A 72,089-nucleotide genomic window follows, 5' to 3' on the forward strand; every position below is an offset into this window, starting at 1 on the left:
TCCGTTGTGCCTTGCCCCGATTCTTGGCTAAGCAAGCTGGAAAGACTCCTATTCCGCTTTTTGTGGAGGGGAGGAAAGCCACTTGTGAGGCGCTCCGTGTGCTGCCAGGAACCGCTAAAGGGTGGTCTGGGGATGCCCTGGCTAATGATGCGCAGACATGCATTGAGGCTGAGACATCTCCGGTGCCACCTGGAGGGTGATAAGGTGTGGAGTCCGCTGGCGGAGGTGTTCTTGCCGCAACCGACCTCGCTGGAACGTTTAAAACCCGGTCTCATTAAAAGGCGTAATCTGACTTTATGGCAGAAGGAGTGCCGTCAGGCACTCTGGCAGATCAACAGGATGGGCAAGGCTGGCTGCGGGAATACCACCTCGGTATTCTATAGAGGGCTGGTAGCAGGAAAAAATGACGACGTCTAAGGAAGTGCACTGGGGTTCGATGAGAACCAACTGACCGACCTGTTCCGAAAACCTTTCAGGCCGGGGTATTTGAATAACTTCCAAAAATCCCCGGCTTGGCAGTGTTACAGGAACGCTTTACCTGTTCGTGATAAGTTATCAAGGCACGGTATGGCAGTGCCACCGACATGTCCAAGATGTGAGCTGGACAGTGAAACTATCCAGCACGCTTTTGTCCATTGTCGGAAGCTTTCGGGCTTGATGATTTACGTCGAACACGTGTTGTCGCATCTGGGACGAGTACAGCTGTCGGTTGGATCTGTAATGAATACTGCCAACTGGACTCTCGAAGGAAGGTGAGGCTTGTTTTCTCTGTACGGTAGCAGTGTTGAAAGAGTGCATAGGGAGGACAAGAATGGAAGGTTTTGTGACAGGGTTCTATATATCCGGCCCCGGTTTGCTGACTTACTTCAGATATCATCTGAAAAGCAAGATGGGCCTAGAAAAGAGGACACTGTCAGCTAGAGTATATGAGCGAAGATAGAAGGGAGTGATGAAAAAGGTGGGTGCTAGTTGCCCAAATTAACCATCGAAGAGATAAAAAGTGATCTGCTGAGCCGTATAAGCTGCTCGGATGGAGAATGTAATTTCTGTATTATTTCAAAAATAAGAAAAAAAGACGGATCTGTTTTAAGTTCTCAATTTTATTACAAGTTTTCATTATTTTAAATTATCAAATTGTACATAATAGTCAAAATCAAATTGTAAATAAGCACGATCTCATTCATTTTGTGTAATTGTTTGTCCTGTGCTGTCCTCATCTATGTTCGATCCGTAGTGATCATAATAAAGATTTTATCTGCCTAAGTCGAGTCAGTCCTTAATGATGAGGCAACGGAAATTGCCGAAACTGAGCGGTCAGTATAAGGAATTCTCGATCGATGTTTTCGGGCGATTATAGTCCCTGTCAGTATATATGTATACAATTATTTGCTTTGGCTACCGCATTAGAGCATTTTAGCTCTTATTTCTAGTAATGTAGGTGTTTCTAACACCCTAGTCATATTTAATGACATTTATAGTTTCCGTTTTGATAAAACATTGCACTGTTGTCTATGTTGATTTATATATATATATATATATATATATATATATATATATATATATATATATATATACAGACATGCAGACATTCATACATACATACATACATGAATACATACATACATACATACATACATACATACATATGTGTATATGATTTATATGTGTGTATATATATATATGTGTGTGTGTGTGTGTGTGTGTGTATTTATGTAAGTATGTATTTATGTATGCGTATGTATATTTATTTTTTAATCGATAAATGTTTTTTTTATTGGCAAAGATGAGCTAGGGTCGAGAGTTTCGAACGTGCAATAATCAAACAATGTGATAAGTAATATGCAGAAAACTCTCGCCCCTTGTCTGACTTTGTAACTTCTACCGAATAAAAATAATAGAATATATTCATGTATATAGCGTGCCCTAAGGGCAAGTTATTGTAAGCGAGATAATCACTTCTAGATCAATTATCTCAGGATTTAAAGTTTGAATTTTGAATCGAAGAGTAATGATGAAGGTGGATAGAATATGCATATTTAATATTTTTTCTTTTCTTATTCATTGCTCATTCTCTTAAACTTTCTGACGATAAGTAATCATGTCTAGCACCATTTCATTCTTATTTGAAATCATATGCATGACATGACTCGAGGCAAATGAAGCTAAAAGGTTTTACGAGGCGAAACACGTCTTACAGATGGAAACTAATTACAGTTTAGAATATATTCAATGAATGTGTTTGTTTGTCTTCCCTGTTTTTCTTCTTTTCTACTCGTTACTCCAGACCAAACCAAAAGCAATATGCCACCGTTGTTCGCAGCGTTGTTCGCATCATATATCATTGAGACGTTTGATGTTGAGGCTCTAATTATTCACAATAACTTCAATAGCATTTTTGCGTGCAAAAACGTTTCCCTGCGTCCAAGGTCTCTATCAGCTTCTTCGACATTTATTTATTTTTACGACTTGAAATTATTGGCAACTGGTGTGAGAAAATAAAGAATAAACTACAAATCATGGGTTATTGCTGTTGTTGTTTACCCTCATGTCAACCTAGTCGGGAACATAAGTGATCAGAGCATCTCCCAACATCTCCCAAGTTGTGCTTAGTGGTAGATACGACTGTTATATTTAGCATTTCGAGTAACCACAGTGAGGTTCTGCCGTGTGTTATAGTATGAAGCAGCATCACTATATATTCAATAATCCTCAAATCGGAGAGCTAGCGTCAATGCTGGTAGCAGTGTGGACACTGCTAAAGGGAACTAAGGGGTGACTGATTTAGTATATCAATTAAAAACAGGTACTGTCTAATGAATATCCGTACAGTTTCCATTTACCCACTTTCACTCACAAGTTTTGGTGAGCAAGAAGGAATGGTAAATGACACTTGTTCTTGTTGTGTTGTGGATAAATCCCGATAGAAGAAGAAGAAGAAGAAGAAGAAGAAGAAGAAGAAGAAGAAGAAGAAGAAGAAGAAGAAGAAGAAGAAGAAGAAGAAGAAGAAGAAGAAGAAGAAGAAGAAGAAGAAGAAGAAGAAGAAGGTTGTGTTTCTTTGCGTGTGTTGACAAACAAGTTTTCAGAGGTAGCAGCGATCCGAGTTGTGATAAAGGATTCTAAGTACGTTTCGTTTTTACGTAGATTCATCTGTATCTTTCCAAGGCTGATGCTCAGACCGAAATCTTCGCACACCTGGCTGAATCCGCTGGGAAAGGTAGAGAGCTCTGGTATATTTGACTAGCATTTGCAGTAAAGACCTATCTTGAATGTCATTGCTGAATTTTGATATTTGGAGGGGTTGAAAAGCTTTCCGCTTGATCTAGTAAGAAGAAAAACTTCTAAATAACAATGGGTTGTGAATTCAGTTTTTCTTAACACAACTGCATAAGCAATTATCCCGAAATTGATGTCGTCAAAGATAATTTCCATCAAGTTTTCTTACTCCGTAGAGTACTAGCGTAGCTAGTGTACCGCCCGGAGCGGCCCTTCAGTTTGCCCCCCACCCAAAAAGATACGTAGTACCTACAACCGACCCAAAGTGGTGCCGCTCCCTCCGCTCCACTCCCACTACGCTAGTGCTGTAGAGTGAGTAATTAATCTCAGTTAGTATCAGAGATAGTTCCTGATGGCGATATCAACAGTCTTGTAAGATCAATCAGGGAAACGTAAATCAGGTTCGCATATTGTCTGCAATTCATTTGTAGTATCTTTACCGAATGAAAAATCAATAATGGAAGATCTATTAACTCGGGTAACCTGAATCTGGTTACACACTTTCCACAAGACCATCAAGTTTATCCAGAATAACAAAGTTATGATTGGTGTTCCCAATGGAAATACTTGATTGTGTTTTAGTGTTGAGAAGTATCAGATTTTTCTCTTTTCTCTATTTCTCTCTCCCTCTCTCTCCCCCTCTCTCTCTTTCAGGAATTCACAGAAACATGACAATGACAAAATATCAGGAAAACTTATGAAGATCATCACCTTTAAGACTATTGTTGTACAACTCTGCACTAAGGAAATTAACATTACACTTGAAGAAATTCTATAGTATTTTGTTCACATTCCTATTTCCTCAATTCTTCCTACCTTCTTTCCACTCTTCCCCTGAGGTTCATTAAAACATATAAGCTAGGCCTATCCCATCTCCGAAATAAGAACAAGTATCATTTGTTCTCAAACGCTGAGCACTTTCTAACTGTTTACAAAGTACGTTGCTATCCATAGTATAGTGCTGCCATCAAAATAATGGAAGATATAATCAACTGAGGCAGGATTTGAACTCAGTATTTAAAATATGTGGCATTTAGTCCGCTACATAATTGTTCTTTTCAACTCTCTGACTTTAAACGTCGGAACAGAGTGTATATATATTTCTCAAACTAGACCAGGAATTTTCTTTGAATAGGTATACAGTTTTGAATCAATTGCAGTTCATCTCAGCTATTCAGTTTATTGTTACAAAGAAGTGAAGGCTGTGGCTCAACAGGAAATTAGTTACTGAAATTTACTTTGTCCAGCACTTTACTCTGCATTAGACATAGCGAGTATCAAAGAAATAGAAGATATATAAAGTAAAAACGAAAGCATCTGAGAGAATCTACTAAAGAGAAGTAGGCTGGTTTTGATTTTCAAATCCTAAATAAATAGAATCCAATTACTAAGCATTAGTGTCAGAAATGCTTTAAGTATTTGACTGCATGAAAGTACTCTCTAACACATAGTCAACCAACAAAAGAAAATACATACTGAAGTCCATAAAATGTCTTAAGAATATTTGTTTAAACAAATTCATACCGGACTATTTATTACAAAAGAACAAATGTACACAACATTGTTTAAACAGCTCTACTAAAAACACAATCACACATACATACCATCTTATTCAGTGTATTTGCATTGCTACATGTATAGAATAATATGGCTAAGAAGTGTAAATATTAGTTTGTATTGTTCCATATATGTATATATATGTGCGGAACAAGAAGAAACTTTATTTCAAATTCTTGTTTAATATTTGAGTGTTTGACAATATGAGCTGTTGCCTAGACAAAACACGATTCCTGAGAGGGCTTGATGCCATTCATCAAAAAGAATATATGAGGATTATTAAATTCGCAATTAACCTAGTCTGATAAATAAACACACGTTGGAAAATAAAAGCAAGCAATATACAGTATCAATATTCCCATTATATTCAGTAGTACAAACTTCTATAAGGAGAATACTAGTTAATATTAACAAAGCAAAGACGGTGAATGTTAACTTCCAAATAATGGCATACTTTTTCAACAATAACCTGCTCTTGATTTTAATACGCATAGCGGAAATTTTAGAAATTGCTCAAGGTATGTATATGAACTCAATATTTCCCATCAATTTAACATGATACAATAAATCCTCTTTTATTCATGAAACTTATATCAAAGTACTGTATTGGTCTAGAAACTTTAGATTTTAATTTTATTTATTTATTTATTTATTTATCACGAGGAAGTATCGAGTAGTTTTAGGTATAATTGCAGACATAATTTCTACACTCATGATTATTAAATCATTTAAGAATCTACTGTAGCTTGGAGCATTTTCCTTACAGCAATGTAGTTTTTATCAGCACTGATGGCATTTGCTATGCCTTGAAATATATATTTTTGCACAGTAAATTCGTCGTATCACTTTGCACAAAGTGTGTTCTATGTAAGTCTTTTCTAAACAGCTGGGTTTAAAGAAAATTAGTAAATGCGCTCAAAACATTTAACTATTTCACTTTATTATTGGATACAAGTACAATTTATCTTTAAATAATACTTTGTTTTCTATAACTTTTTGAGTTTTTATTCATTATTATGTATTTACTCTGTTTACTCGTCATGCGTCGTGCAACAATAGAGTTTAGAGTTCAATATAAAATACACGCCTAAAAGCTTATTGAACTATTCTAATGTGTTTTATTTTTAAGGTTTACTCAATAAAGTATTCAATAACAGTATTTTTTGGAAAATAATGTCTACGAACTAGCATTTCACTTCAATATAACGATTATGTACCAGGCCAAATATCCTTCATGTCGTATCCTACAAAATATATTTGATAATGTAATAATAGATACCCTTAAAAAGAAGAGGTGGCCACACCTGGAATGCCTTTGATTGTAGGCCTACTCAATCAGAATTATGAGTCTAAACACTAACAATCGCTAACACACGATTACCTAACAAAATTGTTATTAATATAGTATAGAATTTGAACTGTGATATTTCTTTATTTTCTGAGGTTTCGGTGAAAGGAGTGTCTTCATATATTTTCCATGTCTTATAGGTGTCATCTTTTCGTATTTGTTTCGTTACAAATTACTTCAAGTAGAAATCATTTTAGAAAGTTGTGTAATGTTAAGTACACTACTCAATTCAGTTCTATTTAAGAGGCCATATCCTGGTCTGGTTACGCATCTTCTTTCAGACAAACCATCGTTGGAGCCGCAACATAATTGGCTATAAGAACCAAAGCTCTTTTCCAGATTACACCTTACTGTCTTTAGTGTTGTCCAAAGTACACTATGCCAATAAAAAGTAAAAATATTAATGGCTGAACTGTTTCTAATCATGTCTGCTCTTTTGGAGTCGATTTGGAGCTAAACAACAACTAGACTATGTATATCACAAATATTCTTTTAAATACATTTTATGCATCATATAATATTGTACATTTTAACATTGACCAACTGTGAACTGAAACTGAAAAATAACGGAGAAAGCCAGTTCGTAGGTACCATTTAAAAAATGCATTTTTAATAATAAATTACTTCATTGTATTTAAGGTATAAAACGTTAGCCTTTTCATTTCATTCATATCATAAGTTATCCAAGAATTAACCACATTTTACATTTTTAAGCAATTAATATCATGTATAATATTTTGTCATTGTTAGAGTGGAAGTTTTAAAACACTGAAGGAAATGCAATCACATATGTTCTCTTACAATTACTTTCTGCTTCCCTCGTGCCAAAGAACCATTATCTGCAAAACAACAACAAAAAATGGACATAAAATCCCAGATAGATCGATAAAACTATTGTTGATTTAATATTTGTTTTAGTCTGTTAATGTTTACATTATACGTACCTTATCAATTAATTGTTGATAAGCCAATATTAAATAGTCCGGCTTATAACTACTACAGAGGCTTGAAGTGAATGTTTATACAAATACAGAAAAGGTTACTTTAGATTCTAATTAATGAAAAGTGTTTCTATGTTCATAGTGAAATATTTCACGTGTTTCTTAAGAACGATAAAAATGATAACGAAACCCTTTAAAAGAATTACACAAAATGGTGTCTTAAATACCAGTAGTGAAATTTGAAATTAAAATTTTACTGTGAGCTTGTGCAACGTAATGCAACCAGTTTCATAAATAAGAACAATTAAGTTAAGTTGCAGATCAGATAAGCAACAGCAAGTGTACTTTGCTCGCTTTTGATATCAGTTCTAAACTAAGACAGCTAAGGCATGAAATATAACATAATTTAGAGATTCGTCTTTTGTGAAGATAATATACTTTGTTTTATAAAGCATAGGTTTTATTTTTGAAACATTGCCCAATATAACATAACAAAAATCGTTCTGTAAAGTAATTTTCTAGAAGTCTTCTATTTTAGTTGGATTAAAACATTTTGGGCAAGGAAGTTAGTGGTTGAATTGTTCTGTTAATATTTAGCGGTATTTCGTCCCTCTCTACATTCTGAGTTTTAAATTCCGTCTTTAAATTCCACCGAGGTCGATTTTGCCTGTCATCTTTCCGAGGTCGTTAAAATAGGTACCAGTTGAGCATTGGGGACGATCCACTCCTGTTACCCCCAACCGCGAACCTGATAGCATTGTGCCAATATTTGAAACCAATAAGGGAATTTTACTTTGAAGTTGAAAATTATTTCAAAGTCCATTTTGTTACTTCATAGTATGCGAGTATATGAATAATTACGTTGGTGCAATTAAGGAAAATGAAAAATTACATTAAAAATAAAACGAAGAATTATCTAGTTTCAATTGACAAAAAAAGAGCAATAAATATTAACATGCAAATATCATTTGGATGTTGGTATTTGTGGATGAATATGCTAATTAGCTTTGATAGCATATTTTTCTAACTTATAGGAAATTGCTCCCCTTGGCTCTAAGATATTTTATAAATGTAACCAATAAAACACAGAAATAAAATGCAGTATTTCTAACTCCAACTAGCATTCATAGAAATTAAATAACAATATACGAATTTCATATTGAATACAATTAAGTTAGTACTAATATATTCCAAAGCGGGCATTAGAAAGGAAGGTAGAAATAATTATTGGTTTCAAGCTTGGTACCAGGCCAGCAAGTTCGGAGGAGGGGTAAGTCGATTAGATCGACCCCAGTCCTCAACTGGTACTTTTTTATCAACTCCGAAAGGATGAAAGGCAAAGTCGACCCCAGCGACATTTGAATTCAGAGCATAAAGACGGACGAAATGCCTTGAAGAATTTTTTTCCCCGGCGTGCCACGATTCTACCAGCTCGCTGCCTTAATAGAAATAAATATTAATCAGTGTCTAAACTGCTTTTGACTTTTCAACATGTATGGAAAAAACTCGGACTCTTGTGTATAATGAACAGTAGTGAGCAGCATATTGAAAAGTAGAAAGGTGTAAGAAAATCTCTTAAATTTTTATAAGAACTTTGGATTAGAAATTGAAATGGAAAAAAATCACAAAGTGGTAAAATTCCTAAACGTAAAACTTAACCTCATTGATGGGAAACTCGAACCATTCCATAAGCCAAATGGGAGCTTAAAATATGTAAGTCGAGGATCCAATCACCCGGAACATATACTGCGATGCATCCCAAGAAGCGTGAGTAATAGAATATCTAGACTATCAATGGATGAACAGACATTCGATCTGCACGCCGAGTATTACAACTAAGCACTGGCTAGAGCGGGATATAGGGATAAAATAGAATATATACAGAATAGGACAGGGAAGGTTCAAAACCCAGCGGGCATTATCAATAGTGGTAATATTCATATAAATAGCAGCAGAATGCAAGTACCTACAAAAATGGTAAATACAATAGGAACTATAAGGGAAAGAAAAGGCCATGACAATAATAGAGAAAAATATAAAACAGAACTCATGAACCTACAACCAAAGCTAGAAAGAACCGCACGGTTAAATACCGATAGTAATAATCCTTTCTACTGAAGGCACAAGGCCTTGAAATTTTGAAGAAGGGACTAGTCGATTACATCGACCCTAGTGTTTTACTGGTAGTTAATTTATCGACCCCTAAAGGATGAAAAGTAATGTCCAGCTCGGCTGAATTTGAACTCAGAACGTAGTTACAGACGAAATCCCGGTAAGCATTTCGACCAGCGGGCTGACAATTCTGCCAGCTCGTCGCCTTAAATACGATAGATCTAATAGATGTATTAAAAGAAATGGAAAAATAATCGATGAAATTATCTGGTTTAATCCGATCTTTAATTCACTAGTAAAATCAAAAATAGGCCAGGAATTTTTTGCAACATAAGTTAAACATTTCCTAAAATCTTTCAAATATTGCAAAATCATAAACAAACACAATGTAAAATTAGTATACGTGACCTCTCACAATCTAGAGTACCACATACACAAACTAGATAACACAAGAGTAAATAGAATAAAACCAGATGAGATATATGAACCAATCACGGCTAACAGAACCTTATACGATAGAGTGGTGGAAAATAGCAGTAGTAAAAACTCATCAATAAGAAAAACAGACCCAAACAACATCACACAATAAATATATAAGGAAAATGAGTGCACGATTACAAGAGGAAGAAGAAAGAGGACCACTAATAGTAACTTCACAGAAAAAAAATAGTATCATGTGTAACTTCAGACGTAAGGGCGAATGCTGATTAGGCAACAACTACATGATACGAAATGTAGTGTACAAATGTGAGGTGAAGGCAAATACACAGAAATATGTGTACATTGGTAGTACCGCAGACACCATGAAAAATCCTCTGAGAAGCCATCTCTCATTGTTTTTCAATATAAAAAAAAGACACTCCACATCCATGTCTGGAGCATGAAACAGAATGGAGTAGAATACACAACTCAGTGGTCCATTATATAAAAAATGCTGCGTCATATAACGGAACTCCACGAGTATGAAACATATGCCTTGAAGAAACCCTGGAAATAATCACATCCATGGAAAACGTGATAAATAAACACTTTGAGATGGTCATATCATGTAAGCATAGGAACAAAATACCATTCATTGAATTTGAAAAAAAAATATTTTGAAAAGAAGTAACAAATTATAGAATAGTGTAAGAACCCAAACAAATAAACGAAAATACCATTGTTTAAGATGATACACACTATAACAACAGAAACAGTGAAAAAGTTACCACAAGCCCTACTGTATAGCAGCTGACCACCTGTTGAGTTCAGAATTTATTGAGTTGGTGTCTTGAATGAAATAGAACAAAGAAATGTACTACCTAAATCTGCTAAATGAATAACCATCTTTAAAATCTGCAGAATGAATAGCAGATAAATCCAACACCACCACATGCACCTCCATCCCCATATCACTACCATTCCTTCCTCTACTCCCATCACCCACCTCCCCCAACCAATTACATACAGAAATACCCACATAGCTAGATTGGCCTTCATACTAGCAAGAAGGGATAAACATCCCTCTGTGATCCATCCAATAATGCAGTATCGCCTGATGAAAAGAATCAATGATGATAATCAACCGGATGTCCACGGATAATACTGACTATACTATACTATACTAATCCCAACGATACCGTCTCCAATGTTAAAAATCATGTGATATATGGAAACACGCGTAGCGATGTATTAAATATTTATTCCATCCACGAATTATTATTATTATTATTATTATTATTATTATTATTATTATTATTATTATTATTAGTGAGTGAGAGAGCAGTGCATGCCATCAAAGTGACACTGGGGTAAAATATACGAAGCTCATTATACCCATCATGACTACTTGTCTGATAAGGGTACACCAGGCACATGCATCACAACTGTATGTGCGTGACATGGTGATCTCATATCAAGATAAACAGCGCATGACCTCGCAAGTGGGGCCCAGTTAAAATTTTCTTCAGGTTAAGTAGCCCATCCCGCTCAAAAGGTCCCTGAATAAGGTTTGTTTAAGGATGTTGAGCAAAACACCCATGTTTCCAAAGGTGAATTATTCAAACCCCAAAGAATTCCTCTCAACACATGGCTATGATGCTCCCCCACTACTTCTGCTCATGATCAGAGATGCACATATTGTCAGCCACCAAGGGACATGCTCAACTGGTTAAGGGCAAACAACTGACAAGCAAATCTATGGTATTAAGCAGAATATTTGCTGTAGCCCATCTTTTACACCAAGACAAAACAATGTACATGATAACACTTCCAATCAATTAAGATCAGAAGCCATGAGAGCCACTGCCTGGTACTGCATCCGGGGATTTATTATTATTATTATCATCATCATCATCATTATCATCATGATCATGGTCATCATCATCATCATCATCATCATCATCATTATTATTATTATTCTTATTCTTATTATATCTTGTGAGTGTGTATGTGTGTGTACTAAAAATAAATAATTCAAAAGCACCGTTCTTTGAATGAAGTGGATTTCCGGATATATGTAACGGTTGTTTTGGAAGGTTTTTCCATTAAGCATGGACAAATATTTTGGCTTTCTATAGTTCAAAATGTTGGATGACTTGAATCTGAAATTAGCGGTTCCCGCTTCTGTCCAAGATATTTAATATATTTTTAGAAAATAATAATTTGCCTCTAGAAACAAGCGTATAAAAGTGATTTGGTTTTTTTTTTTACTTTCTACTTAGAATCACTGTATATTCGTTTGTTACACACACACACACACACACACACACACACACACACACACACATACCATACATACATACATACCATACATACATACATACATACATACATACATACATACATACATACATACACATTCGAAACGACAACTCGTATATTTGGCATGGGAGACTATTTATCGAAAATACAATGAATACTATCTCTAACTTTGGAGCCACAACTATCAGCCTTGTTATATAACTGGTTAATCTTCAGATGAATTAACTGAAGGAGCCTTTTATTCACGATCGTAGTGATTTTCGACTGAAACTTAAATTTAGCATGCAGAGAGTTACTACAAACAACATGGCTGGACACAATATCAACAACAACACAATCGAGGAACAGAACAAAAAGCTCAAGAGACAAACAATTTCTTTCTAACTGTAGTTATACAAGAAACCGTAACTACAAACCTCATTTCTCTTGGAGTTATGAATTGAATAATGATCTATTGAACTACTACGAAAAAGCAAAACAAAACCCCGCTGTTGGCTATATGAATCGGTTGAAATCATATTGGGACGATCTGCATCCAGAATTAAATCATTTTACTGCGAAGCAACTACGCCGACAAGCTACATTTGTAGAACGCAGAAAGAAGGTTAGTAACTGTAACTTTATTAAGAAATCGAAAATTAACCTTCTTTCCAACTCTATAAGCATAAACGAAAACGTGAATCATATAAGACCACCACGTGGTTTCGCAGCTAGTGACATTCCAACAGATTCTATAGTGCCTGCCAGCCAACAGCGATGTAGATCGCCTCTACCTAAAACGAAAACAAGGAAGAAGAGACTTAACATCGATCCAAAATGCCTTTGGATGTCGCATCATATCCCTTCGGCAGCATCTTTTAACCACCAAGTCCCGAAGTGCATCCCTATACCAAGTTTGCATACTTGAGGCTGATAACATCATAAGACTTGGAATACATGCTTACAGAAATCGCACGGCTTTGCCGCAACATATCATGAGATGAAAAGATGAGCCTATATGAGTAGAAGACTATGCATGGGTAGGTAACTAGAAAGCTCCGTGCTAATAATAACAACGATCATCAAAGAGTTTATCATGGACCAATAGCCGGATTACTACCTCACATTTTGAAGGGTATGCGTTTGTAATCCAGGAACAGGAAATATCAACCAAGTACTTGATGCCCAAAAGGGATAGAGATGCAGGTAAAGCCGTAAAGTGTAACAACAGATGCAGACTTTGGGGAGTTCACACTGGCGATATCACCCACATCATAAGCAGTTGTACGAAAATGTCATCACGGTATTATCTACCGATGAGACATGACGTTGTAGCTGGGACACTCCATAATGAAATCCGTCGGAAGGATAATCCCGAGGATAAAGAAACAAGAACCCACAGTATGGTAGAAGCCATAGCCACTCATAATAAAAAGGAATATTGGTGGAATGTACCAGTGAAGACCTCAACAAAATGTAAGCACCACAGACCTGATACAATGATTTGGGATAGAGAAAAGAAACTGTGCACAGTTGTGGAAATTAGCTGCCCAGTGGATGTTAAAATGAACTATTAAGAAATCTGCAGTTACTCTATCCAGATTGCAAGTTTAGGTTTATACCTGTAATTATTGGGGCCCTGGGATATGTAACACACTGCCTAAATACCAATCTTGAGAAATTAGGCTTTTCAAAGCCAGAAAGGAGAAAGCTAATCCGAAGACTACAGATCCATTCCATCACTGGAACTGTAAAAATCTGTAAAACTTTCCAGAAGTTTATAATTTAAATATATATGAGCATGTCTAGATATGCAACTATATGCATGAGAATACATACATAAAACATACAAATCTGCACATATATACATACATACATAATACATACATACATACATACATACAAAAATACCCTGTTGTTGATGCTGAAAATCCAGTGAAGGAGACTAGGGTCTAGGTTAGAAACCGGTTCTTTCTCTGTTGGCAAGAAATCTTGAAATAAACTGAATAATGACATATATGGTATACATACATACATACATACATACATACATACATACATACATACATGCATACATAGTATGAAGCACAGACACTTCTATACTGAAGTGAAATGCATTCCACTACACAAATTCAAGTTATACAATTATACATGAGCGCAAACAAGTAGAAACAGTAAATAATCAGACTAAATATGTTACGGCATTTAGTCTTGACTTCACTATATAAGTGCCAATAAATAAGTACCTATAATATACGAAATTAATTCAGCTAGCTACACCTTTCTATAGCATAATTGGCCTTATATATATAGTTAATAGAAATGCATATACAGGGGTTGGACAAAATAATGGAAACACCTAGCATCATAGCATCATAATTCTGAAATATCTATAAAGACGTCAAATGCATGTTTATTTTTATGTTTTTTTAAAATTTATTATTAGTGTTGCTTAATATGTTTTGCTAAGATTGATGTTTCTTTTCAGATATCACCAGAAAAAGGTAATTAAAATTCATTAAAATGACAGATCTATCGGACTTTCAAAGAGATCGAATTGATGGTGCTCATATGGCAGGCGCTAACGTAACGAAAACAGCCGAAATGTTTGGTGTATCAAGAAGTACTATCTCGAAAGTAATGACAGCCTTTGAGAAAGAGGGAAAAAACCTCCTCGTCGAAACAAAACTCTGGAAGAAAACCAAGACTTTAAGATAGGGACCGTCGGACTCATGCGAATTGTTAGAAAGGATCACAAAAGTACAGCTCCCAAAACTACCCAGTTTCCACAAAAACTGTTCGCCGGGAGTTGCACAAAACCGGATTTCACAGGAGGGCTGCAATCAGTAAACCACTACTTTCAAAAACAAACGTTGCAAAGCGTTTAGAATGGAGTAAAAACCTACAGAATTGGTCCCTAGAGCAGTGGAAGAATGTTATTTTCTCGGACGAGTCATCCTTTACATTATTTCCAACCACCGGCCGACTATACGTGTGGAGATAGCCAAAAGAAACATTTGACCCAGACTACCTTCTTCCAATTGTTAAACATGGAGGAAGATCTGTGATGATTAGCGGGGGGGGGGGGGGTTATATCTTGGAAATCTGCCGATCCAGTGGTTTCCCTTCATGGCAGGATTAATAGTCAAGACTAAACATTTTATCTGATCAAATTCATCCTATGGTTGCGGAACTGTTTCCGGAGGGAAACGCAATCTTTGAGGATGATAATGCACCAATTCACACAGCTAAAGTTGTTACTGAATGGCATGAGGAACATTCTAGTGAAGTTGAACATCTTATCTGGAGACCACAGTCCCCAGATCTCAATGTTATTGAACATTTATGGTGCATTTTAGAAAAACAAGTAAGGAGTCGATATCCTCCACCATCATCACTACAAGAACTGGAGACTGTTTTAGCTGAAGAATGGACAAAAATTCCTTTGGAAACAATTCAAACTTTGTATGAGCCTATACCTCGTAGAATTCAATCTGTAATTACTGCCAAAGGCGGTCCTACCCCATATTAAAATATATTTGTTTGAAATTTTAAGGTGTTTCCATTTTGTCCAACCCCTGTATTTATCTTGCAAGTTGAAAGCACAACATTGATACAGTAAAAATAGGTTCACTCCACGTTGTTTATAATCTTTAAACTGTTCCTTTAAAACTTCTAGTCTTTTAAATTATTAAGATTTTCTAGCTAATCCCAGACTTCAAATAATAACAATAGAACAATTAGTTGGACGAGAGTTTATAGTGTTAGTATAGGTTCATTTTATAGTCTTATCTCTGGGTTCTGAATTCAAATTTTCCTTTGGGGTTAGCGAAATAATTATCATTATGATGTATATTTTAAATTTGAGTGTACTTCGCACAAACTTCATATTTTGCCTAAATAAGACATCAGTATTTAAACAAAGGTGAATTGAGAGAATCAGTAGGTATGTTGTAGTACTTAAGTGCGGTCATTTCTTTAAAACTTGAACATTATTTTTCTTTTAATTTAGTAATTTTTGAGCTGCAGTTCTATTCTCCTGTCCATGATATACAAACTATTATTTACTGTTCTTAGTTTTCGTTGACTTAGAGTCAAGTTACTATTAAGAGTATCAAAAAGTAATGTTGTGTCTGCAAGCAAATAGTTTGACATAGCACCACAAATAGTTTGCAAGCCGATAAAAGATGTCCTTGCAATCAATTAACCAATCAGCATAGAGTTAATGGTCAAACATTAATCTTGATCTTATTGCCCATAGAAGACAAAGAATTAAGCAAGCTAAATATTCGGGATTGCATGCTTCATGAATTTTTTAAGGGCAATAATGCAACACGTGCAAGGAAAAACATACATACAGTATATCCTAATGGTGTCCAGAAATGTCAATAGTAGTTTAATAAATTCAAAAAGAACTATTTCGATCTTTTGGATGGGCATCGATCAGGAAGACCAACTGTTCTCAATAACGACACGGTGTAAATAGTAATTGAAGAAGATCCGCGTCAAAGTATCGGAGGCTTATACCGGAAGCGTAATAAACCTTACAACATCATGTCAAGTGGATTGAGAAAGTGTATAGAAAAGGGAAGTAGATGCTTCATGAGCTGTCATCGGAGAATAAAGCAGTGTGTTCACCAATTTGCAACAAATTCAAAGAATGAACAAACATTTTTTCTTAATCGAATTGCAACAGGCAATGAGAAATGGATAGTATAAGCCAAAATACACGTAAGAAGCAGTGGCTCAAGCTAAAAATGAAAAAAAATACAGTTCCAACTCTCAAAGGAGATTTTGCTGTGCGTTTAGTGGTATGCAATAAATGTTGTTCACTTAGAATTATTGGAACAAGAGAAAGTCAAAAAGCAGAATTTAATTGTTAACAAGTTTTGCTCAAAAATCAACCAGCTTCAGGTAACAGAAAGGAAGTCATCCGGCAATATGATAATGCAAAATCCCTTCAGCAAAGATAATCCAAGAAAATATAAATTCATTAGGCTGTGAAACTCTAACTCTCCCTCCCTACTCAGCAGACCAAGCACGATAAGATATTCAGGTCACTATGGTACTTTAACAGTGAAAAAGCATTCAGAAGCAAGGATGATGTCGAAACGGCACTTCAAATATTTTTCTCTTCTAAAGAACCTGATTTTTTCCCAACTAATCGGAAAACTGGTTTCGAGGTGAGGAAATGTTACTGCAAACTATGGCGATTATATTTGAATGAATAAATATATTTACTTTATGTTTTATGCTGTTTTGAACCCATTACATGAAATGTGACATTACTTTTCCGTACCCCTAATACTGACTATGTAGTAATTTTAATAAATGCTATTAAGTAAATTTAGCGCTGTGTATATTTTAAATACTTTACAATTTCCTATAGCTTAAGGTTATTTGGAATCCATCCACTGATACTTGCACTAATATAATTCAATATCAACAATTGCTTTATGCTAATAACATGCTGCAGTACATGTGAAATGAATAAATTTAGCTGTACAAGGTTTCAGAATGCAGTTGTTTTTACTAATGCTATGATTTAGAATACTAATTTTGAAATCTCCTATGAGAAGAATTATCTTAAAGTGTTTTTGAAGACTTTTATCCGTTAGCCTTCAATCACAACTAAATTACTTTTATCACCAGTTACTAAGGTTTTGAGTGCTTTTATATTCAACTAAAAAGAGGAGAAAAAGCTATTTTGTTTTACCTTTAATATAACTATTTTTTCGCAGGTTATCAACTTGGACGCTGGTTTATTGAAGTAAAATCTGCAAAGTTATCTAGCAGTAAATCTCAAACAATCACTGAAATTAATATCACTGGTACTTATAGTAGTGCTTGTGCAAACTGGTGTCTGAGTTGGTCCACATGTCACTCGTTTGTTTTCAACGAAGTATTGAATCAATGTATGATATATCCAACAAGTGCTGCAACTGAATCTTTAGTACCAGCAAATGGTTATAACTATTACCAACTTATTAAATGTAAGTAAGCTTAATCCAATCCCTTCTTGACTTTACAGAGTTGTCTATCTGCCTATGTATGTATTTGTTTGTACCACTAGATGAATAATTTTTTCTACTCTAGGCACAAGGCCAGAAATTTGGGAGGGGGGGCTAGTCAATTAGATCGACCCCAGTACGCAACAGGTACTTAATTTATCGACCCCGAAAGAATGAAGGCAAAGTCGACCTCGGCGAAATTTGAACACAGAACATAAAGACAGATGAAATACCGCTAGATAAATAATGGTCCATTCTGTGAGCATTCTGTTGTTGGTACTACGTCGCTTACGACGTCGAGGGTTCCAGTTGATCCGATCAACGGAACAGCCTGCTCGTGAAATTAACGTGCAAGTGGCTGAGCACTCCACAGACACGTGTATCCTTAACGTAGTTCTCGGGGATATTCAGCGTGACAATGCTGACCCTTTGAATTACAGGCACAACAGAAACAGGAAGTAAGAGTGAGAGAAAGTTGTGGTGGAAGAGTACTGCAGGGTTCGCCACCATCACCTGCCGGAGCCTCATGGAGCTTTAGGTGTTTTCGCTCAATAAACACTCACAACGCCCGGTCTGGGAATCAAAACCGCGATCCTATGACCGCGAGTCCGCTGCCCTAACCACTGGGCCATTGCGCCTCCACATTCTGTACAATAGTTGGATTAGGCTTATGTAATGTAATTCCTATTAGGGATGAAACTATAAGAAATTTTAATTGTATGTCTATTGAAAACCTTTCTGTATTTATACTCATGCATTAAATTGAGACAGATTTTATTAGACCTATTAAGTTATCTAATTATTAAATTCGACACGATTAAATTGAGACAGATCTTATCTATATTAGACCTAACATTGAAAAAAGGGATGCACCCGCTTTCTCATTCTATAGGAGGTCTAATAGGGTTATGATCTTCCTAAATTTAATAGATAAACATTTTTCACATAGCACAAATATGAAACACTGACACCAACACTTATGAGGTAGAAATCAAATCTACAAACGTGAATTGAGATCTCAGACAGAAGGATCATCTAAGAAAAAGATTTTACAGCGTCACCTCATTAACATTGCTGTGTTAAAAAATGGTTATCATATATGTATTAAAATACAGTTATACACTCTTTGTCAATGATAAGATAATGTTAAGAAATAGAATCTTTGACAATGATAAGAAAATGTTAAGAGGCGCATTTTGTTTAAACAGTTTACATAAAAGTTTTCAAAATAGGTAGTAAAATAAATTCATAATTATTTATAAGTTCATCAAAAATCATGAGTTTATAGAAGCATATATACAGAAATAATTTGTAGATAGTATTTGATAGGAGAAAGCGTGTATTGTTTAGTCAAAACTTCATCAGAAATCATATTTAAGTAGCTATAGAATTTTAGGGGGACAATCAACCTTTGTTTCCTTCATCTCCAGTCTTGTATGTGTGTTGGCAGGGATGGTTGCTATTTTTAGAAATAGTGTGGGAGGCTGGTTGATGTCGGAGATCATTGATATACTTTGTGGAATTAAAAGGATATTTTTGTTTCTGGGCTTGTCTGTCGTGGTCCAGTGGTTTGGGGAGTTAAAGATGGTGTGTGTGTGTGTGTGTGTGTGTGCACGGTTCTATGTGTGTGTGTATATATATGTGCTTCTGTTTGTATGTGGGTATTTTTGACTGGTCTTAGAGTTCAGTGTGGGTGTGTGTATATGGGTCTGTGTATGTGTTGCTTTATGTTTAGCAGGGTGGTGCGTGTATATGTGTGCACGTTTGTGTGTGTGTGTGTGTGTGATTTGTGTTTGTCAGGGTGCTATGTGTGCGCTTGTGCGTATGTGTTTGTTCGTGTGTGTGTTGTGTATGTTTGTGTGTGTTGTGTTGGTGGAGATGGCATGTGCGTGCACGTGAGATAGTGTGTGTGTGTGTGTGTGTATGTGTGTGTGTGTGTGTTTGTAGTGTTATAATTGTCCGGGTGGTGTATGTGCATCCATATGTGTGTGAGGGTGCATATGTATGTGTGAGTGTGTATGTGCGTGTGAGTGTGTTGTATTTGTCTAGGGTTTTGTGTGTATCTGTGTGTGTTACGTTTTTCCCGGTGGTGTGTGTGTATTCGTGTATGTATTGTGCGTGTTTGTACCGAATATGCATTTGAGTGTGTATGTGTATATGGGTGTGGTTTATGTAGTTTTCGGGTGTGTATGTGTGCTATATTTGTTGTATCGAAGTGTGCTTATACGTGTAGAAATACGAGAGTAGAAAAACAGCCAACAACTGATGAAGGGTCGTTCTTTATGTTGTTTGTCTTGTTTTCCATTTGTGTGTTTTGTAGTTCAAAAATAGTTCATATTCCATGTACTTGTACTTCGTATGTTTTTGTTGTACACGTTTCATGACGTCCTGTCCCCACATATGCATATATATATATATATATATATATATATATATACATATATATATATATACATATATATATACATATATATATACATATATATATACATATATATATATACATATATATATACATATATATATAATATATATATATATATATATATATATATATATATATATATATATATATATATATATATATATATATATATGTATATATATATATATATATATATATATATATATATATATATATATATATATATATATATATATATATATATTTGTTGTTGTACTTGGGGATGGTCATATTGCCAGTTTAGCCAATAAAAACACACGCACTGTATATTTGGTGTTAATTTGCTTCAGCTTTATATTACATTAATCTTAATTTTATTTCAGCCAGAGTTCTTTCGTCACACTTCTGTGACCTCATCAGTGGTCTTTTGTTTCCTTCTTTCTTACGTGTGTCTCACCTTGCTAACTATCAGCCATTTTGTATTTTGTATTCCTATTGTATGTATCTACGCATGCGTGTCCTTCAATGTGTCTGTGTCTTTTGTAAGTGCATGTGTGTATGGGGAGTGTCTGTATCACCTATATTCTCTGTTAATACATGTTCGTTTGTATTTGTTTTTATTTATTTATTTGTTCATGTGTGTGTTTTTTGTTTTGTTTTTTTTGTGTTTAATTAAATTTTGTTAACGTATGTAGTATTTAATTCCATTTGTGTATCTACGTATTGTATTATACTTTGTTCATATTATTATTGGTTTATGGGTAACATGTTGTCACATGCTGTGGTTTGTGGTTTGTTAGTGGTGTGTGTTAGTGTTCCATTCTAGTTTCCTATTCAGGCTAGGTTTCTCTTCTATTATGTGTGTAGCTTCAGTAATTTGTCTAAGTGCTGCATCACTGCTATGTGTAGATAAGATTTTAATTTCTATGTTGTTGATTGAGCCTCTATGTTCTTGCTCAGCGTGCTGGTACAGAACTGATGAGTTCTTCCCTTTCTTAAGTTCCCTCCAATGTACGTTTGCCCGCTCCCCTATGCTCCTTGCTGTTTCGCCTACATATGTCATTTTCTTATTTCTGCATCGTCCCTCTGTACATCTTATACTATAGACCACATTTCTGGTTTTGCAGTTCGTTTGTGGGCTAAATCTACATACGATACAGTTCCTATCAGTGCAGGGGGTTCTACTGAAAGGGTATGTTCTACTGATAAGGGATTTAATAGGGTTGCCTGGCCTTTCAACAACCTTAATTCTTAGCTTAAGTTTGTCTAGGGCCCTTCTAAAGCAGTACGCCAGTTTGCCTCTAGGGGTGGTGTCGATGAACATGACGCTCTGGTACTTGTGGCTATCGTACCATGAGCTTGCCTTCCCTATTTTCTTCTTAGTCCTTTCTATGGTGTTCCATGATTTGCTCCTATAGAGTGGGCAAATCCCATTCCTATCGTTGCGTTTGATTGTTTCAAACTTCTTCATAGCTCCTTTGTATACCCTGATCCTTTCTTTATGGCTGTAACCTAAGAACTGCATGCGGTGGACGAAATGTTGTATATGTCTCTTTAATTCTGTAGGGTCGCACATGCAGGAGACATTTCGCATTACTCTGACGAGGTCTGCCATCAATATGTTGAATTTGGCATTGTCCGCAATAGCCGAGTTCCGGTGGATCAGGTATTTGGAGGCCATAGGTTTTGTATAGTGTGAATGGAGGATTCTGGTTTTATTGTTCTTAGTTTCTAGCCAGAGTTCAGTATCTAATACGGGTAATCTATGGTTAGGGTGTTTAGTAGGGTAGTCTATCGTAACTTTAATACTCTGGTGGATGGAGTTAGCAATTTGCTGGATGCTCTCCATAGTCTTAGTTTCTATTTCTATTTCAGGGGTACTCTCTTGTGGGGGTGTCTTTACCACTAAGTTGATATATATATATATATATATATATATATATATATATATATATATATATATGTATATATATATATATATATATATATATATAATATATATATATATATATTATTGTTCAGTAGTTTTATTTTTATAACGTGCTTTCACTTCACTACCGAGCGCAGCTCTGTGCGCCTTGGGCATGTGCTGTGGTTTGCTGTGGTGCTCTTATGTTTACTGTATTGAAAGTGTTTTGCGTAGAATGTGTGCAGTACCCAGTAGTGCAATTTTCTGTATGTTATATATATTTGTAAGTCCTGGTGTTTTTGTTATGTATTTGTCTGAATATTTTTTTATTATACCTAAGGCACCTACTATGATAGGAATTGTTTCTGTTTTTAGATTCCACATTCGAGTTATCTCTATTTCCAGGTCTTTGTATTTTGAAAGTTTTTCCATTTCTTTTAGAGAAACGTTGTCATCTGCTGGTATTGATACATCAATTAGAAAGCATTTTTTTTCTTCATGATCTTTGACAACTATATCTGGTCTATTTGCCTTAATTTCTCTATCTGTGTGTATTGGCATATCCCAGAGTATGGTTGCTTTCTCGTTTTCTGTGACCTTTTCTGGCGTGTGTTTATACCATCTTTTTTCTGTTGTTATTCCATAGTGTTGGCATAGCTTCCAGTGTGTATAGGTCCGAGCTCTGTCGTGTCTGTGAATATATTCCTTCTTAGCCAGGACTGGGCAGCCAGAGATAATATGATTTATTGTTTCTTGTCCATCTCCACATATTCTACAGTTACTTGTTATATTTCTTTTCATTGTGTGTTTTTGGTAATTTCTGGTGGGGAGGCTTTGGTCTTGTGCAGCAATTAAAAATCCTTCAGTCTCTGCTTTGAGTTCTGAGCTTCTCAGCCATTGCTGGGATTTTTCTCTGTCTATTTCTTTCGAATTTAGTGTAGCCCAGTATTTACCATGTAGGGGCTTTTCTTGCCATCGTTTTATCATGGTTCGTTGCTGTTTTATTATTATTATTATTTTATGTTTGACTTTTGTTTGCATTTATACAAGTTGGATCCAAGTCTCACCCAGAGACCTCAAGAGACAACAAGTTAGAAGTTCATGTAGGTGTTATGCCTAGGGTACCATATATTTGGATTTGTACAGTTTTGTTCAAGTGAATGTTTAAGAAACCAAAAGAAAATTATGTGTTTGCTTTAAAATTTGAGATCACATACACAGTATTTTACGTAGGATATGGGCAGTTCCCATGAGCACTATCTTTTGAACTTCAGCCATTTTGGGGTTTCCTGGTATCTGAGCTAGGTAGTAATCAGCCCGTTTCGCTGTCATTCCCAGGGCACCTATGACAATAGGTATTGTTTTCGTCTTCAGATTCCACATTTTGCTAATTTCTATTTCAAGATCTTTATATTTGCTCAGTTTTTGGTAGGTCTTGACAGATACGTTTATATCAATTGGGACAGTCATATCAATGAGGAGGCATGATTTTTGTCTGAAGTCTTTCAGTATGATGTCTGGCCTATTTGCGTCTATCTTATTATTATTATTATTATTATTATTATTATTATTATTATTATTATTATTATTATTATTATTGTTGTTGTTGTTGTTGTTGTTGTTGTTGTTGTTCAGTAGTTTTATTTTTATAACGTGCTTTCACTTCACTACCGAGCGCAGCTCTGTGTGCCTTGAGTATGTGCTGTGGTTTGCTGTGATGCTCTTATGGTTACTGTATTGAAAGTGTTTTGCGAAGGATGTGTGCAGTGCCCAGTAGTGCAATTTTCTGTATGTTATATATATTTGTAAGTCCTGGTGTTTTTGTTATGTATTTGTCTGAATATTTTTTTATTATACCTAAGGCACCTACTATGATAGGAATTGTTTCTGTTTTTAGATTCCACATTCGAGTTATCTCTATTTCCAGGTCTTTGTATTTTGAAAGTTTTTCCATTTCTTTTAGGGAAACGTTGTCATCTGCTGGTATTGATACATCAATTAGAAAGCATTTTTTTTTCTTCATGATCTTTGACAACTATATCTGGTCTATTGGCCTTAATTTCTCTATCTGTGTGTATTAGCATATCCCAGAGTATGGTTGCTTTCTCGTTTTCTGTGACCTTTTCTGGCGTGTGTTTATACCATCTTTTTTCTGTTGTTATTCCATAGTGTTGGCATAGCTTCCAGTGTATATAGGTCCCAGCTCTGTCGTGTCTGTGAATATATTCCTTCTTAGCCAGGACTGGGCAGCCAGAGATAATATGATTTATTGTTTCTTGTCCATCTCCACATATTCTACAGTTACTTGTTATGTTTCTTTTCATTATATGTTTTTGGTAATTTCTGGTGGGGAGGCTTTGGTCTTGTGCAGCAATTAAAAATCCTTCAGTCTCTGCTTTGAGTCCTGAGCTTCTCAACCATTGCTGGGATTTTTTCTCTGTCTATTTCTTTTGCAATTTAGTTCTTCTTGCCATCGTTTTATCATGGTCCGTTGCTGTTCTAGTTTTAGTTTGGATTTCATTTGTTTTATAGCTTTTGTTGTTTCTTCTTCTTCTTCTTCTTCGTGTTTGTTAGGTAGTATGATTTCTTATTTGTATTTGTCAGCTTCCTTAAATACTGAAAACAGTTTTTTTGTTTTGCTCGTGTTTTGTGGCTATTTGTATTAGTTTTCCTTGCTTCTGGAGTAGGTATTTTTGCAGTCCTATGGTGGTTATTTTATAATAGTTTTCCAGCTGTATAAGACCCCTGCCACCTACTGTGCGTTGTATATATAGCCTTTCTATGTCAGATTTTGGGTGGTGCATCCTATATCCTGTCATTATTTTTCTTGTTTTCCTGTCTATTTTAGATAGTCCGTTTAGTATCCAGTCAAGGACATTGTAGCTGTAACTTATAACTGGGACAGCTAAAGTGTTAATACCTATTATCTTGCTTTTAGCATTGAGCTCTGTTTTTAGTATTGATCTAACTCGTCTATAGTACTCTTTCTTTATTTTTTCTTTCATTTGTGTGTGTTGTATCCTATCTAGTTCATTGACTCCTAAATATTTGTATGGCTGGCTTTCGTCTAGTGCTCTTATTTCATTGGCTTTATCTAGTGTGATGTTGCTACTTTTAACTAATTTTCCTCTTTTCAGGGTTGCTTTGGCACATTTTTCTAATCCGAATTTCATATCTGTTTCCTTGGTAAAGCCATGTACTGTCTGTAGTAGTGTTTCCAGCTCTTTTTCATTTCTGGCGTATAATTTTAGGCCATCCATATATAAAAGGTGGCTGACTGTTTTTCCGTAACATTTGTATCTGCATCCACTTCTATTTAGCAATTCAGTTAAAGGTGTGAGTGCCAGGCAGAACAGGAGTGGAGAGAGCGTATCTCCCTGGAATATTCCTCTTCTATTATTATTATTATTATTGTTATTATTATTATCATCATCATCATCAGCAGCAGCAGCAGCAGCAAATCTAAACAATTGATAATAATAACAACTATAACATTAGTGGCAGCAAGCCTATATTATCATTAAACACCTATACAATAAACTCATAATTATCAGAGGGTACCCAAAGCACCAGCTTGCTAGAAAATGGAGTGTTGTATAGATGATTTTATTGTATAGATGTTTAATGCTAATATAGCTTGCTACCACTAATGTTATTGTTGTTATTATTATCAATTATTTAGATTTGTTGTTGTTGATGATGATGATGATGATGATGATGATGATGATGATGATGATGATGATGATGATGGTGATGATGATAATAATAACATCTTTATGAGTATTCACTTGAATATTTACTCATTCATATATATATATATATATATATATATATATATCGTTTTTGAATTTGGTTTGCAAGATTTTTGATGTGATTTCGTGTGTTGAAGCATATTCTGTTGTGTCTGGGGAGAGTCATTTTCTTATCGTGCCTTAAAATTTAACACACACACCGTTAAAATTTCCACTTATTTTTATTTTCCTAAAATTTTCGTTGCGTCTTGCAACCTTTTCAATAGTCTTGACTCTGTCCGTTATTTACATTGCGTTCTGTTTTTGCTTCTTTTTTTGTTTTTCCGCATGCGTGTGTCTCAGTGTGTGTGTATGTATGTATGCATGTATGTGTGCATGTGTGTGTATGTATGTCTGTGTGTGTGCATATGTATATATGCATGTATGTGTGTGTATGTATATATGTATGTATGTGTGTGTTTGCATGTATGTATGTATGTATTCTGCATTTGTGTGTGTTCTTTTAATGTATGTGTGTGCATGTGTGTATATGTATGTATGTACCTCTGTCTCCTTGTGTGTGCATGTCTGAGTGTGTGTGTGCTTTGCTGCTATGTACCATGTTTGCATGTATGGGTGCACATCTTCATATGTGTGGACAAATGTGTGTGTATATGTGGCCATGTGTTTCAGTCTCTATTTGCGTATGTGGTTGTCTGTTCATATACCCTATGTACCTACCCATACATACATGTGCATGCACACACACACACACACACACACACACACACATACATACATCTATCTGCATAAAAGCCCATCCACTGTTCTACTTTACCTGTGTAAAATGTGGGTATGGGGATATGATATCTATGTATATTTCCTATTTAGTATTCGGGAAGTTTCATTTATAAGGATGTACTCCCGTATTTGTCTTAGAGTTGGGTCTTTTTGGGTGCTTGGATAAGATGCGGATGTCAAGTTGACCCAAGTTGCCTCCATGTTGGTCTTTGGCATGTTGGTACAGTATGGAGGACTGTTTTTTGTCGTCATATTGTCTCATATGTTCGTTTAGCCGTTCCGCAATGCTCCTAGATGTTTCACCTATATATGTCATATTCAGGTCTTTACAAGCACCTTCCATGCATTTTATGCTGTAAACTACATTTCTATTTCTGCAGTTAATGCCAGGGCTAATCTTACATACCATGCAGTTATCATTGGTACATATGGTATTCTCAACTACATAGTTGTGACCTGATGGAGTTCCCTGGCTTTTCAACAATCTTAATGTTGAGTTTGGACTCCTTCAGAGCTTTTCTAAACCTACGCGCTAGTTCTCCATGGGCTGTGGCCTCTACAAACATCACTCCTTGATATCTGTCGGTTTTATACCACGTGTTCGCCTTGTTGGCTTTGTCACAAATTCTTTGCATCCTATTCCATTCTTTGTTTCTATATCTAGGGCAGGTACCACTGGTATCATTACTTATAATCTTATCTAACCTCTTTCTAGCTCCCCTGTATACTCGAACCCTATCTTTCTGATCATATCCAGAGAGCTGCATGCGGTGCATGAAGTTCTGTATATATTTTTTCGTTTCATAGAGTTCGCATAGTGGGGAGATGTTCATTATCCTAACTAAGTCTGCTATCAGTATGTTAATGCTGTGTGACAAAGCTGAGTTCTTGTGAACAACATATTTTGAAGCTATGGGTTTCATATAATGAGTGGAGGAGCTGCACTCTATTGTTCACAGTCTCTAACCAAAGTTCAGTATCAAGTACCGGGAGTCTATTGTTGGGGTGTTTAGTTGGGTAATCTATAGTTACCTTGATACTTTGGTGGATGGAGTTAGCTATTTGCTGGATGTTCTCCATTACGTTCCTTTTTGTTTCTACATGACCGTCACTAGAGTTGGTCCTAACTATGATATTAATGTCATCTACATATCTGCTGTAGACTATTGAAAAGGTTGCAAGACGCAACGAAAATTTTAGGAAAATAAAAATAATAAGTGGAAATTTTAACGGTGAGTGTGTTAAATTTTAAGGCACGATAAGAAAATGGCTCTCCCCAGACACAACAGTATATATACCTACTTTTTTAATTATGTGGTTTTTAAGACTTAATTTTTATCTCCCTTTGGGATGTTTCTTCCAAATTCTTTTGGCTTTGCTCTTTGAGTGCGGGATATCATGTCTCGTAATATGTTTTATAGTTTATTCCATACATTTTTATATATATTTACGCATACACCATACTCAAGATCACACGTGCATACATATATACACATTTATATATACACGCACATACACACATGTACACACACACACTCACGCATATATATATACAGATATACATGTGCATATACGGGCGAAGTTATGCATGCTTAAATGCAGTTTTTTTTTTTTGCTGATTCACCTTAAAGAATTGATGTCAAAGTAAAGTTAATTTCTGTACGCTTGATAGAAGTGTATGGTGAAATAATATCCATCAATCTTAACGAAGGACAATAATTGAACAGTGGACATTTTCGACACTTTATTGTACTGTATGTAATACTATGACAACAAAAAAAGTAAAGATAACAGAAAATTGTATTCCAGAAAAAATTCCACAACTATTCTAAGTACTGAACATGATGTCGATATCCATGCGTTCAAGCCACTTAGTCTAGAGGGACATGAAAAGCACTGCTCCCAAACTCATGAGCCGACAGGTTGACTTACTAAGACTAACAGCCAAAATATCCCTTAAATAACACCTTTCCTTCTGAGGAACCTCTAAAATTTTGGTGATTTATGGCTGGAATAACTTTAGTTATAGATTTGCTCGATTGAGGCTAACCTGTGAGTAACACTCACAGCAACAACATTCTGTTCAGATTAAATTATAAAAGAATGGACCAGCCTCTTTGCGTATTAAATTACATCGATTTAATTAAATGAAATTACTTTATCTATTTCCATTTTGATTTGTTATTAGCTTATAAACTATTGTTTTGAAAAACGCAAAGAAATAAAAATTATATTTTATGAAAACATTTTTTTAAATAAACGTTTCTTTTATAACCTAGACAACAAAGAAATAATGATTTCTATTTTGGGCGCTTCATTTACCGAAAAATACTCGACGCAGAGATTCTACTCTACTCTACAGGGATGCAAAATATTTTGTTTGAAACAAGCAGTGTGTACATCATTTACCTTCCGCCAAACAGATGGATTGTGTCTCTTGAGTAATCTGACGTTTTCTCAATTAAATCTTGAAGCAAAAAACTCAAGATGGAGCAGTTATCAATTTAAAGGTATATTTTATATATCTTTATATCTATAACTATTTATTTACATCTATCTATTTCTCTCTCCCTCTCTCTCTCTCTCTCTCTCTCTCTCTCTCTCTCTCTCTCTCTCTCTTTCTCTCACTTCTCTCTCTTTCTGTATACAAACACACACACACATACACACACATGTGTGTGTATATATATATATATATATATGTGTGTGTGTGTGTGTGTGTGTGTGTGTGTGTGTGTGTGTCTGTGTGTGTGTGTGTGTGTGTGTGTGTGTGTGTGTGTGTGTGTATATAATACATACAGCTTAGCTGCACCCTCGTTACACGAGGAAAGCCATTGCCAAAAAGACTTACTGAAATGATTCATTATTGATGCCATGTGATGCCCTTATTTGACTTTTAAGCCCAGTCAAAGTTTTACACAATTTATTACATACTGCACGGTTGTGCTGGCTTGCAGGAGAAACAGGTGCCATAGTATGCACTCTCTTAAGATGTCTTTTCAGACTTCCAACTGATAGTCACACCCTTCCACATTTTACACATGTTCTGTTTTGAATTGTAATAGCCACATCACTATCTATCACGGGTCGATTCCTGTGAGATTTTTGATGGCTGACCAGGCCTGCACGACTCAAACACCTTCTCCCACACACCGCACACACAAAAGCAACACTCTCTCATTCTCCACAGGCTCCCCTCCTTCTAAGTCCCCTCCTAATTCCCTCATACTTCACACTCTCAAACCCCATACAGTCACTATGCACTGTCTTCCTCCATCCATCCCGGTCTTGTGCCTCCCTGTCCCAATCACCAACTGCAATTCCTGTCTGTATAAGAGCATTTTTAAGACAATCCTTAAACCTTAGTTTAGGCTTATGCGCTGGTCTCCTGCCGTTTTCCAGCTCAATACAATAGCTGCTATGGGAGTCTCTCATTACTCATCCTTTCTAGATGTTCCCCCACCTCGAACGTCTTTGCAGAATCATTGACGCTATACTTCTACTGCCACTCCTCTCCATCACCTCCACATTACTAGTGGTCATTTTCCAGTTTATCCCCCAAATTTTTCTTAGCTAGTACTGATTACCTTACATGCCTACGGTAAACAACCCATTCCTCACTTCCATATAGCAAAGATGGCAGGGCGCACGTGTTATATACTTTAACTTTAATTTGTGAAGATATATTATGTCGTATCTACTGACGCCTATGGAGCCTACTAAAAGCCTACCAAAATCACTACATCATTATGACCAACAGTCCTCAAGGTACTTCCTAAATAAATAAATCTAGACATAGTCTCCAACCTTTGACCATTCACAGTTATAAAAGGTTCCATATACATCTTGGAGGGAGAAGGATAGTACATTATAATAGTTTTTTTCAAGTTGATCGTTAAACTCAATGCTGCACATGCTGCAGAAATCGCATTCAGTATGTGCTGCATATCTTTCTGGGAATGTGCCAACAGGTCACAATCATCTGCATACAAGAACTCAATGAGGTGAGAATGCAGAATTTTCGTTTTGGCATAGATTCTTTTGGGATTGAACAGTTTTCTCGTTGTCCTATATTTTATATAGACCCCTTCAGAGCAATCTTCAAAAGTTATTTGAAAGACTGTTGCAAAATACATAGCAAACAACGTAGGAGTTGGAATATCACCTTGTTTTACACTATTTTAGATAGAGGTTGGATCTGATAAAGCACCTCCAGCATTAATTCTCACTTCTATCTAAGCATTCTCACAAATTTTTCAGGATCTCCCAAAGTGTAATTATATTGACAGAATCAAACGCTTTCGTTAGATCAATGAAAACCTGATATAAGTCCATATCCTGTTCGATGCACTTCTCTTGCAACTGTCTAGCTGAAAATATCATATCCATAGTACTCCTACTATCCCTAATACCACATTGCGATTCTGGTATAACCTCATCAGCAATGTGCAGAAGCAATCTGTCCAGCATTACCCTACAAAGGACCTTTCCAGCAACAGCTAACAGACAGACGCCGCGATAATTATTACAGACATCCTTTTCCACCTTTCGATTTATATAGTATCTCCATAGTCGCATCATACCAATCCGGGGGGACCTCTTCACTATGTCAAACTCTTTGAATCACATCTGTCAACACTGTACAAAGATGATCACCATCACATTTATATATCTCTGCGCCTAGTCCATCCATCCATTCATACCAGGGGCTTTTCTATTGTTCAATTTCCTGATTGCCGCTTTTATTTCAGCCAAGTTTGGAATCTCTGCTGAAAGATGTTTTGTTGGTCTCTCAGGTATATTATCAAGAAAAGTAGAGGTCAACTTCAGTGGGTCTATTGAGTAACTCATCAAAATGCTCTTTCCATCTCCCAACAATATCTTTAGGATTCGTTAATAATTCTGTGCCATCTTTGCTCTGAAGTGGCGCAACCGTTGATGAAGTTGGTCCATAAACTTTTTTCAAGTGAGAGCAAAACATTTGGAATTGTTAGCATTAAAAGCTTCTTGGATTCATCGCATCTATCACTCAACAATTTTCCTGCATTATCCTCAGCTTCCTCAGCACTGTTGCCTTTACTGCCTTGAAATGTGTAGCCACTGTCTTGTTCGCTGACATGTCAACATTTTGCAAGATGTTAAATACCCTTCGCTTCACCTCTAAGATAAGACTAATTTCTTCATCATTATCGTCAAACCAATCTTGATGTTTTTTTACAGCAAAGCCAAGAATGTTACTACAAACTTCATATACTTTTTCTTTGAATGACTTCCAACTTCTGTCACAGGACAAACTATTTATCTCACTTACAAACTCATTGAGTACAGAAGGTATCTTAAGTTTACTGACATCAATCCGTTTAGGTAACTTATCATTATTTGCTCTAACCTTACAAAATTCATCTTAGCACGCAAAAGCCTATGGTCGGTTCAGCACTCTGCACCACGCATCACTCGTATAATAAGAAAGTCCTTAGTATCTCGTTTCCTAGTTAGGATGTAATCTATAAGATACTATTTCATAGAACCAGGGTGCATCCATATCATTTTATACTTATTTTTTAGTTGACACATTGTGTTCATGACACATAAATCCCTCTCTACGCAAATTTGTAATTGTAGTAAACCATAACTGTTGGAACTCACAACCCCATGCCTTCCTAAGACACCCCAGGTTTCCCAATCTGCACCAATGCGAGCATTAAAGTCACCTAAAATGACAACTTTGTCACCAGCGGAGATACTGTAAGTGATAGATAGAAGGCAAGTTTATCGTCTTCTGATGAATTCATAGTTGGAGCATATATACTTATAAGTGTTGCATAGCAACCTTTTCTTAACGGAAATCTTAAAGACATCAAACGATCAGAATGACCACATAGTAGTTCTTCAAATTTTGAAGCCAAGGTGGGTTTGATTGCAAATCCTACTCCTATTTCTCTCTTATAGGTCTCATCTCTACCGCTCCAATATAATTTCTCTACAAAATTCCCTTTTCCATGAATTCTTGTTTCGGCTAATGCTACAACATCCATATCATATCACTATAAATCTTTTTCAACAAGTGCGGATCTTCTCTCCGGACGAGATTTCAGACAATCGTTGTCTAATAAAGTTCGAACATTACAACATCCAATATTCATAGGCTTGCATCTTAACCTGAACTTACTGTTTCAGGATAACGATCGGATCTGTGGTGCCCTGGAACACCTGCCGGGCCAGACCACAGAACAGAATGTTCCAGAGCCCTTTTTGTCATTTGCTTCAGTATCAATATCAACTTTCATTGTGTGGTTGTGCCTTTTTAGGCTTCATTTTCTTTTTCCTCCCCAGCAATACCTGTGCTTGACGCTTTTTAAAGTGAGATAAAGATTTGCGCAGAAACTATTCCCACTCTCAAAACTACAAAGCATGATCCAAAAAGAAGAGCAAGTTGACATCATTGGGTGCAATTTGCAGTCACAGGTTTCATATCAGTGTCTTTTTCCCACTTTTTGCCCAATCAAAGGCTAACTACAAGACAGCGGTGAAGTATTTAAACTCAGAGTTACCTTCCCCTAGATAGACTGCCTTCACCAAGGCTTGGGTAAACAAAGGAGCTCTATCCACCCCTTATCTATTTATCATACAAAAAAGGGGGTAAAATAAAGCAAAATTAAAAATTAAGATACAATTGAGCTAAACTAAGAATAAAATTTGAGATATGATAAATACAATTGAAAACACAATATACACAATATACACACATACAGATTGAAATACAATATATACAATACGCACTCACACGCAAACACACACACACACACACACACACACACACACACACACACACACACACGAACTCTCCACACACATCCACAAACACATGTTGAATGGCCGTTGATTACACTGTAGTTCTTCCACCCTTTGACGGGTGTTATTTTTGTCCCGCAGGGTGTCCAACAATCACCCACCTCACCAAGCATACTTGGTGGTATTGCCAGTTTAGTCGCCGACGACCCATCCATGTAACAGATTGTACTGGATTACATGGTACCAGTAGTGCTCAAGAGCCACCTGACATATATACATACATATACATACATATATGTACGTACATATATATGTGTATTTATATGTATGTATGTATGTATGTATGTATGTATGTGAGTGCGTATGTATATATATATATATATGTATATATATATATACATATATATATATTATAATATATATATATATATATATATATATATATATATATATATATATATATATATATATATATATATATAATCATATATATATAGGGATTAGCAGTATCCTGCTTCTCCAACATACTGAGATTCCCTGCCCTATATATCTATATATATATATATATATATATATATATATATATATATATATATATATATATATATATATATATGTATGTATGTATGTATGTAGGTAGGTATGTATTATGCATGCAGGTATGTATGTATTCAGTTTTAAACGATATTTGTCTTTTGTTAAAACTATTTTCCTATTTAATCATTTGTAATCTTCAGACTTGACACTTTGTAATAGAGTCTCGTAAATTCTATATGCTAAAAATTTGCCATTTCAATAATTCTTGTCAAATAACGGACTATTCGTTTTATATAAATTTTAAGATTATAACATTATTGAATTACAATGAAGTTCGCTCTATTTACGGGAGTCAGCTGAAAAGTTCATAGGATTACCAAGATATTCTCATGGAATGTGACCAAATGAGGTTTATTTTTGCACATTGTCCCTCTTGCAGTTCACACACTTCTTCTACTGGTGCTGCCGTTCTTGGATTCTAATGGTGAAGAAGCTTTCATCCTGTTGGTCAAAAAAGTCATCATCAGCAGATATGACGTCACCATCACTGCTATACTGGATCCCAGCCAACTATTTTTTCCTGTTGGGTACAGATGACAGTCAGATGGGAATAAATCAGTAGAATAGGGAGGCCGATCAATTAGTTCAACGCCACAGACATGGGCAGCAACCACTGAAAGCAAGGACTTGTGTGCTTCAGCATTATCCTGGTGAAACAAGACCCCTTTCGTCAATTTTCCAGGTCGTTTGGTCTTGATAGCTTTTTGTAACTGCCTCTACAAGTTGGCATTGTACTCTCCATTCATGGTGTGACTCTTATGAAGATATTCAATAAACACAATGCTTTTTGCATCCTAAAAAACTGAGGCTTCGAAAATATTTTCAGGATATATAAAAATACATAAATTTATGTATGAATATTTCAATAAAATCATGTAACATCTGCAAGAAGTACAGGCAGAAACCTAACTCGTGTACTTTTACACCTGAGAGCCTTCTACTATAATAGCCATTATGTTCCTTACGGACTAATATGAACTAATCATATGTGTGTGCCTGTACGTGTGTCTGTTGGGGTACGCGTTTATGTTTGTACCGCTTGACAAACGATATCGGATTGTTTACGTCCCGTAACATAGCAGTTCAGTCTAAGAGACCAGACTTTAAAAATAAGTCCTGGAATCGATTTGTTCGACTAAACCCTTCAAGGCGGTGCCCTAGCATGACTTCAGTCTAATGACTGAAACAAGTAAAAGAAGAAAAGATGAAGATATCACATACACTTTTACCTACGTGTATCTTCATACTCGTATAGAAAAGTATTTCATTAGTAAGTTATTCACATAGAAGTAAAACAGGGGGCTGGTAGAAAAACACATATGATGATGTAAAACGGAAGTTTAAAACATATTGATAAAGTGAAAACAAAACTGTGAATATAAGAAGACTATTTATACAAAAAATGGTCATGGTGCCTAATGCTACATTCAAAATAGAAGACAAGATTGCATTCTTCATGGCCTGATTGTAGACATGAACTTCACTTCACAATCACGTAATTGCGAGTTGGAACTCACTGCGCGATGAAACCTCACTGAATACCAATATTGTTTGGAATTTAACAGAAAATCCTTCTCCATGAGTAACTGAAAGTTCTATTACTACTTTTGTCTCTTACTCTAGCAGTATTATATTATTACTTGTCAGCCTCAATTTTTGATATGCCTCATATCATACATTCAGTAATCTAGTGTGGGGTACGGGTTCTGATCTTATTCATCTGCTTTATGGTATTTCAACTAACCTAATTGATCTACAGCTTGCAGTCTCTCTCTCTCTCTCTCTCTCTCTCTCTTTCTCTCTCTCTCTCTCTCTCTCTCTCTCTCTCTCTCTCTCTCTCTCTCTCTCTCTCTCTCTCTCTCTCTCTCTCGATAGCCCTTGATCTAAAATTTGGATCATTCAGCACGATATCTTTTTTCTGGTTACATTACCAACCAATTTCAATTATATTATTCTACTAATATAAACTCCACTTCTTATCAGGCTAATTGATGCATATGACTAAAAACTTCAAACATAACGTTCTTCAACACCTAATGAGAAATTTTTATGGTAACTTCTAAAATATTGATCCACACTTCTGTTTCTAATGTATCTCATCCATCTGTTGTAATTTCTTTTTCTTTATAAACAAGAAGAACAACGTAATCCAATACAAGTCTGCCACCAGACGACTTTGATAACTTGCTTCGCTTATTAACAAAAATATGGACTGTATTCTCACTAAAAAATTTTCATATTATTTTATACTAACTGCTATGGAACTTATCTGTGTCTCTTCTGTGCTCCCTTTGCCGCCAACAACTGAGAACAGTACAGTTCAATGTGAGAACTTTTACATAGCCAACATGTTAGAAATAGCAGCCATATCTTCATTTTAAGGACAGCTACTCAGTAGATGGTAGTTACATCGAGAGTGATGGTAGTTGTTCTCGTTTTTATGTTTTTTCTACATTAACTGTTCTATTTTTGTTTCCTTACAAACATCATGACTTAATAATCCACCAACGTATTGACTTAATAACCCACCATTACTTTGTTTGTCATAATAGAAACTGCTTGACCAAATTTTATTCCTACCAGTAAAATTATATGAACTACTGAATCCCATTTTGTCCGTTAGAAATAAAATCTGAAATTAAAATTATTTTATATTTGCAGGAAAGCAGTCATCTGGGAATTCAACACTACCTACAACACAGTCTTCCTTACAAAATATAGAAGGTTTATATTACATTATTATGATTATCAAAATATCATCGTTTAATTTTTTTGACATAGGTCGGTCGAGTTCGTAATACAGTAGTTTCCCCCTTGTTCCTTGATACTTCAACAACTGTTCTATTGCATACAATGTTTAGAAGTCTTTTGTAGTTAATGCTTATCGCAGCTATCTTTCAATATAGGTTCGCAATGCTCAACAATTTTCCGAAAGTTGTTGTTGTACACACAACAGATTAATTTCAGTATATTCTTTTCTGGTGGCACTACATTCGTATAATTCATTGCCACATTTAACTTGTAGATACCAACTTGTGTAAAAAGGTCGAAAAATTTTTTGGTACTTCCATAAGAACTCTGTTGTTCCCAAAGCCAGTTAAACAGCCTACAGCTTTCAGTTTAAGTTTGCTATTCGTCATACATAAATTTTTATTGGTCCTTATGAATCCTATGTAATTCCGGCAAATATGGTCTGGAAACTGTCTGAAACCATGCATTCTCTTTCAGCTTTCTTGTTCCTCTTATAACGTTGTATATTGACATCTGAAATTTTTTCATTTAAACATTTGAATATTTTAGTCAATATGGGTTCAGACATTTCTTCCAATCTTGTAAGGGAAGGAGAAGGTGCTACACATTGAAAGTAATCTTATTTGTTATCTAGTTCTTTTAATTTCTAGTAGTTAATTCATTTGGCTATTTTACCTATTATATTTCAAAGTAATGACCTCCTGGAAGCTGCAGTTATTCAGAACGTCTGATTTTATTATGAAATATGGCATTCTTGTACAAATACAATCTCGTACAATTTTTGTATTTGACACACGAAGAAATTCTGTTGTATCAAACACTGGCGGAGGACAAGTGTAAGTAGATTTTTTTTTAAATCTGAGTTTGTATGGTGATATATTTTATGAAATTACGATGTCACAATCTGCATGCATGACTAAATGGCTAAGAAGTGCGCTTCACACCACGCAGCTCCTTGTCAGTCCTACTGTGCTGTACCTTCGACAAGTTGTCAAATAACTTTGGAATCCTGGCATATATGCAAGCAGGGATAATATGTATGTATGGATATGTGTGCGTGTTTGCATCTTTCTCTTTCTGTCTCTCCTTTCTCCCTCTTTCTCTATGTGTATATATATATATGTATATATATATATATATATATATATATATATATATATATATATATATATATATATATATATATATATATATATATATATAAAGTTAATAAAAGAAAATGGAGGAGAAAAATGTAATAGATACTTGGTTCATTTTATTTGTATCACAATGGAAAAGTAATGCAAACTAAAAGTGATACCGATAAGAATAAGGATAAAAAGAATCGGATCAACAAAACAACCAAAAAACTCCGAAAAGTATTCTACACATATGTTTCAATCCCACAGTATGTTTGAATCATTCACATTCGAACGATTATAGATGTAATAAACCATATATTGCCGGGTGTCTTCAGGGAAAAGTTAGTATATTTTCCGGTCCTGAATTACGAAGTAACTAATTTGATGACTGTGTTTAGAAATTTTCAAATGTAAACAACTTATTAGGACGCGGAGTTCATGTGATTAGATATTGATCGTTGAAATTTAGCTAATATTAATCATTGAAATATTGCTAAAAAATCAAATGCGTTTGAAAAATATATTTATAATATATTTATAAACGTTTATGGGAGGTAGATGGGATAAAGACAAATGTAACCAAGTACCTGTTACATATTTTCTTCTCCATTTTCTTTTGTTAACTTTAAAATTTATTAGACTGTTTATACATATATATTGAGGAACTTTCTTTCCATATATTTGATAAAACCAGTTGGCATTTGGATTGTTATTAACAATCCCCTTACGAGGAAATTATATCCTCAAAATATGAGTATATATATATATATATATATATATATATATATATATATATATATATATTATACTAGCAGAGGTAGCCTGTGTTGCCCGGTATAAAGGTAATAATGAGTTTTCATTTAAAAAATTGATATACGAATTTTTCTTAATAATTATTGTGATTAGTGATTCTAATATTACTGACATAACAAGTTCTGTGCGATCAACAACAATAATATACTTGAAATAGAAAATCTGTATATATATATAAAAGCCGAGATGTGTGTGTGTGTGTGTGTGTGTGTGTGTGTGTACGTGAATATAATTTATGCACGTCCACAAATTAGCACGCATGTCGCTCCAATTTTAGGAGGACATTGTTCATGACCTATCTGCGTTTTCGTCAACTTTTTCTCTCAGAGGCACCCGCGTATAGCTGTAAAAATCGATAAACTTTTACCAATTTTGAAGTTTGTTGACATGGCGAAGTCAAATCTGTGCGTACGCGCGTGAAGGGGAGAGAGAGAGAGACAGACAGACAGACAGACAGACAGAAATAGTGTGTTTGTGACAGCGGGGGGGATAAAAGAGTGTCTGCTAGCGTCTAATAAAAAAAAAATGAAAAAGTGAGAAAGGCAGACAGAAATCAAAGCAAATTTTTCTAAGCAACACAGAGTTTACTTTGCTTGCGTCTAACAAAAAAAAAACAAAAGAACGAAAAAGTGGAAGAGGGAGGCAGAAAGCGTATTAGGAATGAAAATGTAGGTAAGGAAGGCAGAGTAAGTATAAAATGTAAAATGCATTTCTTTTTCTTAAACATGAGATATAGTTTAATATATACGATATTTTTGAAAGACACTATATTCTATAATGAGATTATATATACTTTCTCACACAATTCAAATATTTTAAATCATTTATTTGTTTTAAACCGTTCATCTTTCTCCCACTTCTCACTCTCACACACACGCACATATACTACTTTGGGAGCGAAAGAGTTTTGTTTATATTTCACAACAACTATGAAACAAAAATGTAACAATTTGTCAATCCCACCCCCAACCCGTTTTTCGGACCACAAAAAGGATTTGGTAATTTTTCAGATTAACACCCGCACGATTTCCACTAGGGTGTTACGGTTAGGGTTAGGGTTAGGATTAGGGTTAGGGTTAAGGTTAGTGTTAGGGTTAGGATTAGGATTAGGGTTGGTGTTACGGTTACGGTTTTAGGGTTACGGTTTAGGGTTAGGGTTAGAGTTAACCTAGAAGAGACAGGCCCCTTATTTTTTGGTTAAGGCTGTTGGTAAGTTTTCCTAAGGTACTCCAATTCACATCCCCAATGCAAACCTTCAGATCAACCTTTTCCTATGCAGATCTCTAATGCAACTTTAAAAATAAACAGTCAATGAGTGGAAATAACCAATAAACTTATACCTTATGGGATTTCCCAATCAAATTGCCAGCAAACCATTTTCAGCCAAACCAATTTCAACGGATTTCGCTCAAATCTGATGTCCATGTTACTTATTTTGCTTTGAAATAAAGCACTTGATCACTTAATAATCCTTAGCTTAATCCCGAGCAGCGCCGGGCTATACTGCTAGTAAATATATATATACTCTTACTCTTTACTCTTTTACTTGTTTCAGTCATTTGACTGTGGCCATGCTGGAGCACCGCCCTTGTAGTCGAGCAAATCAACCCCAGGACTTATTCTTTGTAAGCCTAGCAATTATTCTATCGGTTTCTTTTGCCGAACCGCTAAGTTACAGGGACGTAAACACACCAGCATCGGTTGTCAAGCGATGTTGGGGGAACAAACACAGACACACAAACATATACATACACATACATATAAATATATACATATGTAAATATATAAAAACAAAAAGATAAAGAGAGCAAAGGTAAGGTTGAAGATTTTTATGGATAGAGTCTTACAGCTGTTTCTGGGAAAATCCAGTACTTCCCTTCATCGGAGACAGAAAAAATAAAGTAATCTATTATTATATCCATAGGCGGATATTTTTAGTATGAAGTGGTAAAGTGTGTGATGTGCTGAAAAAAGAGAGAACAGTACTTGAAGTGTAGTTTCATTCCAGTGGTAAATATCCGTGTAGAAATTCGTGCAAATTAATCCTTGTGTGAATAATCCGGAAATTTATGTTGGAACGAGAGTTGATATAGCATAGATAGCAGAGGTATATATATTCCATATTACAATAGATTTTTGCTTGTTTACTTGAAGAATGTCCAAGTCAAGTGAAAAGTTAGCGGTAATTAGGTCAAGTCAAGAAGATAGAATGTGGAAGGGGATAGAGGAGATATAGAGGCGGAGGATGGTAGCGATATATTTATGGTCAGTTGGTCTTAACAGGGTAGAGGGGAAGAGCATATAGAGTGAAAGAGGAATAGGGGGATGATGTTAAAAGGTCTAGTGAGTAGGAAGGAAAGCGTGTGTGTAGTATATAGGTGGTGGGGGTATGATTGATAAACCCAGGACAGAGATAAAGGAGAGGGATGGGTGGGAAAGGTAGTTAGTAGTATCATATTTTAGGATGCTGCCAAGCCTATTTATAGACGGTGGAAAGGGATTGAAAGAAGTGATGTAGTCTGTTTGTGTAGGTAGTGTTCTTGTGAAATTGAGAATATGAGAAATAGATTTGGTGGTACGTGTGTGCCTCGGGCCGACTAAAGCCTTGTGAGTGGATTTGGTAGACGGAAACTGAAAGAAGCCCGTCGTATATATGTATATATTTATATATATATATAAGAATTTAAGGATTGGAGAAAACGCATGTTATAATTGCATACTTTATTCCTACATATGTTTCAAAGGATTACAACCTGTGTGATCCATAGGGATCTTTGATATTAAAATTGTAACCTTCTCATCAGGGAAAGCATGGGAATCATCTTAAACGTAAGACATTATGTCATAATGTCTTACGTTTAAGATGATTCCCATGCTTTCCCTGGTGAGAAGGTTACAATTTTAATATCAAAGATACAATTTTAATATCAAAGATCCCTATGGATCACACAGGTTGTAATCCTTTGAAACATATGTAGGAATAAAGTATGCAATTATAACATGCGTTTTCTCCAATCCTTAAATTCTTAAATATACTCAAATACCCAAAATTTCAAGGAGTTCCTGCCTTAAAAACAGGAACTAAACGACAGTTATTTTGTGTTCTTTGCTACATTGGTTTCTATTAACCCATTTATTCTATCAGAAGAATTTTTATTCATTAAGATAGAAGAAATACACATAATTATATATATATATATATATATATATATATATATATATATATATATATATATATGCATATATATGTATATATATAAGTATATATATATGTGTGTGTGTGTGTGTGTGTGTGTGTGTGTGTGTGTGTGTGTGTGTGTGTGTGTGTGTATATGTTTGTGTGTCTGTGTTTGTTCCCACCCCACCCAAACATCGCTTGACAACCGATACTGGTGTGTTTACATCCCCGTAACTTAGTGATCCGGCAAAAGAGACCGATAAAATAAGTACTTGGTTTTAGTCCTGGGGTCGATTTGCTCGACTAAAGGCGGTGCTCCAGCATGGCCGCAGTCAAATGACTGAAACAAGTAAAAGAATAAAAGAATAAAAAAACTATACTGCTTAGAAGTTGCATCTATGCATTACACTCTCATTTTTGAGCACACATTTTATTGTAAGTTTCATTTATAATAGCTTGAAATGAAATGGCCCTTTAAATTAACTGCGTTTGATTTGGTCAAGAATTTAATTAGTTTGTGGGTGTAGAATTTATCGCAAAAAGTAAAATATTAACCTGAAGAATATTATTCGCGACAGATACTTCGGTGGAAGTCTGTTAATAACATTTCAGAAAGAAATTAGTGATTACTTTTATTTCAGATATGATACGTAATACACAGAAAATTTCAAACTGTATCACTTTCTCCACACAGCTATAATTCAAGCAAATAACACAGGACTCCTATTTTTATATTTCATGACGAGATTTATATTTCTTTTCTAGTATAGTAGATACATTCACTTTCCAAATGTTGACAAGACAAGGAAGATTGAAAAGCTTCTTACTTTGGTGTCTGCAACAAATAAATGTAAATGATAATTGCATTGGACTAAAAATTAGCTTGGTATGTATGAATGTTAATATTTCTTTCGTTATATCATGTGTCACAATGATAAAAAATATTTTTTTCTATTTATATTGAAAAATATCGGATTATGAGTAAATATTCTTTGTGGTAATTGCTGTGTTGTATTTCACGTAAGACGCCAGTGAATTTCTGTTGAATACAGATAGAACAATATTAATACTCGGGATCGATAAAATAAGGACCAGTCAAGTATTGGGGTCAATATAATTGACTTACCCCGTTCCCAAAAATTACTAACTTCGTCATGCATTGTAGATGGAAAATGCAGCGGAGTATTTAGTCATCTGTCACGTCACAAGGACTTCAGACAACAATACATTCCTTAAAATGTGCGCAGTACTTATCAAGGTTGATTTTTGTATGATTTTTGCATGGTATTCCCAACCGCTTTAAGAAGTTTCGAAATTTCAATAGGATTGACCCTAATACCTTTATAACAACTGTTATCACTTTTACATTACCCTCTCGCATTACAAACAGTTTTGCAATCTGTACTTTCAGTTCGGAGTACTTAGTGATTTTTTCAACCTTGCAATATTCATGTTATTTGGTATATCAATGATATGACAGTATTTGTCTTTCTTGTCCAATACGATCATGTCCGATCGGCAATGTTCAATTACTGTATCAGTCTGAAAATGATAATCTCAGAATATCGTTGCTTTCTCATCCTCTTGCATTACTTTACTAGCCTCATGTCCATAACAATTCTTTCTTATTTCGTATTGGTATATACGATATAAAAGCCAATGAAGGCACAGACTTTATCACCGTGGCGCTAGTATTCTTTTAGTGCAAGACTTTTCCACATCCTTTTCTCATAGTTTGCATTTGTGGGTGTTGGAAATTTTGTAGACGATATTATACTTTACCGAATTAGTAACAAGAACTTGGTCTTGTGCTTCAATTATAAGCTTTCACACCTTGTTTAAGTCTTGTCCGTGAAGTTTTACCCTTGATTTCCGGTGTATCTCTTTCTAACTGACCACGCATTCTTATTTCCAGAAGATCTTTTCTCTCCTCTTCAGCTCATTGGTTATGTATTTCATTTTCATTTAAACACATATCTTCTGCTACATATCGCAGCAACTCTTCGCCGACGTTTACCAAATATTCTGCAAGAGTTCTCCTTCAACTTCTTATACAATAATCAACACTGATGAAACCTCCACCATCATTTTTCTCTTCGTATACATTCTATATATATTTCCTTCAGGATGTAAAACTCCATACAACATCATTAACTTTCTCGTCTTTCTATCCAACTTTGAAATTTCTTCATTAGTTCATCTGAGAATGGACGCACTTTATCTAACCACTGCAGCTGCTCAGTGTTGAGTTCTAAAATCCCCAAATACTTGTATCTACTATCTCCTAGTTCCCTCATGGTTTCTCCGGTGACAGCTTTCTTCCCACTTTTCATACTGATCACTGAGCTTTTGGAACTCCCAAATTCTATACCCATGTCACTGCAACATTGGATTATTTTAACCAAAGAATTTATCTGATTTTAGATGACTTTCAAAGTTTCGGGTCATCCATAAACAGAAGATGGTTTATGAATCGTCCTTTCTTTCCACATTTGCAACCCATTTTAACTTCCCTAGGTGTCGGTGCGTTATATGTATAAGTGCTGTAATTAATGGTTATAATGAGTTACAGATATTCAGCAGAACTATATCATTTTCTTGTTTCTTTACAGATTTATGCATAAACGCAAGATCAGTCAAGAAATTCTAACTTAGACCTGTTTCATTTTTTACAAGGTTCATTTCAGAAGTTTTCAGGGTTTTACAGGAGAGATAGTTATTAATTACAAAGAAGTACAAGGCACTAATATTCTTCAAAGTAGGATCGTCTGATATCAATGCACTTGTTGTTGCGATAGATAGATAGATAGATAGATAGATAGATAGATAGGTTTCTTTATTAGCCACACAGGGCTCAACACAAAGGGGACAAAATACAAATGTAGAGTTTTTTTCTTTTCGAGGGGGGCGAAAACAAAGCAGAAAAGAAAAACAAAAGTGGGGACAACGATGAAAAAAAAACATCGCAAAACGTTTGCGGTATTTACAAAAAATACGAAATAATACAGAAAATTCCCAATAAATGGGGAGGTTATCCGTGGAAAGAAAAACCTACGAAAAGACCACGGTAACCTCGGTCCTTAGTGTCACAGTTTGTTAAATAAAATTTATTTTATTTATGCAAGAAACGTAAGTAACTCTCTGTTTACAAAATTTTAAAACGTTTTATAGAATCATGGTCAATGTGGCTTCGTCATTTATACGTGCCATTCTTGCTACATGTATCCATCTTTTTTCGAAACATTTGCTAGACAACACTTGCCTCTCTACTCTCACCTTCCTTTTCAAGTGATACTTGAAAAAGTTGATGAGAGATTGACCAAAGAGGAAAGTATTTGTCTCTAATCCTTTCAGACGCGTCCACCAGATGCATTCTTTCGCCATAGCCGCAAGTACGATAAATACAGCTCTTCCTTCCCGTTTAAAGGAAGGAGGCGTGACGATATTGACGATAGACTCGGTTGATAAACCGACTCGTCCCACACGTGACAGCAGTCGTTCGACATAAGCCCACAGCTCCGAAATGGTTGGACACTGCACGAGTGCGTGCAGAACGGTTTCATCGCTCTGACCGCATCTCGGGCAGGTCGGCCCCGCATTTCCCGAGCCGTGTCTATAGAGCTTATCCCGAACGGGTAGCGCCTCTCGGTAACACTGCCAGGCCAGGGATCTCTGGAAGTTGTCCATAGGTCCCGGCCCGAAAGTCGTCCTGAACAGGCGAGTCAGGTATTCCTCGTCGACGCCCAGGTTCGCCCCGAGATCGTCGTCGTACCTGCCCTCCACTAATCCCATATAGAATGACTTCGTTGTGATGCAGCCGCTCAAGGTCGACCCTAGACGGCAAAGTTGTTGCAGAGCAACGCGACACTCACGGTGCCATTCGCCATTCCTCGGCCTCTTTTTGATCCACGACTGCAGCTCGGTCATGGAGACGAGCTGCGGGAAAGCGCGTCGCACAAAAGGCGACCACACCTGCTCACCGTCGTCTACGTAGAGCCGTAGATGTCGCAGTCTCAGCGCATGTCTGCGCATCATCAACCACGGCATGCCCAGCCCTCCTTTCAGCGGGTGTTGGCAACAAACGGATCGCCTCACCATCGGAACGCTTCCTTTCCACAAAAAGCGGAAGAGGATGCGCTCCATTTCGGTGATGGCGCGATCGGGACAAGGCACGACGGTCAGGCGGTATTCGATGACGGACGCAATGTACGCGTTCGCCACCTCCGCCCGACCTTTTAGGGACAGCTTCCTCTCGGACCATTGCCGGCAGAGAGTGGCCACCCTACTCGTTATCTCGTCCCAGTTCTTCTCCGTTTGCAGGTCCGGACCGAACCAGACTCCGAGCAACTTGACCGGACCGTCCGTCCAGTGTCCCACTACTGAGGCGCTGCCGGACGGTATGGGCTTGCTTCTCCAGGTGCCGAGCAGCAAACCCACCGACTTATCCCGGTTGATTTTCGCTCCCGTCACCGCTTCGTAGTCTTTCAGCGTCTCGCCGACAAGCTCGATGTGCTCGTGGCTAGACGCTATGACGGTGACGTCGTCCGCGTATGCCGACACGCTCGTCCCGCACCCCAGTTCTCGTGGGATGCCCCTCAGCGTCGCCAGCTTCCGCAGTAGTGTCTCGAGAGTCAATACGTACAGGAGCGGCGACAGGGGGAATCCCTGACGAACCGAACGTGCAATGTCGAAGGGTCCCGATAGACGTCCATTGACGCGAACAACCGAACGGATGCCTGTGTACAAGGCAGCCATCCAGCCGCGGAAAACGGGACCGAAGCCGGCCGCTTCGAGGAAGGCCTCTAAGTATCGATGGTCTACCCTATCGAAAGCTTTGGATTGATCCAAATTGATCAGGGTCCCACCCATGCCAGGTTCCTTAACTACCCTCTCTATGATGTAGCGCATCAGATGGAGGTTGTCATGGATGCTCCGGCCCGGCACGGTGCACGTCTGCTGCGTGCCGACCAGTTTCTCGATAACAAGCGCCAACCGCTTGGCTAACACCTTGGCCAAAATTTTCAAGTCTGCATTGAGCAGAGTGATGGGCCTAAAGTTATCTATGGCGTCCCCCTTGTTTGGATCTTTCTTCAGCAGCGTTACCGCTCCTCGGCTCACAAAACCGGGAATGCTCCCGTTCTGCTGCCAGTTGCAGTACACGGCCGCCAAGACGTCTCCAAACAAGTCTGGCATACAGTTGTAAAGCTCGTAGGGCAGACCATCCAAACCCGGAGATTTGTCCGTCGAGCAACCCGCCATCGCGTCCCTCACCTCCTCCGCCGTGATGACCCCTTCGCAGCACTCCGCCTCTCTTGCCGAGAGTCATGGCAAGCTGTGCAGGTAGGCACTAAAGTTCACCCTGCCTTCTCGCTCGCCACTCCTCCCGAACAGTCGGGCAAAATGCCGCTGAAACGCTTCGCACATCTTGCTCGGCTCGAGCAATTCGCGCCCCTGTTCGTCTACCAGAGACCAGATGGTGCTTCTGTTACCCCGCTGCGCCTCCGCCACCCGGGCCTCTCGTGCGGCTCCAACACCCTCATTCCTCAGAGCACGCATCCTTGCCCTGACAGCACACCCTTCGTGTTTAGCATTGAAGTGTTGGTCGAGGGCCAACCTCGCCGCTAAAACGTCGGATGCGATGCCACTTCGCAATGCCTCTTCTAACTTTATCACTACCTCCCCCTCTACTCTGTTCCTCTCTACAGCTAATGCACTGCTATACCTTATTGCTTCCGCCCTTACTGCTCTCTTGAGGGCAAACCACCATTTGTTGTTGACGATGGCTCCCGTCAAAGCCCTCTTTACTAACGTGCTAATCCGGTCTCTGAAAACCTGTCTCGACGGGAAAGACGCGTTTAGTTTCCAGTAACCGGGACCCTGCCTATGTGCCTTATCTAAGTCTAGCGTACACGTCACAAGTTTGTGATCCGTGTAGCTAACTATGTGGAACTGTGGACATCCTAAACTATCTCTATCTCTTGTCCTACACACTATCCTATCTAGATACGATCTCGACGACCCAATGCGGTTGTTCCAAGTCCACGTTGGCACATTTGGGTGGTCGAGTCGGTACCTGTCAGACAACTGGAAGCATCTGAGCAGGTCTCTGAGGCCTTTGCATCCCCTTCTAGTTTTGTCACTCCCCACGTAGTCTAGATGTGTGTCCAAGGTAGCATTCCAATCCCCCACTAAAAGTAAGGGACGAGACGTTCCCAGGAATACTTCTAGACGTCGAAAGAAGTCCGACCGACCTGTTAAAGGAGGCACATAAACTTCCAGCAACCGAAAAGCGCCTCCATCGCTGCCGTCCACATCTAGGACAACCAGTCTACCCTCCGGGTCCGTAAATATCGTCTTTACTTGGAGATCCAGACTCTTGCGAAAAAGAACCGCCGTGCCACTACCGCCCATCCTCGGCAGACAGGGAGAAAAATAAATGTTAAACTGTCCGCCAAACATGGACTTTAGGGCTCGCGGTTCATGGAGTCTGGTCTCACTAATGGCTATGATATCCAAATTGTGTGACTTGATGTCATTTAAGAGGTACCCTTGTTTCCAAGGGGACCCCAAGCCACGCACATTCACACAGCCAATCTTCACCATGATTCTATCAATATTTGTGTTTTACACACGAAAGGAGAGTGAGAGAGTTACTTACTGTCCGAAAGTTCTTGGCTCTTTGCCTCACAGCCTTCTCTCAGAAGGTTTTTGTACAGTTTTTTTATGAATATTTCTGGAATCTCCCTACTGTATCCGGGTAGAGAGATTTCAGTGTATTGTATGTGCTACGTGTTACATGTATGATTTTGATGTGTTGTGGTGGTGTTGTGCGTGGGTGATTGCTTGTTTTCGTGTCATTTTCTGTTATGTTAGTGTTTGACCTAATGAATTTCATTAGGTCTGGATTGTTTGTGTTTATCGCTGTCAAACTTGTTGTGGGGTTCTGTGTTGGTGCGTTTGTATTGGTGTTTGTGTTTTCTGTGGATGTGTTGGTTTCGGGGCTGGTAAACCTCCCCGCTTTGTTTGTTTGTTTTTCCGTTCTTTTTTTTCCCCTTTTTCTTCTTCCCCCCGTGGCCACTTGCCAAGCCTCTGTGTCATCTTCATCTGACATGTCGGAGGAATCGGAGGGTGGGAGGGGAAGGGTGTTGGGGTCTATTTTTGTGTGGGTTGATTTTGTTGTTGGTGGTGTTGGTGCTGTTTCGTGACAGTTGGGATGTGGTGTTTTGGTTTTTGGGGGTGGGGTGGGAGTCTTTTTCGTGTTCCTTTCTTGTGGGGTTGTTGTTGTTGGTGGTGGTGGTGATGGTGCTGATTCTGTTCTTGGTGGTACTGGTGGTGTTGTTGTTTGGTTCGGTTGGGTTGCTGGCTGCTGGCGTTTTTCCATTTCGTTGTACAACTGCTTGACCAGTGGTGCATATGGCGGTGTAGGCAGTAATGCTGTTTTTTTCTTGTGGTTGTTGTTGTTGTTGTCTTTCTTGGTATTGTTGCCGTTGTTGTTGCCTTTTCTTCTGGGCTACTGGGCATGTTTTTTGAAGGTGAGTTTTGCTACTACAAACGTAGCAAACTGGCCTTCTGCCTTCGACGGAAAACATGAAAAATTGAATCCTCAGTTAATTGGATTCTATGTGGAATTTTTTCACAGTTTGCTGGATCAATTTGTACCAGGAGTTGAAATTCCTGGCCAATCCAGTTTTCATTGTAAACGGCAGATGCTTCTAATATGTTTATCTCTTCCTCTATGCCTAGACATATGGCAGATACTAGCCATTCTTCTTCAATTTCAGGAGGCACATTCGAAATCTTTATTTTCGTAACCCTACGACCAAGGTACGTAGGGATCATGAGCAGGTTCTCATGTTGTAATGACTTAGTGGAGAGGTCCTTGGCTCGCTGCTCGCTGTCTAGTCTTACCTCTATTGTTCCGAATTTCAATCCTCTCTTTATGTAAGTTTTGTAAGACCAAATCGGCTTTAAGCACCTCTCAACCTTTTCTTGAGTGAATTTTTCCAGTGTCTTTGTCTTTAAATTAATGGTTCTGTAGATGATAGTTTTTTTATCTATGTTTATTTTAAAGTCCGCTGGCGTTTGAAGATGGACGTCCTTTTTACTTAGCATGCTTTTGCATGCAAGTAATTTCTCTTTCGATATATTCAAAATTCTTTTCCTAGGCTTCAAAGCCTCGGCAAAGTTCGTGTTTGTTGTGGTGGTGGTGGCGGTAGTGGTGGTATCAGTGGTGAGGACAGTGGTTTTGTTAGCAATGACATTTGTGTCCTTGTTGTTGCTGCTGCTGCTGCTGCTGTTGTTGTTGTTGTTGTTGTTGTTGTTGTCACTGGTTACCGTGGCAGGCAAGACTGCTGTAGCAGCAGTTTTTCTTTTTCTCCATTCTCTCGTTTAACTGTGAGGAAGGAAGACTAGGAAATTCTTTTTCGAACGAAACACTGCAAAATGCAGCGTTCGTTTCACAAAAATTTTCATGGCTACAAGACGCCATCGTCTCAAAATAAAAATGGCTAGAAAGCCGAAATTGATTTTTAAATCCTGGAAATGTGCCACACAGGGCAGATTTCCGTCGCAAAAGACTTGCACCAGAGAGTCTACAAGTTGTTATACAACTTTCTATATAAACTAAACTTTACAAACAAACTTTTTAAAACATGAAAAAGTCAAAACTTACGGAGCCGACACGTCTACCGTCTGTCCATAGATAGATAGATAGATAGATAGATAGATAGATAGATAGATAGATAGATTATTAAGGGCATAGAAAAAATTTCTACCCTATATGCCAATAAAAGACGCTAAATTATGTCACCACTTTGAAAATCACAAATTTACACGCTTGTTGAAATCGAGGGAACAAGCTAACGGCAATCAATAACAATATAGATAGCCCTGGATTAGCCAAGATTATGCTGTCCCGAAGTGAATAGAAAATTTTCAATTATGATAATAAAGAATAACATCTTTTTGAAAAATCTTATCAGTGGTCAGCATATAAAAAATAGGCTGATTTAGGAGAAATCATATATATATATATATATATATATAATTAAAGGAATAGAAAAAATGTCTAGCTTATATGCTGAAAATAGACGCTAAATCATCTCACCATTTTAAAAATCATAAATTTACACACGTATTGAAATAGCTAATCCAGGTTTATCTATATTGTTATTAATCGGCGTTAGCGGATCTTTTTTAAAACGGGGGCCACATTTTTCATTAACGAAACACTTTGAAACTTGGAACACTGGTAGAATGTGTCATATAAAACATCTTTTTCTCTTAGTCTTCTTAAAAAAAAAAAGAAATCCCTAAGTTATTCCATGTTAAAGTTGTCGTATTTCTGTAATTTCAACCAATCACTGACGTCCATTCAGCCGATATACATTAAGTGCCGACTACATAAACAAGCGATTCTGAAACAATTCTATCGGTGATAGGGTTAGGGTTAGGGTAAAACAGCAAATTTAAAAAGAAAAAAGCAAATAAAACGAAGAAAAAAAAAAGAAAATGAAAAAAGCAAATTTAAAATGAAAAAAGCAAATAAAACGAAGCTATGGCTTAATCAGCCAAAGGAGTAAATGTAAACAACTGAATACTTGTCAGTGATTGGTTGAAATTATCGAAATAAGACAATTTTTTACATGAAATAAATTCGAATACAAAAATATTTTTCTGTTCTATAACACAAAATAGATAAGTATACGAAGTTTGAAAGTCTTTCGGTACCAAAAACACTACGTAAAACATTAATGAAAAATGTGGCCCCCGTTTTAAAAAAGATCCCCGTTAGCTTGCTTTCTCGATTTCAACACGTGTATAAATTTTCGATTTTTAAAATGGTGAGACGATTTAGTGTCCATTTTCAGCATATAGGCTATAAATTAAGATTATAATTATATATATGATTTTACCTTAATCGGTCTATGTTTATATGCTGGCCACTGATAAATTTTCTTTTTAATTTTATCCTTCATTATTATAACTGAAAAATTTCTATTCACTTCGGGACAACATAGTCCCTTATGTGCTACTGCAACTGAATACACACGTGCTGAGGTAAGCCGCAGAATTTGTTCTTGGAAGTAACTGAGGTGTTTAAATGTATTTATAGCTTTGCGCTTACTTTCCTGTGGGTATGTATAAATATCTCATTTATTTCCTGTATGTATGCTCTGCTGATGAGGAAAATCCATTATGAAAATCCAGAAATTAGCTAATCCAGGGCTAGCTATATTGTTGTTAATTGCCTTTAGCTTGTTCCCTCGATTTCAACACGTGTGTAAATTTGTGGCTTTTAAAGTGGTATGACGATTTAGCGTCTATTTTCAGCATATAGGCTATAAATTTTTTCTATCCCCTTAATTATAATTATATCTATAATTTTACCTCAGTCGGTCTCTTTTTTTATATGCTGGCCACTGATAAAATTTTTAAACATTTAAAAAATTTTATTCTTTATTATTATACTTCTGTGGTTTTTAAAGTGGTGAGACGATTTAGCGTCTCTTATCAGCATATAGGGTAGAAATTTTTTCTATGGTCTTAATTAGAATTATATGTATGATTTCACCTTAATCGGGCTATTTCTCAAATCCTGGCCACTGATAATTTTTTAAATTTTACCCTTTATTATTATTATTATTGTTCAGTCGTTTTATTTTTATAACGTGCTTTCACTTCACTACCGAGCGCAGGTCTGTGCGCCTTGGGTATGTGCTGTGGTTTGCTGTGGTGCTCTTATGTTTACTGTATTGAAAGTGTTTTGCGTAGAATGTGTGCAGTACCCAGTAGTGCAATTTTTTGTATGTTATATATATTTGTAAGTCCTGGTGTTTTTGTTATGTATTTGTCTGAATATCTTTTTATTATACTTATGATAGGAATTGTTTCTGTTTTTAGATTCCACATTCGAGTTATCTCTATTTCCAGGTCTTTGTATTTTGAAAGTTTTTTCCATTTCTTTTAGAGAAACTTTGTCATCTGCTGGTATTGATACATCAATTAGAAAGCATTTCTTTTCTTCATGATCTTTGACAACTATATCTGGTCTATTGGCCTTAATTTCTCTATCTGTATGTATTGGCATATCCCAGATTATGGTTGCTTTCTCGTTTTCTGTGACCTTTTCTGGCGTGTGTTTATACCATCTTTTTTCTGTTGTTATTCCATAGTGTTGGCATAGCTTCCAGTGTATACAGGTCCCAGCTCTGTCGTGTCTGTGAATATATTCCTTCTTAGCCAGGACTGGGCAGCCAGAGATAATATGATTTTATTATTATTTTTTTATTATTATTATTATTATTATTATTATTATTATTATTATTATTATTATTATTATTAATATATTTATATATATATATATATATATATATATATATATATTAATAATAATAATAATAATAATAATAATAATAATAATAATAATAATAATAATAATAAAAAAATAATAATAAAATCATATTATCTCTGGCTGCCCAGTCCTGGCTAAGAAGGAATATATTCACAGACGCATCGTTAAAATGGCTCTTCCCACGGACACAAATTAAATTTGTTCCATTGAGGATAGTGGCGGACGGAAAGCAAGACAGGAAAACGAAACAGTGAAATAGACAAACAAAAATGGCTATACGGCCAGACGTGAAAAAGTATGTGTATATTGTTTGCTGTAAAGCACGAACTAGAATGACGAAAAAGTACGTGCGAGCTTGGGGAGACCAAGATATGAAAACAATGAGTGACCAGACACATGTGACCAGTGAGGGGTAAGGAGAAAGTGTGGTAGAGGGAGAAAAAGGGGAGGAAGTAGAATATAAGTGAGCAACGAGAGAGAGAGATATAGTAGTGAAGGGGATAGGCGAAGAACAATAGAAGGAAGAATGAGAGGGGGAGATAGATACAAAGATAGAAAGAGTCGCGTCAGAAAAATAAAGTTCAAAACTTACTTGCAAGGGTAACGCGTGCGTTCGATCGTGTAATACAAATAATATATGAGTATATGCATAAAATAAGAAAATAGAGATAAAACATCAATTATTATTTATTGATTACAGAAAAAAATATCTCATCTAAAAACTTTTTCTGTTCGCGCTTCTTGGGGCATAATCACGCCTAATTATTACAACGATAATAATTATCACTGTTAATAATTATACCAACTTAAATAGTGGAATTTCATCAGAGCGGCAAAATAAGGAAAAGGAAAAGAAAGAGAAAAAGAGAAAATAAGGATATACCAATTGATGTTACATGCTATGTTACATGCTATTCAACAGCTGTTAGATGAGATATTGTCTTTTCTTTAAATCAATAAAAATTAATAAAGGACTGAACCAGTGCGTGTGTTTATTACCGTCATAATGCTTCTCCCAAGGTTTAATTGTATTTATTTCAACACACGTATCCACATCAAGAATCTTGCACACTAAATACACATACGAAATATAATAAATGATGTTTTATCAATTATCGATTTTATCTCTATTTTCTTATTTTTCCTTAAATATAAACTTCGGTTTATTCCTTTCCTTACGTATAATTTATGAGCATTAATACTAATACTCATAATCACAAATGGGTAATACACCAGTAATTCATTGGGTATAAATATCCCTTAGACGGTTTATATAACCTCTAATTGAACTCACCCTATATATATATATATATATATATATATGTGTGTGTGTGGGGGGGGAGTGGCAGTGTGGTAAGTAGCTTCCTTACGAACCACATGGTTCCGGGTTCAGTCCCACTGCGTAACACCTTGGGCAAGTGTCTTCTACTATAGCCTCGGGCCGACCAAAGCCTTGTGAGTGGATTTGCTAGACGGAAACTGAAAGAAGCCTGTGGTATCCATGTATATATATATGTATGTTTGTGTATATGTTTGTGTGTCTGTGTTTGTCTCCCCAACATCGCTTGACAACCGATGCTGGTGTGTTTACGTCCCCGTAACTTAGCGGTTCGGCAAAAGAGACCGATAGAATAAGTACTAGGCTTACAAAGAATAAGCCCTGGGTCGATTTGCTCGACTAAAGGTGGTGCTCCAGCATGGCCACAGTCAAATGACTGAAACAAGTAAAAGAGTATATATGAGATAGTGGTACACCAATGCACCAATATTTACTGGATAAAGAAAGAGCGGGCACCGCCGCCGAGCAAACCGTCGAGGAGTAGGAGGAGGATGCTCGTCGCGGCGGCAATGCAGCAACACCCGGAGATGAACCCACGGTTCTGTCCAGGGAGGGAGAGACGACACCGCTCCCTTTCGGTGACGCTGCGTTGCCTGTGACGGGTAGGGAAGCGACAACCAGCCCGTCTGCCACACCGACGGCGACGTGACATGAGGTCAGCGGCGTAACCGGTTTAAAATGACAGCAACAGACTGCAACAATTCACCACATTCCAGAAGCTACTTTGAACATAATGCAAAATGGTGCTTCAACATCTTCTGCCCAATCTGATAGAATTCTGGCAAAACTGTGTAGCAACAGATCGCCAGCAATTGCTTCATCACAAATTGCCGTCCTAGCTCCTGCGAAAAGGGATTACCCTACTATGTATAATCAGGGCAGCGCAAAAAGTTGTTTTGCACAAGCATTTCTATAGCCAATTAGACGGATGAAATTTACGTACGCTTAATAATGTTACGCAAAACAGCCTTCAGACTATCTCTATTAATTTCATCGTCTTTTGAATTATGAACATATTTACATCATAAGGGTTTTTTCGTTGTAAGGCTTTCTTTTTTAGTTGATTTTCACCTAACAAGACTTATCGTAGATGGCGTAATAAGTCACACCCGGACAAGGTCGGGTTATACTGCTAGTACGTATATATACGTTCGCTTTTCTAATTTTATATTTCAAATTTCTCATTAATGACGAAAAAGCCGATTTCTCGTCTAGAAACAAGGAATTATAACCAATGTTAACAGGATAGGGTTATGTGTGAGTGTGTGTGTGTGTGTGTGTGTATGTGTGTGTGTGTGTGTGTGTGTGTATGCGCGCGTGAGTGTGTGCGTATGTGTGTGTGTGTGAGCGAGCATTTGTGTGAGCGTGCTCGTGTGCATGTATCTATGTATGCATTATGGTTGGATGGATGGATATGTACGAGCATACAACGACAGAAGTGCGCATATATGTGCTGATATATATAATATATGATATGATATGATATATATACATATATATATATATATATATATATATATATATATATATATATATATATATATATATATATATATATGTGTGTGTGTGTGTGTGTGCGTGTAAAGGAACGACCGTGCGAACTCAAAAAGGAGATAAGGTGACGAATGGAAAAACAGAGGACTCCTTTTATGTAAACGTGTCACACGGTCGAACACAAAAATATATATATCAAAGATGATATACATGATATGTTATACTACGATAACATATGTGAATTCGTAAATACCAGTAATGAAGACTATACAAGGCAACCGTATAAGATGAATAACAGAAATATTTATTATGGCGTTAAAGATGTATGTCTGTGTGTGAGTGTGAATGCGACATATAAGAACATAATCAAAGACAGGCCGTCATACAAAGAAAAGTGTGTATGTGAGTGATACATGTGTGTGTATGTGAGTTATTACAGCAGATGGAAAGAGAGTCAATAACACGTGAGCAATTATACCAGTTCTTTAGTACACAATAGTATGAATCTGTATGCGAAAGAAGTGAGTTGAGGCTGTGTGTGGCAGAGCTGATCACTAGTTGTGATGTCGTGGCATCCATGCCGGGCCGTGATTCTTGTTATACAGATGTTCGTCGTTCGTCGTTTGGCAGAGCTTATCACTAGTTGTGTTTTGGCTTCGATGCCAGGGCCTTGAGGACAGACGATTATCGCAGGCTGAAATCTCTTGTCTGTTTATTATCGTGGTGAAGCTAAGTCACCTAACAGAATCGAAGAGAGAGATGTGCCGCGGTCGTTTAGTTTGGTGTACATAGAAAGTCGTGTAGACGCTGGTGGAGATTGATGCTGGTTAGTAGTAATCGTGTTGGTCATGACGATGATGCTGGATAGTAGTCGTAGACTCGTGTTGCTGATGTGGCGACGGCGGTGGTAATCGTTGGCTGGACGAAGCTGTTGAAGTGGTCGCTGGCTGATTGCTGCTGCTGCTGTCGTGTGATACACGGAACAGTCTCTAAGAGAAACTGAACCGAGACGAATTTGGCCGCCGAGTTAAAGCTATTTATAACAAACTATCGGCTCCCGAATGCTTCAGAAAAATACTCTAACACGTGACCTTATTAGGGGCCGTGATTGGTCAGTTTGCGTTCTGGCGGGAACGGTTCGAAGAAGTTGCCGCTTCGAATATTAATCAGTCACGTGATGACAAGGAATGGGTTCTCTGCTACGCTCGCGTTTATTTATATTTAAATGAGAAGAATGGCGATAGCAGTTTTGTATCTAGTGACGATAGGTAGTTTCACTACATATATATATATCTTAAAGCACAGTTCAGCATAAATTGTATTTTTCTTTCTTTCTTTTACTTATCTTTAACATTATATTAACATCTGCACGGCAACACGAACTTGTTCCATCCTGTCTCACATTCAGAGATCTCACTTCGACACCTAAATCTGACTAAATTGTAATTATATCTGCACCTATCGGATCATCCGACCACGGCCTAGTAGCAACTACTCAACAGAATCAAATATAACACAGTACTCCGTTTCCCTAATCCCTACAGATCTTCAAGTCAGCCGACTAATTGGAGAGTTTTATACCGATTGTCCCTGGCAGCACACGTGCTTTACCTTTGCCTCAGCTAGCGACTGAACCTATCCTTCAAGACATATTTCTCCAAATCATACGCACAACAAAAACTTCAAATATTTTACATATAGCTGCGCTTCCACTGTTCAGAAAGAAAGAAAAAAGGCCAAGACGGTTTGAGAATCTCATCCATTCCATAAAACTTCGTGTCATTCACTCTTTGGTCCTATCCAGAAAAAGGTCACTCGACTGATGAGCAGAAATGCAGCATGCTCGTACCCACCAGCATGCTCTTGCTTTTTTCTGTCTTTTCTATTGCTATTATAATGGCTTCTGCTCCTTGGAGTTGACTGTTCTTGTACCTCCTCTACTCAGGCACTTCCGACCCAGTCATCTCTCTACCCTTTGCTACCTTTGTCATGTCCAACCACCGAGGCGTCTCATTAACTGCTACATTCAGTCCATTCTTCCCAAGAACATCGGTCCCCTGGAATCTCCTTGTCTATGCCTTTCCTGGAGGCGTTGACTTGCAACAGTTAAGATAGAATAATAATAGCATCCATCTCATCGGTCTCAGAGAACCTGCAAGCGTCATGGTCATATCCTCTTCTTCCATATTCAGTAAGTGAAAAGATTTCTGAGTTAATGTGAAAATGTATTATTATTGTTATAAATATGTCGATTTGTAACATGGGAGGTAAAAGTCGAATACATCGAATCCAGTACTTGACTAATATTTTATTGACTCCGAAGTAGAAAAGCAAAGTATTCCCGATGAGATTTCGACGCAGAATATGAAGAGACTCAATTAAATACTGCATGGCATTTTGTCTGTCATGCTACTCATTCACCTCTTCTAAATATAATACGAAACAAAATCTTTGTAAATAATTTCCTTGCATGACCTTCTAGTGAATCATGAAACACTTGTTAAATTAATTTTATTATTTTCAGATTGTGCTCACTAATTTGAATACAGGACAAGTTTATAGCAGTGTATTTAACAAAGAGCTGACGCCTATTCCGAGTATTGTTTATGTTTAATAAAATGTAATAGACATCGCAATTTTTTCTGATTACTTCTTTTTATATACAATTGCATATATTAATACACACACACACACACACACACACACAATTCTTTTCCTTGCATTTCGAGCTTCGCGCCATTACGATTTTCTGGAGAGAGCGGAGACTAAGATACATAAGCTACCAATAAGAATACTCATTCACGTGTGCATAAACAAACATGTCTGCAAGCAAAATAATGTACACCGGTTCATATGCCTTCGCATCACAATCGCTATACAACGAATGGAGTCCCGATTTATTAAATTAATTGAAGATCAGAGGTATTTAGTGTGAGTGATGATGCGTTTCTATTGTACTTTATTAATTCCATTTTTAATAAGACTGCAGATTACTTCAGCAAAGCACTGTCGCATAGATGATACTAAGAAGGAATCATGTATTTACCATTATCATCTAGTAACTGCCCTAAAAACATCAGGTTGTGAAACGTTATATGGTGTGTCCGACTATATAATTCAGGAGCAACAAAAAAAGTGGTGCGAAACATTTCCTATCTCTAACCAAGAAACACTTACTGGAGGCCATAAATTTCACCAGCAGTGTAACCAACAATATCACCCTTAAGGCGAGGTATACCTATATTAAAAAAATATCTCTAGTGACATTCAAATTAACAATGCAAACATTTTATAAACAAGCAAAAAAGATAGCAGCTGACAATCAATTGCCGAAATATAGGGCCTCCTGTTATAAAGGATATCGTATATTGCGCTAACGTTTTCACCACCAACATACTAATAAGCTACATAAAAGGCTTACAAACTACTCGCTCATAAGTCACTGCACGAATAAAAGAGCTCATTCTGTCGTCGCACTTGGAAAAAACAGCTTCCAAGGTATATTTGAAAATTGAGAGACCAAAGTGTGATAGTCAGCGTCATATGGGCAGTTCTAGATAAGACTTTAGGAACGGATCAAAATGCTGTAACTTCTGTCATCGCCATCCTATCTCAATCTCAATTTTTAAAAAGTGAACTCGTTCAGCATGTCAGTGCATACCTGAGTTCTTCCTCGAGAATTTCAAAACGGACCTCCCTGGGTGTCTGACATAAGAGCAGACATACCACTATCAATCATTCTTTATCAGCTATTTTCAACTCGCTAATGCATAAGGTCGGTTGAAAGGCCAGTCAAACGAGAAGCGTTCCCGGAAACTTAATCTCCGTTTATCATTTACACACGCACGCGCATACACACGCACACACACACACACACACACACGCTCACACACACGTATTGTATATTTTTACATCTTGAATTGTGTATATATGTGTATGTATGTGTGTATGCGTGCATGCGTGCGTGCGTGTGTGTGTGTGTGTGTGTGTGTGTGTGTGTGTGTGTGTGTGTGTGTGTGTGTGTGGACTGCATTTTCAAACTTGTTTTTGAAGCGAAATAACGAAGCTTTTTCTATAATGCGGACTCTTATTTGTAAAATTCTTCATGAAAGCCGCAAATAAAGATTCCATAATGTTAAAGTTTATTCAGTTCAGCTTCGACTCCTACTCTGTTAACGACTACCGAAGCTAACAAAGTTTCCTCTTTCATGATTTGAGAGAAACTTCATTTGGCAGCGAGAACAGTAAAATTACATTGTATGTTTTTCTTTGAGGTTTTTGGTTTTTGTTGTTTTCTCCATATTAGGAATCTGGGATGAAGCTGTTAATTAAAAATAAAGACACAGTTCTAAAATTCTTCACCTTCGCCTCCCATTGTTATTGTTCTTGTTTCACCCTAGATCAATCTGGATTGACCAGACCTAAGACCAAAGACATTTCTACGATGACAATCTCAGCTTATTTTCAGCTTATTATCTAAAACTACATTATCCAATATGCCCTTTTCATACATCCGTGGAGTGTGATTTGAGGGTAATTTGGATACTATTTCTAGAAGGTCAAATGCGTCACTTAGGGGCACCTTTCACTGCTAGGAATCTGTGATCCAAAACTGGTTGGTGAAATACACAACACAGTTAGACTAACGAGAGAAGAACTAATGTCAGCGAATGAAACACTTAAACAAAAAGTTCAAGCAAAAGCTCAGAGAATACGCAGATTTGAGAAAAGAATCAAATTCTGCAAGCAAAATAAGATGTTCAAATCCAATGCCAAATCATTTTACAGAGGAATAGGGAAAGAAAAAAATAACCATTGAAAATCCACCCCTAATGGGAGAAGTTGAAAACTTTTGGAAAGGGATCTGGAGTGATGAGAAACCATACAATGAAAATGCAAACTGGAGCAAGCACACCCAAGATGCCTACAAAAATCTACAAGAACAGGTATGGGAAGACATCTCAATCGCCGACCTAAGGAGGGCACTAACGAAGGCTCATAAGTGGAAATCCTCTGGTATTGATAGAGTACCAAATTTCTAGCTCTCATCACTCTCGTCCGCACACAAAATGTTAGTAATACTATTTAATAGTATTATGAAAGACCCAGAAAAAACTCCCCATTGGATGGCAATTGGTATTATTTAACTCCTCCCCAAAAATAACGAAACCAAAGACCCAAAAAACTACCGGCCTATGACATGTTTGTCTACTACCTATAAGATTTTGACATCTATTCTAGTGGAGAAAATATATACGTTTATGGAAGAGAATAACCTCTTTTTTCTCACTGAACAAAAAGGATGCAGACGAGGCTCATATGGGTGCAAAGATCAGCTCCTAATTAATCGCATGATCCTTGAGAACTGCCGTAACAAGTGCAGAAATCCCAGCTCTTCATGGATTGATTATAAAAAAGCCTTTGACAGCAAACCATATTCGTGGATTCTGAAATCGCTGGACATTTTCAAAATTTCTCCTGTGATTTCAGATTTTTTAAAGTATATGTCACTATGGAACACGAAGCTCCAATTATATCATTCTAATGGAGTATTGCGCTCAAACAATATTAGCATAAACTGTGGCATTTTCCAAGGTGACTCACTTTCACCACTAATTTTCTGCATAGCACTAATACCACTCTCAAGTGAACTGAATAGAACAGGGTATGGCTACAAAATTGACAACAGAAAAATAAGCCATCTATTTTATATGGATGATTTAAAACTATATGGCAAAGATGATGAAGAGCTTGAAGGACTGCTACATACTGTAAAAGGATTCAGTGATGATGCCGGGATGGAGCTTGGCCTTGAAAAGTGTGCCAAAGCCACTTTTAAAAAAGGGAAACTGGTGAAGTCAAGTTCAATAGAATTAGATGTCGAAACAGTAATAAAGGAACTTGAGCAGGAACAAACCTATAAATAACTAGGAATAAATGAAGGCTCTGGTACCCAACATGCAAGCATGAAAGAGAAGGTTAGGAAGGAATGTTATAGAAGAGTTCGAGCAGTTCTGAAGTCTGAGCTGAATGCATATAATAAGGTGTTAGCCATAAATTCCTTAGTAGTCTCAGTTGTTCTTTATAGCTTCAATGTGCTTAACTGGAATACCAGTGAAATAATGAAAATTGATAGAAAAATCCGCAAGCTACTGACTTGTAATAAGATGCACCATCCAAAGGCAGACGTGGATCATCTTTACCTTCCAAGAGCTCAGGGAGGTCGAGGCTTGATCCAGCTTGAACTTACGTACAAAACCACCACAATCGGACTGGCCAAATACCTTGAAACAACCAACGATTGGTTGCTGAAACTTGTTGAAAAACATGAAAGACCGAAAAAACTTCACTTTATTCTGAGAGAGAGCAAAAAATTTGCTACTGATCTCTTAGATACCCACCAGATTGATCAGGTTGAAGGAAATGCGCCAACTGCTGCTGCAAAGAAAATAAAATTAATTGCAAAAACAAAAGCACATGAAAAATTAGCTAGCAGATGGGAACAGAAACCTTTGCATGGCAAGATGTCGACCAGAAACACACACAGAGAGTGAAGGTTTCATATTAGCTGCTCAAGACCAAAGCTTATTAACCTGGAACTACCAAGCCAATGTGATAAAAAATGGAACTGACCCAAAATGCCAATTCTGTAACGATGAGATTGAAACTATAGACCACCTAATCTCAGGGTGTAGAGTCTTACCACCTGTAGAATATAAAGCAAGACATGACGGAGTCGGCCAGTATTTACACTGGACAATATGTCGGCATTATAAAATCAAAACCGCTGACAAATGGTATAAATACCATCCTGAAGCTGTGACTGAGGGAGAAAATGTGTCGATTCTCTGGGACTTCCCCGTACATAACGACAAAACTATAAAAGCTAATAAACCAGATATTATTATAAAAGATCAGACAAAGAAGATGTGCTTATTAATTGACATGAGTATTCCTTGCGATCATAATATAGCGGCAAAAGAATTTGACAAGATCAGTAAATATAAAGACTTGCTAATAGAAATTGAAAAAATGTGGCATCTCAAGGAGACTACCGTACCAGTGATTGTAGGATCTCTAGGAATGATAAAAAAAAAAAGGTACTGAAACCTATTTGAAAATGATGTCAGGCTTACCATCCCTACAGGAAATGCAAAAAATCGTGTTAACTAGAACGACTCATGTACTGAGAAGAGCATTATCGCTGTGAAAACAACATTCATTCATGATTTTATTTATTTATTAATTTTTTTTACATACTTATTTTACATGTGAAATTTGTGTGTGTAAACTGGGAATGCATACCATGAGCTTCTCTGCCCTAGGGGTACGAAAAACACTCGGCGAGAAATGGAAGAAAATTTGAAGAAAGAAGAAAAAAACAACACAACAACAACAACAACAACAACAACAATAATAATAATAATAATAATAATAATAATAATAATAATAATAATAATCTTTTCTACTATCGGTACAAGGCCTCGAAAATGATAATGCAAAGATCTTATGGGGTTTTATGATTCAGTGCGACCATGAAATAGAGAATAGGAAGCCAGACATAGTGTTAATTGAGAAAGAAAGCATACGATGCTGGATCATAGATCTAGCATGCCCAGCTTACTACAAAGTATTCGATAAGGAAGAAAGAAAAGTCGATAGATATGACAGGTTAGCGTGGGAGGTTAAGCAGTTGTAGTCGATGAAAAAGGTGGTTGTAGTACCAATAATTGTCGGAACCCTGGGAACAATGAGTAAAAAGTTTGAGAAGTACATGGAACAAATAGGGACTGCAATAAGGGTGGAGCACTTGCAGAAAACAGCACTGCTTGGAACCGCTCGAATACTCCGGATAGTGCTCGAAAAGTAAGGGGTGTTACCTTAGTTCACTGGTAGTGAACAACTGGCACCATAGTACATCTCCAGCGTTAGAAGCTGTGCAAAGACAATAAACAATAATAATAATAATGATAGCAAGATCAGCGGTGAATGGAAGGGTGAGGAAGAGAATGCAGATAGTGAAACTATGGCAGGAGAGTTGAAGAAAGAAAATGAGCATGAGACTGAGATTATTGATCAGGAAAGCGATGAGAGAACCGAGGAACAGACATACATTTTAAATGAAGTCATTGATATTTGGACCTCTGGTGAACAGAGCTTTTATAAGGAGTTTTTAAAAGTAGACAGAAAGAAACTTAACGAATGGGTCATGAAGATAAATGATATCACTCGTGATATCAGGAGTGACAACATCACAGACACCAACAATCTGATAAATTCAATCTCAATCTTTATAGCCCGGACGTTAGATTTGAAAGCCAAGGGTAAATGTCGACATAACTTGAAGGAACCATGGTAGAAAAGGAGAATAACGCAGTCTATTAACGAGACCAGAAAACATATTAATATTCTGGAACGGAAAAAAAGAAATGAAGCTCAGTGAGAGAAATATGTTGAGCTAGAGAGGAAGTATAGGGTGAAGAGAGAGTATAGGATGTTGTGATTGAGGAATTGAAACAGAAATTGAAAGCTTAAGCACATAAACTAAAGAGATACGAACAGAGAATTGAGCAGTACAGATTAAACAGACTTTTCGAACAAAATCAGAAACGAGTCTATCAGGAACTGGGTCGGAAGGAAAAAGGTGAAAAAGCCGTGCCGGATGCTGAAGAAAGCAAAAGATTCTGGGCAAACATATGATCTCAGGAGAAACAGCACAAAACTGAAGTAGAGTGGTTAAAGACACTCAAAGATGGGGTTCAGGGCTTTTGGATTAAAAACTTGACAGTTCTGCACTGGAGAATTGCGAGACAGCTGGATGAAATACTGAGTAGTGACATCCAAGTACTGGCCTGGATGACAAACGGAAGAATGGTACTATGCCAGAAGGACCCAAGTAAAGGGAATGTGGTTGGAAATTCCGACCAATATCTTGTTTGCCACTGATGTGGAAACTGATGACGGCCATCATATCAAACAGCATCTATAAGTACCTAGATGAGAACCACCTACTACCAATGGAACAAAAGAGTGTAGACGTAAGAGCAGAGGAACGAAGGATCAATTACTAATCGATAAGACTATTCTGGCTGACTGCAAGAAGAGACACACAAATGTGACGATGGCATGAGTGGATAACAGGAAAGCATATGACTTGGTCCCACACTTGTGGATTATTGAATTCCTTAAACTGATTAAGGTCTCCCATAATATATTGAAGTTAATACAAAACTCAATGGCGACGTGGCGAACTGAACTCACAGCATGGGGAGATAAGCTGAGAGAGGTAAATATAAAAAGAGGAATCTTTCAAGGGAACAGTCTGTCGCCTCTCCTATTTGTTGTCTGTATACTGCCACTAACGAGCGTTTTAAGAAAGATGCGTGTGGGGTACATGCTGGGCAGGGTGAAAGTAAACAACCTGTGGTTTATGGATGACCTAAAGCTATTTGCTAAGACTGAGAAAGAAATTGAGAGTTTGACGGCAACTAAGCAGATGATTAGCAAAGATATTGACATGGAATTTGGGATCGAGAAATGTGGTGTAATGATTCTCAAAAGGGGGAAATCAGAAAAATCCCTGGTATCAATCTGGAAAGTGGCGAAACTATAAAGGAAGTCGGAGAGGAAAGATATAAGTACCTGGATATCATTGGAAGAGATAAGATAAATGAACACAAGATGAAAGAAATGTACAGGAAAGAGTATTTGAGGAGAACTCGGCTTATGCTCCAATCGAAGTTAAATGGCCGCCATAAGAGTAGAGCAATTAACACGTAGGTGGTTGCTTTGATGAGATATGGCGCAGGAATAGTATCTTGGAAGAAGAATGCGTAACAAGAGACAGACCGGAGAACACGTAAATTAATGACAATGAACAAGGAACTACACCCCGAGAGTGATGTATCAAGATTGTATGTACAGACGAAAGAAGGAGGACGGGGATTGGTGTGTTGTGAAGGTTGTGTAAGGGAAGAGGAGAATAGCCTGGTTTAGTGTGTCAAGGAGAGTAAAGAAGAAATGATTGAAACGGTGAAAATGCAGGGATCCTTAAAAGTGAACGAAACCTTAGATTCAACACAATTTAAGGAAGACAAGAGAGAGCAGATGGAGAAAATTTGGCAGGACAAGAAAATGCAGTCTGTTCTTGAAGAACAAAGATGAGATTGATTGGAATAGAACCTGGCAATGGCTGCAGAAAGGAGACGTAAAAGGGCCCACTGAGGCATTGATTATTATTATTATTATTATTATTATCATTATTATTATTATTACTATTATTATTATTATTATTATTATTATTGAGTGAGAGAGCAGAGCATGCCATCAAAGTGACACTGGGGTAAAATATACGAAGCCCATTATACCCATCATGACTACCCGTCTGATAAGAGTACACCAGGCACATGCATCACAACCATATGTACGCGACATTGTGATCTCATATCAAGATAAACAGCGCATGACCTCGTAGGTGGGGTCCAGTTAGAATTTTCTCCAGGTCAAGTAGCCAATCCCGCTCAAAAGGTCCCTGAATAAGGTTTGTTTAAGGATGTTGAGCAAAGCACCCATGTTTCCAGAGGTGAATTATTCAAACCCCAAAGAATTCCTCTCAACACATGGCTATGATGCTCCCCCACTACTTCTGCTCATGATCAGAGATGCACATATCGTCAGCCACCAAGGGACATGCTCAACTGGTTAAGGTCAAACAACTGACAAGTAAATCTGTGGTATTGAGCAGAATATTTGCTGTAGCCCATCTTTTTATACCAAGACAAAACAATGTACATGATAACACTTCCAATCAATTAAGATCAGAAGTCATGAGAGCCACTGCCTGGTACTGCATCAGTGCATTTTTTCTTCTTCTTCTTCTTCTTCTTCTTCTTATTATTATTATTATTATTATTATTATTATTATTATTATTGTTCAGTAGTTTTATTTTTATAACGTGCTTTCACTTCACTACCGAGCGCAGCTCTGTGCGCCTTGGGTATGTGCTGTGGTTTGCTGTGGTGCTTTTATGTTTACTGTATTGAAAGTGTTTTGCGTAGAATGTGTGCAGTACCCAGTAGTGCAATTTTCTGTATGTTACATATATTTGTAAGTCCTGGTATTTTTGTTATGTATTTGTCTGAGTATTTTTTAATTATACCTAAGGCACCTACTATGATAGGAATTGTTTCTGTTTTTAGACTCCACATTCGAGTTATCTCTATTTCCAGGTCTTTGTATTTTGAAAGTTTTTCCATTTCTTTTCGAGAAACGTTGTCATCTGCTGGTATTGATACATCAATTAGAAAGCATTTTTTTCCTTCATGATCTTTGACAACTATATCTGGTCTATTTGCCTTAATTTCTCTATCTGTGTGTATTGGCATATCCCAGAGTATGGTTGCTTTCTCGTTTTCTGTGACCTTTTCTGGCGTGTGTTTATACCATCTTTTTTCTGTTGTTATTCCATAGTGTTGGCATAGCTTCCAGTGTATATAGGTCCCAGCTTTGTCGTGTCTGTGAATATATTCCTTCTTAGCCAGGACTGGGCAGCCAGAGATAATATGATTTATTGTTTCTTGTCGATCTCCACATATTCTACAGTTACTTGTTATATTTCTTTTCAATATGTGTTTTTGGTAATTTCTGGTGGGGAGGCTCTGGTCTTGTGCAGCAATTAAAAATCCTTCAGTCTCTGCTTTGAGTCCTGAGCTTCTCAGCCATTGCTGGGATTTTTCTCTGTCTATTTCTTTCGCATTTAGTTTAGCCCAGTATTTACCATGTAGGGGCTTTTCTTGCCATCGTTTTATCATGGTCCGTTGTTGTTCTAGCTTTAGTTTGGATTTCATTTGTTTTATAGCTTTTGTTGTTTCTTCTTCTTCTTCTTCTTCGTATTTGTTAGGTAGATTGATTTCTTGTTTGTATTTGTCAGCTTCCTTAAATACTGAAAACAGTTTTTTGTTTTGCTCGTATTTTGTGGCTATTTGTATTAGCTTCCCTTGCTTCTGGAGTAGGTATTTTTGCAGTCCTATGGTGGTTATTTTATAATAGTTTTCTAGCTGTATAAGACCCCTGCCACCTTCTGTGCGTTGTATATATAGCCTTTCTATGTCAGATTTTGGGTGGTGCATCCTATATCCTGTCATTATTTTTCTTGTTTTCCTGTCTATTTTACATAGTTCGTTTAGTGTCCAGTTAAAGATGTTGTAGCTGTAGCTTATAACTGGGACAGCTAAAGTGTTGATACCCATTATCTTGTTTTTAGCATTGAGCTCTGTTTTTAGTATTGATCTAACTCGTCTATAGTACTCTTTCTTTATTTTTTCTTTCATTTGTGTATGTTGTATCCTATCTAGTTCATTGACTCCTAAATACTTATATGGTTGGCTTTCGTCTAGTTCTCTTATTTCATTGGCTTTATCTAGTGTTATATTGCTACTTTTAACTAATTTTCCTCTTTTCAGGGTTGCTTTTGCACATTTTTCTAATCCGAATTTCATGTCTATTTCCTTGGTAAAGCCGTGTACTGTCTGTAGTAGTGTTTCTAGCTCTTTGTCGTTTTTAGCATATAATTTTAGGTCATCCATATATAGAAGGTGGCTGACTGTTTTTCCATAGCATTTGTAACCGCATCCAGTTCTATTTAGCAATTTGGTTAAAGGTGTGAGTGCCAGGCAGAACAGGAGTGGAGAGAGCGTGTCTCCCTGGAATATTCCTCTTCTAATGGGGATGGCTTTCGTTTTCACAAGTCCCTCTTTTGTTTGGAGCTGTAGCACTGTCTGCCATTTGTTCATTGAGTGCTCTATGTATTTTATGATAATTGGTGCCACCTTGTTTATGGCTAGTGTTTCCAGGATCCACGTGGGGGGAACACTGTCGAAAGCCTTTTGGTAGTCCACCCAGGCCATACTGAGGCCTTTCTTCTTTCTGCGGCTGTCTTCAGTTATGGCTTTATTGATCAATAATTGATCTTTACAGCCGTATGAGCCCTTGCAGCATCCCTTCTGCTCTTCTGGAAACAGGTTGTTATTTTCCAGGTGTTTACTCAATCTCTGCGATATTATTGCAGTAAAGGCTTTTTAGATCGTAGGGAGACAGGTTATAGGTCTATAGTTTTGTGGTTTCTCCGTTTCCGTGGATTTGGGGATTAAGATGGTTTTCCCTTTTGTGAGCCATTCAGGCATTGTCTCTGGATCTGCGAGTATGTTGTTAAAGTTTTCTGCCAGCTTTTTATGCATTGCTGGCAGGTGTTTTAACCAGAAATTGGGGATCTTGTCGTGTCCAGGTGCCTTCCAGTTGCTTAGTCTTTGCAGTGTCTGGGTTACCTCTTCAGTTGTTATAGGGGCCCAGAGTTGCTCAGGTGCTAAGTTCGTTGTTTTAATGGTCCTTTTCTGGGGTTGTTGCTTCACCGACCATATTTGTTTCCAGAATTTCTCTAGTTTTTCTGCTGTTGGTGCTGAAGTAATGTCTATTTTATTTTTACCCAGTTCTTGGTAGAGTTTTTTGGGGTTGGATTTGAACTGTTTGTTTTGTTCAAAGAAACGTTGGCGTTTCTCATACCGGCGGATCCTTTGTGCTTTGGCAAGGATGTCTTGCTTTAGTTTTTCTTTTGCCTCAGGTAAATCTTTTTCTGTAATGCTGTATTTGTACAGTATTTTTGTTTTCTTCTTGTTACTTAGTAGTGTTGATTGTTTACTAATTTCGTTGAGAATCGATAAATCTTTTCTCTTTTTTTTAATTTTGTTCTGGATGTTATTTATCCACAAGGTCTGTTTGGGTGGTAGAACTCCTGTTCGGATGGGTTTGAGTGAGTATCCTGCTTCTTTTGTGGCTGCAGTGGCTGCCGCATATATTATGTCATTTAACTCAGTGATATTGCCTGTTGTTTCTGTGGTTGTTAGTTCCGTGACGGCCAGGTTTATGCTATTTATTATTGATGTTGTTTTATTGTCTATTTTGATTTTTGGGAGATATAATCTGTGGTCCATTCTAAGATCTGTGGTTTTCAGTTCTTTGGTTATTTTCATTTTCATAGTATCGTAATTATTAGGTTTCCCTTCGTTATTTCCAGGTTTTATATTTGTTTTGCCTTCCTTTTCATTCATATGTTTGTCTGTGGTGTTCTGGTTTGGTGCTTTTTGTACACTATTATCCATCTCTACGGTCTGGGTTTGTTGTTTTTTGTTTACTTCGTTTTTGCCGGAAATGTTACGTTTGTCCTCGTGTTTTGCTATCTCAGTGTTTATATTATTATTTGGCATTGCTGTGTGACTACTATCTAGATTTTCCTGATGTATTTTTCCTTTCAATTGTTCTATTTCTATTTCTGATATTTTTTTTGCTTTTAGAATATATCTTCTTATGTTAGCTAGTTTGTTAGGGTTCATTGTTTTATCGAGGTCTATATTTACATTATTTTTCTTCCATATTTTATATGTATGTGTTGTTGTGTTTTCGTTTTTTGGGTAGAGCACTGCTGTGAAATAGGCGTATAGTATCGAAATGTATTCCTCGCGTGTCCATTTATGCCGTTTTGGTTTTGTTTGCGGGACATGAGGAACAACGTCCGGTCCTTTATTTTGACGGTCATCGTTTTCGTAGGGTACCGGTTCGTTTATTTCTGTTGTCAGATTGTTTTGCACGTTCAGATCTTCGTATTTTTTTCGTAACAAGCTTACAGTACGCACTTCTCGGTTTTTATTCTTGGGTGTAATAATACCGGTGTTATTTAATCTGTTTGTAATTTGTTTGTACATGGTGTTTTGGGGTTCGAAGATGGTTTGATTTTGATGTAACACGTGTGTTTACGATCGCTGTGCGCGTAGTGGAGGTATCAAGTTAAAATACATCATTATATTTGGAAAGATAGAAATAAATTTCAATGAGTATTACTTACTCGGATATAATCCAGCCCCTTGTCAGCTATTTTTTGGCTCAATGCGATGTCTTTATTTCCGATGTTTTTGGATAAGTTTCGGAGCAGTGATTTATCGTTCTCACATGTTAAACTTCCCCGGTGTTTCCTTATTATTATTATTATTATTATTACTATTATCATTATTATTATTATTATTGTTCAGTCGTTTTATTTTTATAACGTGCTTTCACTTCACTACCGAGCGCAGGTCTGTGTGCCTTGGGTATGTGCTGTGGTTTGCTGTGATGCTCTTATGGTTACTGTATTGAAAGTGTTTTGCGTAGGATGTGTGCAGTGCCCAGTAGTGCAATTTTCTGTATGTTATATATATTTGTAAGTCCTAGTGTTTTTGTTATGTATTTGTCTGAATATTTTTTTATTATACCTAAGGCACCTACTATGATAGGAATTGTTTCTGTTTTTAGATTCCACATTCGAGTTACCTCTATTTCCAGGTCTTTGTATTTTGAAAGTTTTTCCATTTCTTTTAGGGAAACGTTGTCATCTGCTGGTATTGATACATCAATTAGAAAGCATTTTTTTTCTTCATGGTCTTTGACAACTATATCTGGTCTATTGGCCTTAATTTCTCTATCTGTGTGTATTGGCATATCCCAGAGTATGGTTGCTTTCTCGTTTTCTGTGACCTTTTCTGGCGTGTGTTTATACCATCTTTTTTCTGTTGTTATTCCATAGTGCTGGCATATCTTCCAGTGTATATAGGTCCCAGCTCTGTCGTGTCTGTGAATATATTCCTTCTTAGCCAGGACTGGGCAGCTAGAGATAATATGATTTATTGTTTCTTGTCCATCTCCACATATTCTACAGTTACTTGTTATGTTTCTTTTCATTGTATGTTTTTGGTAATTTCTGGTGGGAGGCTTTGGTCTTGTGCAGCAATTAAAAATCCTTCAGTCTCTGCTTTGAG

At 36.9% G+C, this 72,089-nt stretch overlaps 1 protein-coding gene across 3 annotated transcripts; it reads left to right on the forward strand.

The window, feature by feature from the left end:
* The first annotated feature begins 4,422 nt into the window (after positions 1-4,422).
* On the forward strand, positions 4,423-58,882 carry LOC106869122 (uncharacterized). Of its 3 annotated transcripts, none has more exons than XM_014914671.3 (7): positions 4,423-5,348; positions 17,694-17,945; positions 29,088-29,318; positions 36,859-36,921; positions 37,640-37,784; positions 42,831-42,946; positions 58,771-58,882. In XM_014914671.3, the coding sequence occupies exons 1-6, from the start codon at positions 5,276-5,278 to the stop codon at positions 42,916-42,918; spliced, it is 852 nt and encodes a 283-aa protein (XP_014770157.1). In that variant the 5' UTR covers positions 4,423-5,275; the 3' UTR covers positions 42,919-42,946; positions 58,771-58,882. The 3 variants fall into 3 exon arrangements, with proteins under 3 accessions (XP_014770157.1, XP_014770158.1, XP_014770156.1); XM_014914670.3 differs by having other exon boundaries at positions 4,424-5,348; positions 42,826-42,946; XM_014914672.3 differs by lacking the exon at positions 42,831-42,946.
* The last annotated feature ends 13,207 nt before the right edge of the window (positions 58,883-72,089 follow it).

Source organism: Octopus bimaculoides, chromosome 14 (assembly GCF_046866305.1).
Source record: "Octopus bimaculoides isolate indiv1 chromosome 14, ASM4686630v1, whole genome shotgun sequence".
NCBI classification, from domain to species: domain Eukaryota; kingdom Metazoa; phylum Mollusca; class Cephalopoda; order Octopoda; family Octopodidae; genus Octopus; species Octopus bimaculoides.

Excerpts from the sequence above, each read along its gene's own strand:
- LOC106869122 (XM_014914670.3), top strand. The coding sequence starts at position 5,276 with ATGGCATACTTTTTCAACAATAACCTGCTCTTGATTTTAATACGCATA. Across the intron at positions 36,922-37,639 it reads TTCCTTACAAAATATAGAAG|TAATGACCTCCTGGAAGCTG; the intron begins GTTTATATTACA and ends TATATTTCAAAG. Across the intron at positions 42,947-58,770 it reads TTGGACTAAAAATTAGCTTG|ATTGTGCTCACTAATTTGAA; the intron begins GTATGTATGAAT and ends TATTATTTTCAG.